Consider the following 69,369-nt stretch of genomic DNA (forward strand, 5'->3'; position numbering starts at 1 on the left):
CCACCTGGTGTGTTCCTACTCATCTTTCAAGACTCAGCTTAGATGTCTCCACTTCTAGGATGCCTCTCTTAAGCTGGTTCAAGGCCTCCTACTTCTCTTGATTAGTGCACAGCCTACTGTCTGATCTCTTGGCCTCCAGCTTCCCTTTTCCACTCAAAACCCCCAAGGTGCAGCCAGCAGCCTTTCTAAAGCACAAATCTTGTCATGTCACTCCCTGCTTAAAATAACTGGTCAATAGAATAATCCATCAATCAATGCTTCAAGGGCTCCTCCTTGCCCTCAGGAAGACATCCAAAGTCTTCAGCTGGAACTCAAGGCATTGTCCCCACTGGTGTCTCCAGCCTCAGCTCTTCTCTCTCCTGGTCACTCTGCACATGTGATACACCCCAGCCACATTGCTCTTGTACCATATCTTGTACACCTCGCTTTCTCATGCCTTCCAATCTTTGCTCACCCCATTGTTTCTTGGGCCCATTCCCGTGTTCTCCACCTGGGAACTTCCTGCCTAATCTTTAAGGCCAGCTCTGATTTAACCTCTTATGGAAAGCCTTCCCCTGGTGGCCCCAGGATGAGTCCATGGCTTTCCCTTCTTCTCTCTCCTGTATGACTGCTCATCTTTAGTTGCTGTTTGTCAGCTTGTCTGCTTACACCGGGAGCTTCCTGAGTCTGATACTTGGCTCTGTCCCCAGCAGCACCAGCACAGGGGCATAGGGCAGCCATGTAGGATTTGTTGGTTGGTTGGGAGGTTGATGAATGAATCAATGAATGAATGGTGAATGAATCCATCCTCGAACCATCACTTCTTGGCCAGCCCCAGAACTGCTATTTCCCAGGGTAAGCCCATTTTATAGCAAAAGGGGAAGCAGAAGGAGGGGACTGCTCTGGAAGGGAGAAAGAAAATCAATAAAAATGTAAATCTGGTTGAGAAAAGCTGTCCCAGGCTGGCTGTGGGGAGAGATAAGACTGGCCTGACTGAGCCCTGGCTGACAGTGGAAGAGAGATTAGGGGCGAGAGGAGCTGCAGCCGGGGCAGGGCAAAGAGTGGGTCTGCCCTCAGTGGTGCCTCCTCCCTCTGCCTCCACCGCCACCCGGTCCGCATGCTCTCTGTGCTCCTTTCAGGGCCAGGGCAAGGGAAGGGCGCTTACAGACGCTGATCGTCAGGTGCACTGCCTGTGAGCGAGTATGTTATTATTCGATCTTCACAACCTTTGGGAGACAGATGAAGAAACAGATCTCAGAGAAGTAAAATCACTTGTCCAGGGGCCTGGTAGGGGAAAGGATTCAACACATCCTAAGAACAGTGAGGGTGCCGTGGGTTCATTTATTTGTGCTCCAGTCATGGCTCCTGGCTCCCGTCTCCTCAGGGGCATCTGCCTGAGTCTACAGGCCAAAAGAACTCTGGGCCAGGCATCGGGATGTCCATTCTGGTCCCAGTCTTGTACTCTGCTGGGTTTTACCACCAGTAGAATCCAGCAGGGAGACCTGACACCTTCTCCTCCCCGCTCCAGGGTACAGCGGGTACAGGATGAGAAGATGGTAAGCTCACAGATGCAATAGCTCTCGGCTCCTCATTGGCCAGATGCCATGTTAGGGAAGAGGGCTGCTCCCGGGACCCCCTCAGTCCCTGGGAACCCCTCTGGCCCTTACCTGCTCTGCCCCTGGCTCTCAACCTCATTAATCTCTTGTGATGACTCCTGGAGTCTCCTGGCCCTGACCAGCCTGGGAGGTTTTAAGCACAAGAATCTGATCTTCTCTTCAAATCTCAGCTCAACGCAGAGGCAGACTCAGCATGAAGCTAAAGCTTCCTGAGCATCAGGGCCTCTCCTCAGGCCCAGGGAGGGGCCTCTGCAGTGTGTTCATCTCTTCATGTTCTTGGGAAATTTGCGAAGGTAAGATGTTTTATCCACAATCAGTTAAGATTGCTAGTTCTTTCTACTCCAACTTCCCTTGTGTCCCAGTTTCCGTTTATGTGAGGTGGTTGGAGGCGCCATGGGTATTTCTGGGATCTGGCTATGGGGAAGTTGAGTTCGGGATCAATTTGCTTTGGGTTCAGTGGGACATATTTATGCGGTTCTGAGTCACCTCTGAGTATAGATAAATCATTGCTGGCCACCTCTGTGTAGAGAATGACTGGTAGAAATCTTCCTACTCGCTGTCCAACTTCTTCGGCATTGTGACATCAAGCTGTCACATCCAGAGGTCATCTTGTGACCTGAATGTGTTTTATGCTGCCTGGTCCTGAAAGTGAATAGGCAACAGAGGAGAAACAGCAGAAACAGATTTGAAATGTACAGAACCAGAAGCTAGTCTGAGGAAAATACTTCCGATCATCAGAGGAAAAACATTTTAGAGGCATGCGCAGCAGTTGGTAAAAAATATTATGTTGTTTTTCTGAATTGTGCGGTGTATTTGTTTCGACTTCTCATTATGCGTAAATATTTACTTCCTGTCCTAATTTTGTGGTCTTTTCCTTAAAGAGGGCTCCCCAAATTGTATAAGCTTCAGTTCCCACAAAATCTGGCTCTCACCCTGGCTCTACCCTTTATTTTCTGTGTGATCTTGGGCAAGTTGCTTATCCGTTCTGAACTGTTTTGTCTTCTACGAAACATACATGACAGTTTGGACAGGTGAGGACTCAGAAAGCCTTGTGACCTTATTCCATTTCTGAAACCATTACTAGAGGAAGTAGCCCAGCCAAATGAAAATTAGACCAGAATATACAGATAGGGAAAGATGTAATATACAAGAAATAATGGTGAGCAACGAATCCAGTAAAACTTAAATCTCAATAACTGGAAATAATGCGGTTGTCGCAAACTCTAATGCAGTTTGTTAGAAAGGATTTTTGTAATAGAAGAGACATTATGCAAGAACAAATTTAATAATAAGCTGTATCTATAATTCCAGATTATTTCTGCACAACCTGGGAAACAGGAGTGAAGGAGAAGGAATATAAACATACGAATGGAAGGAGAAGGAATATAAACATGTGAACAGCATCATCTTGTTGCAGGACACTTTGAAATTCTTGGCATTGACCAATACAGGCTCAGATAGTTGTTAAATGTTTAAAGGTATCAGCCAGTGGAATAAAAATGGGAGTTAGAACTTCTGTACCCGCTTCTTTCATGTGGGCTGGCCTCAAAGCCCTGCCCTTGGGAGCTGCTCAGAGGGCCAGAGCCGCGTGTGCCCCCCCCCACCCCCCTCAGCTTCTCCCCTGGCCCCCAGCACAGGGCTGGACACAGGGCTTGGGAAACCACTACTGTCGGCTCCATCTCCTGCCTCCTGAGCAGCAGGTCCCAGCCAGGTGGGGTATGTGGTGGCAGCAGAATGGGCTGGGAGCAGATCAGGAAACTCTCTCCCCATCCCAGGGAGACAACCAAGTCAGATAAGACTGGCCACAAAACAAGACAAGGCCTGATGTAGACAAGGACCAGTTTGTTCAGATCCAAGCGTCCCACAGACCCACTCATTCCACAGAGCCAGGCGTTACTGCTCCCAGTGTAACAGGCCCGAGCATTACAAAGAACAGGTCCTTAGACCAACCCAGGCATCACGGAGAACCAGATGTTACCTCCAAAACTTGAGTGTCAAAGAGCTAGATTATCTACATAGCCCCAGGTGACAAAATTTCAGGCACTTTAAGAGCAAATGGTGAAATTATAATTTTAGTCCCGAAAGTCACAGTGAGTTTGGTGGGCCCTGGTCAAACGTGTGAAATCGTGGCGATGCACAGGTCCCAGGGAGTGTGTGCTGAGCGTGTTTGGTCTTTGGGGTTAGACGGTGTCTAAGTGTGGGACCTGGGTCTTCCTCCCCACCAGAGCCCCTACGGCAGACACTAGGCCTCTCCCAGACCGTGGCTCCCCGAGGGCAAGGGCTGGACTTCCTGAGCCCAGAGAGTGAGCCTCCTGCCTCAGCTAAGGCCCTTGGGCTGTCACACCAGCTTTCCCGAAGGCCCTGCCCAGCCTGGATGTCCTGAGAGTGACTCCACCTCCCTTTCCTCCTCCCTCAGAGCTCAGGACTCTGCCTCCAGGGGGCGCCAAATGGACACTTCTTGACAAAGGCTGTCCTGGCCCCACCTCCAGGCTGAGCGGGGCTGGGACGAGGCCTGAGTCCATCCCGACCACACAGATGGTCACAGCTGGAAGGGGCCGCAATGCTGGCAAGTCCACTTCCCCCTAACAGAGATGGTGGCTGAGGCTCAGAGAGGGTGCTCCAGGAGAACGGCAGAGCCGGGCTAGGATCCTGTGTGCAGGGCAGTGTGGCCTACTCTTGTCCACTTCTCTATCCCTGGGCCCGGGAGAAAGATACGTGGTCCTTCCACCCAGGAAAGCCTGGTTTCGGGTCAGCCCGTCTGGCTGAGGAAGGAAGGGGGAAGACCCTCTTGCTTTAGAAGTAGCCAACACAGCAGTCCCCCAAGGAACTCCTTGGTTCAGATGAGCAAAGGCCCAGAGAGGGTCAGTGACTTGCCCGAAGTCACACAGCAAGTTAGTGGAGGAGTCAAAATTGGGAAACAGGGCTCCCAACACCCAATCTCGGGCAAAGGGACCAGAGGAGATCCTCGCTGTGGCCATCACTCTTGCCTAGGGTGGGGCCCTGGGACAGCTCACACTCTGGATTCTTCAGGCTTCTTTTCTCGCCCTGATGCTAACAGCTGCTGCTGTAGGCCAGGGCTGGATACCGTCGCCTTGGTCCCCTCCTCTTTGTTCTGCTGCCTTAGGATGGCCAAAATCAAGGCGAAGCAGGCCAGGGAGCTCGTCTTGAAGAAGAACTGGAGGCCGATAAACCTGGGAAAGAACATGGGACCCTTGAACTCAGGAGCTCCCCATCCAGGGCTCAGGCGTCAGCGATCATCACTCATGCAGTCCAAGACACTGAGTTCTTGGGGGGAGGAGAGGCCTCCAGCCCCAGGGCAGTGTACCCTGTCACCATGGCCTCGGCTGGGGAGATGGGGGAACCCCTGGAGTTGATCCACATGGGGCCACATCCCTGGAAGAGGGGGAGAGCCTCTGCAGAAGGAGCCCTGGTGGTGGGGTGGGGGGTGGACACAGAAGCCTGGGCATGCTCCCCACCCTGTCCCTGACTGCCTGTGTCCTGGGCCAGCCCTGCCTCTCTCCAGGTCTTGCTAAGGACTCAGGGGGCCTGACCATGGCAACTATGGATCGCCCCACCCACCACGAAGAAAAGAGGATTCCCTCTCTCCTTTTGTCTGACTCACCAAAGCTCTTGTTTGACTTTTCCTCTTCCAGGAAGCCCCCCGGGGGGTCCCAGCCCACAGGGACCACGCCCTCCTCAGAGCTGGAAGTGATCAGCTCCTGCTCCCAGCCCTGCCAGCAAGTCCCTCCCAGCCTCCCCATCCGTCCAGGCCAGCAGCCTCTCTGCCTCCAAATTCTTTGGGGCTCCCCATTGTACACAAGGGAGGATTGAGTCCCAGAACAGGCAGCTCTCATGACGAGGGAGGCAGAGCTGGGCCAGGAACCCAGGCCTCCTGTGTCCTAGACAGGGCCTCTTCCCCACTCCACCTCGCCTCCCCGTCTCTCTCACAGTTGGGCTGCTCCCGAATCCCCCCACGCTCAGCTGTGGAGACACGTGTTCCTGCAAAGGCTGCAGTCAGACAGCTTGGGTTCAAGGCCCAGCTTTGCCAGGCACCAGCTCCGTGACCTTGGGCCTCTCTCTTTCTCTCTCACGTTCCTCACCCCTAAAAGGGGGAGACGGTATCTTGCTCACAGGCCTGGTGAGTTCAGGACAGGATATGGCACCTGGCACCTGTCAGTGGATGTAAATGGATCTGCCCACCCGCCCCCCGCCATGTCCCTCCCAGGACCCCGAGGGTATTTCTAGCACCCTTCCCACACCCCCCTGGCAGCCCCCACCCCAGGTCTCACCGGTTTCGGAGCAGGTCGTTGTCATAGTAGCGGCAGACGGCCCGACGCCCGCAGCTCTGGGCCCAGTGCACACAGGTGGTGTCAATGGCAGTGCCGTGGATCACAGGGCTGGGCATCCAGGCTGGAGGAGGAGGTGCTCAGGGGACAACGGCGCCTGGCATTCCCGCGCCCGCCCCCACCTTACTCCCTGCCTTACACAACCCCTTAGCAATTGGGGCCTCTTGGTCTGTAAGTCTTTGGCTCCCAAGACCACCCTTTCCCTGGGGGCAGCTGCGGCCTCCCTGCCGGGCTGTTCAGCCTCTTCACACCCACCCCCAGGGCACCTAGGTTGGATCTGTTGCCACAGGGACCTGTGAACCCTAAGGTAAGGAACTGGGACCCACACACCCCTGTGCCCCCCTGGGCCCAGCACACAGTGGCTATCTGGACCAGCGGTCCCAAACAGGTTCTTTACCCAAAACTCTCTGGAGCATGAACTGGATCCCCACAGCCAAAGTCTTGTCTTCTTTCTTCACTCCCCTAAAGCAGGGACACGAGCGACATGAGGACTGAGAGGGTTCCAGCCCCCCAGGGGCTCTGGTCCTCCCCTCCTCTTCCCTGAGTCTGCAGGTCCTTGGGGGCGGGGAGCTCAGGCCCCACACCCCATTTCCCTTCACCCTGCAGAGCCTGGTCCCCATGCACCAGGTGCACCCACTGCCCATCAGGGTCCCATGCTGGCTTCCCTGTGCTCCTGGTCACAGACCCCTCCCCTCTCTCCCTTCCTCCTATATTTGGCAAAACCTGAAGCTGAACAGCCAGATGAGCCTTCTAACTTCCCCAAGCACTGTCCTGCCGCAGCCTGGGGCGCCCTGCTTCCCGTCCTGGGGAACACCAGCACCCGGCCCTCATGGAGCGCTTACTGCGGGCTCTGTCCTTCTGCACTACAAGCCCCACCTCACCCCATGAGGCAGGCATGTCCTTAGCCCCATTCTGCAGGTGAGACTGACGGACGCCGAGACAGGTTAGGTGCCTCGGCTAAGGTCCCAGGCCGCTGGGCATCAAGAGCCAGAATTCGTGCGGCACACGGCCTGCGCGAGGCCTCCTCATCAGGCTGCCCGCTGGGGATCTGATTCCTCTGCTTTCCCTCTTGTGGCCGGCCTGTCTTACAGATCTACGTGTCTTCTAATATTTGTGAGGGGCTCCACCCCTCTTCTAATTTTCTGGAAAATAGGCAATAAAATAATCCCGGTGTAATAAAATATTGGAATGATTCTGCTCTGAGGTCTCTTTATTCAAGCCACCACCCCAAGAGATGCTGACTTTGGCCTCAGGTGACAATTATCAGTCCCAGCAGGCACCTCAGGACAATGGCCAGAAAGATCTTGGACCAGGAGGCAGTGCTCAGCACGGGCTGGGTCCACAGTTGGCACTTAATAAGTGCTTGAAGTGACATTCGGAATCATGGGCCACACTGAGAGGATTTGGGTTTCTGGGCGCACCTGCTGTGGCCCGCCCACTGCAGGTGGGGTGGGGGCGGGGAGTCAGGTGACACTCCTCACAGTGATTGCAAGGCCAGGGAAGGGCCTTAGGAGTGGCCTCCCCTCCCCTGGGGCAGGTCGGGTCATGGGCTCTCGGTCAGTACTGTTCCACACAACATTTGCTATGTGACCTGGGGTCAGCTCCTGAATTTCTCTGCAAGATGGGGAGAAAACTTCTCTTATCTACAAGAAAACTTCTCTTATCTGCAAGATGGGGAGAAAACTTCATCTCAGCAGGTTGCCATGAAGACAGGACAGGGAGAGCATGGTCTGTTGTGGGGGCCCAGGACACCCGAGTGGCCTCCTTCTTTGAACTCCTCCCTCAGGATTCCCTGTCCTGCCTGGGGTTAAGGACCTCTTGGTATCCACCAGTTCTGGCCCGCCTCTGCTTTCACCTTAGGATGAGCATGAAGGAGGGTGTGTGGGTGACACTGGCCAGTGTTGCACCCAGGCCGACCAGGATCATGAAGGGCAGCACCAGGTGGCTGCAGGCTGAGTCGCAGGAGCCCGCCAGCACAGGGCTGCCCCCTGCCACGCAGCTGCAGTTGGTGTAGAAAACCTGGGGGGCGGGCAAGGAGAAGAGCCTTCAGGAACCTCCAAAGGCAAGCAGCTGGCCAAGGGCCTGAGGCTCCAGGAGGAAGGCTTGTGAGACACCCAAGGGCTCAAAGCAGCTGGGCAGAGCTGGCTGCATGCTGGCTCGCCCGAGGGCTCGAACAGCCAGGCAGGTACCTGGACACAGGCTATTTGCACACAAATGGGCTGAGCCCAGGTCGAGGCTGTGCGGAGAGAGGGAAGTGGGGAAAAGGGAGAGGAGCCTAGAAGAGCATGACCCCTATAATGCACCACATGCACACATGCTCACACACACACACTCACACACACCGCACACCCACATATACGCACACTCACATATATATGCACTCGCACACACAACCAACACACTCACACACACCACACATCCACACACATGCTCATACATACCACACACTCACACACCACACACTCACTCGTTCTTTCACATGGTGATGTCAGAGTGCTCCGACTTCCTGAACGTCTGTGCAAGGAATCAAAGCAACAAAGAGTGTTTTGGGGAAGGAACTGGATTCTCCAGCCTAGTGTCTTTGCCTTCCACTTCCCTGCAGTCTTTCAGGGCATTGGATTCTAGAAGGGACTCTCAAGGAGAGATTCAAGCACAGGATGGAGAGATGCAGACAGCACTAGAGGAGACCTGATTCGGCAGGTGAGGGGCAAGGAAGGCTTCACCAGAGAGGGGTGTTGGATTTGGGTCTTGAGGAACGAATAGGAGTTTGCCAAGAGGAAAATTGGAATGAGCAGAGGGAGCGTCAAATGTAAAACCACAGTGGCATGAAAGAACCCAGCAAACCCTTCCTCCTGCCCGGGGCAGAGAGTGCACTCGCGAGGGGCAGAGGGAGGCACTTTAGGGGTACGCGGGGGCAACATCGTGCAGAGCCTTGGGCACGAAAGAAGAACCTGGACTGCTGTTTCCAGAAACTCGGTGGACCAGGCGCCCTGCCAATCATCTTGCTGACAACAACTTAAAATGCTGGATAAAGTACTGAAAACTGTTCTGAATGCACCTACGTGTTGGCAGAAAGTAAAAAGTACTCAGCTTCAGTACTAAGCGAGGTGGGACGGAGGGTGGAGAGCAGGGTCTGGAGCAAGCTTTGGCCCTGGGTGTTCACAGAAACTCGCACAATGGAGTACAGCTTTCAGAGGTTCAGAGGCTACAGGGCCAGTGGACAAGTCCTAGCCCTCCCTTCTGCCTGGTGAAAAGTCTAACAGGAGACCCCAGAAAACTGGGGCCCCTCCAAAGGCGGAAGTCTGAGTAAAAGCTGAGCTGTTTCCAAACTGCAGGCAAATGCCCCCCGGCTGGCCCGGGAGTGTGTTTGATTGCCGCATTGCCATCCCCTAAGTGACCTGGAAAACCTCCTTCAGAGGGTTCTTTCAGAGGTGCTCCAGAAGTCAGTGCCCATGGGCGCCTGCAGGAACAAAGCCAGGCCAGGAAGCCCAGGCTTTGCTTTTCTTCTCCTCAGAGGAGAGTCTCCCTGACCAGTGTGCCCCAGGGACCCTCCCTCGGCTGAGAGACAGGTGTGCAGGGATGGGTCCCATCAGCCCTCGAGGTGGCCTGGCGGCCCTGGAGCAGCTGGAATGTTCTGGAACTCTCACCTCCAGCCCTGCCTGGCAGCCTTGGAAGCTTTCCAATGTGACAAGGGTTGGGAAGCCCTGAGGGGGATGCCGGGAGCCTTGGAAAGATTGGCAGCACAGAGAGAGAGAGCTGACAGTGTGAGGGGCTCGGGTGACCAGGCGCTCTTTCCATTGCCCTGAGCTCTGTCGTGTGTGCGCAGCGCCTGTGCCTGACAAGGTGGTGCTGCCACCTGTGTGTGACCCCCTGTGCACACACCACCTGGACCCTCACCTGCAGGCTGTGCAACCCGCTGGGGTGGAGATACCGAGGAGGGACAGGTTGGGGGAGAAGTCCTGTCTGCGAGGCCAGCTTCCTGGAAGAGAAACCTGCTGCTCCTGTTGCTTTCCTGAGGGCACGAGCTCGCTGGGATGGACATGAAAGCCAGAGGCCTTTCTCGGGGGTTTTCCCAGCCCTTCATTCACGTGCATCTAATTCCATGGCAGCAGGGGACTCTGGAGAGGCAGGTGCTGTCATAACAACCAGCCTGACACCACACCCCCACCACACATGCTTTACTACAGCCTAGGAGCCTGAGGAAGGCGGGTACTATCCCCATTTGTCATTTGGGGGTACTGAGGAGACAGTGGAGGAGGAACTAGCTGTTCTTGGTGGCCTTTCCAAGGTTGACACAGAATGCACTGCCGCTAGTCACGCTGCCCTCATTTCCGCCCCCAGGAGTTCCCTGAGGGCAAGGTCCCTTGGATCTGGGTCCTCAGCCCCCAGCACAGGGCCTGGCACAGAGGAGGTGCTCTGTGAAGGTTTGTTGACTGACTGACTGAGTGGGCTCATCGCGTCAACCTCCTCACTGGTGTCCCTGCCTCTTGCCTGCACTTTGCTCACCTTCCTCCACACTATGGCCTCAAGTGTGATTAAACACAGATCTGACCCTGTCACTCCCCTGCCTATAACCCATCCAAGACTCCCCGTTGCTCTCTAGATAAAGTCCCCACTCACAGCCTGACATTCAAGGCTCTTCCTTGTCTAGGCCTTGCTTTCCCTCCATGAACCCTTGTGCTTCTTCTCCAACAAGTTCTTTGCAGTTTCTTGAAACACTGTGTGTGTGTGTGTGTGTGTGTGTGTCATGTGCAGGTGCTTGCTTCTGGATTCTCTGCTTCTGCCCTTCCCCCTGCCTGGAAGGCCCTCCCCCAATGTGCCTATTCACTCTTGAAGATCCAGCACAAATACCACATCCTGTGAAGCCTTTTGGGGCCCTCCCAGGTGGGATGCATCTCCTTCCATCCTTGTCTGTACTTGTGGGGACCACTTCTCCCACTTATCACCACCCGTGGACCTCTGGAGCTGTTTCCTTCTGCATCTCCCCTGCATGGACAGCGGGGCCAGATCTGGTTCACCTCTGTGCCCTGGGCCTTCACATGTGGCTGGGCCCTGGCTGGCAACAAAAGTTTATGGAAAGAATAATGTTCTACATCTGCCAACAGAAGGAGACAGAGCAGAGCCAGACAGTGAGAACGTTCAGAGGTGGAGAGGGTGAGAGACACAGGCACTGAGACAGGGAAGGGCAGAGAAGTGAGAGGCAGAGGAGGAAGCCAGAGGCCTCACCCACCTGGCTTTTGTCCAGAGCGTCCTGGACCATCCGGCTTGTGCAGCCCGCGTGGCAGGGCGTGAGGTACTCCACACGGCTGCTGGGCTCGCAGACAGGGTTAAAGTCATCCGATGGGCAGGAGCAGGGCTCCATGCAGCCTGGAAACCGCTCCAGCCCAGGCTGCGCGCTGACGAGAGAGAAGGTTGGGAGGGTTGACTTGGCTTTCTGTCCCTCAGGCCGCGAGCTGGGGCCAGCTCTGCCCTCAGCCCGCATCTTTACCCCTGAGAGCAGTGGCCAGAGAGTTCAGCTCCATACAGGAGTTTTTCACTGTCAGGGCTGCTCTGTGATGGTGCAGTGGTGAGCTCCTTGCAATGGAGGTGTGCAAGCAGGGAGATGGGCTGGAAACTGCAGGAGGCCCCCCAATGGGAGACGTGGGAGTGGGGAGTGGAGTCTGGATCAGAGGCCTCTGAGACCCCTTCCAGCCCTAAGACCCTACGAGTCTTTGAGCCACTTCTGCAAACGTCTCTGTTCTCAATGGCCCTCCTTTAGGGAACACAAGATAAATTCCTCCCAGAATTTAGTGAGGCACTCCAATGAAAACTGCCTTTTTCTTGATGAGCTGGTTTGCTTCCTTTTCTTAGAAAATTCAAGCTAGGCATGTGGGACCCAGTCAGGAAGCCTGACTAGCTGTGGGATCTCCCACCTGTTCACGCCTCTCTCTGGGCCTCAGTTTCCCTGTCTGTCAGCTCGGCTGGGGTTCCCTCTCCCCATTGCCATGCTGCAGTCTCATGACCTCTCATTCACTCTCACTACACTGCTTGCTCTCTGTGTCTAGGGCACATTTTAGTCCCACCCATCTCCCTCCTGAGGACCTGTCCCCAAGTCCCAGGAATGTCCCCATTCTAGTCTGCCAGGGCAAGATGGGGTGGACAGGGCCAGGAGATCAAAAGAGAGGCTGAGTCCGAGGGGGCAGGTGGCTCCTGAGACTCAGAGTAGGACCGGGCTTCACAGCTAGGAAAGAAAACCTGCCAGGCAGCCATGGCCAGGATGCAGAGGAGGCCAGAGGGGGAAGCTGGAGGCCCTGTGGGCTTCGGGTGGGGGCGGGGCAGACAGAGTGGCAGGCCTGGCCAGCTTGGTGAGTCTCAGCTCCTTGGAGAAGAGGGTTAGCAGGGGCGGGGGAGGTGGGAGGGACAAGTGCAGCCAGAGCTGGGGGTGGGGAGGTGGGGGTCTCCATCTGATGGGGAGGAAGGTCGTCGGCCAGCATAGTCCTCTCCTCACCTGCCGGGTAGAGCTGTATATGTGACACTGTCTCCCGCAGGAGGGGGAACAGGCTGGCACAATCTGAGCTGAGGGCCCATCAGAAGGCTATGCCAGGGGCCTCTGGCCAGGGGGAGGCACCTCTCAGAGGCCCCCTAAAGCAGCTAGAAGGCTGAGCAGGTGAGAGCTGGGGGCTCTTCCTCAGCCCCTTGCTTCTGTGGGGAGAGCCCTGCCTCCAGGCTCTGGTCCTCCCAGCTGGGCAACCCTGGGTGAGCAATTTCACCTCTCTGAGCCTCGCTATCCTTATCTATGGAATGCGATCCCGTGAGGGTCCAACGAGACAGAACATGGGAAGAGCGGGACGCGGTGTTGGGCAAGTGGGAGACCTGGGTTCTGGGCAGCTGTCAGGATCGTTAGCTGCGCTGGAGGATGAGAAATTCTCAGTTTGCTCACTTGGTCCAGAAAGGTTACTTCAATGGATTAGAACCCACCACTCACTATTGCAGGCATAGAGATGAAAACGAGTGAGATGGGATGGCAGAGTCACGGAGAGAGGCAGAAGAGAAGAGAAATAGGGCATAAGGCGTAGGCTGACTTTTTCTCCATTTGCTTTTTCAAAAGATTGTGGTAAAATATCCATGCACTTTTTACTCTAAAAATCATTTCAAGGCCCTGGCTCTGTCCTCAGACCAGGGGATTCTCGAGGGCCTGGCTGCAGCCCCACCAGCTGTGCCTAGACCCCGGCCCCACCCTGCACAGCAGAGTTGCCTCACTGTTGGGAAAGGAAAAGGGACAAGGAAGGAGGGGAGGAGGGGAGTTGGAGGGAGGTAGGGGAGGTGGGCCCGGGACAGAGAGGGTAAGGGATGAGCATGGCTGGGCCCTGAGATGAGGCCCCCATGTCACACAGAGGGAGCTCTAGCTGTGGAAAGCTGGCACCTGGGTGGAGGGAGAAGATGCCCAGGGAGAGACCAGAATGAGAAAGCTGGGGAATTCTAGCTGGGTGTTGGGCCAGCCTCAACCTGGAGCATTCCCAGGAAAAATGAAATCACTCTGGAGAAGCGGTGGCATGTAACTTCCAGCATGCTCTCCAAGAAGGCTCCCAAGAGGAGAGGGTATGGCAGCAGCGGGGGTTGGAGATGGGCGTGAGAGACTTTCCTCTTAGAGGGTGGAGGCAGGTGGTGCCCCACTGGCATGGAAAGAGCTTTGGAAGTTTAGGGTCATGGAACAACAGAGTTTTAGCTCCTAGGCTCTAAGAACCAAGAATCCTCAACGTCTCCAGGCCAATCCCTTCCCAAGGCATCAGTCCCCTCTGTACTGTAGTGTCCCTGTTAGGGGCTTGCCAGCCTTGGTTACCCCCTTTCTCACCCCCCCCCAGGGATGGAGAGCACGCTTCCTCCTGGGCAGGGCTTTCCTCTGCCTGGGAGCAAAGTGTCCTCAGGCTGAGCTGGGTCCTGCTTCTATGGTGAGGCCTCAGCACCACCTCTGCTGGGCACACAGGGCTTGGTCACTTTGCAGATGCCATCCCCACAAGGGGCTTTGCCCTGCCTCAGCCTCCGTCCCTCCCCAGGGCTGAGCTGCCCCGTCCGTGAGGTTCCATCCCTGCCCCTTCCAGTGGCCTGACACCTTCACTGGAGAGAGAAGTCCCAGTCTCACAACTGTGCCAAGTGAGATGGAAGGAGATAGTGCTCTTGGGGAGGTAAGGTTTGAGACAGGTGGGTGCCCCATTGACCTGGCCTTGTCTGGGCCACCCCTTGCCCTGTCCCACCCCTCCATCCCCCCATGCTCATGCTCACGCGCTCTCGCACTCACTTACCCAGGCTGGTGGATGATGCCTGCGATGTGGTGGGTGGAGCAGCCCATGAAGAAGAGGGGCAGGCTGAGAAGGAGGCAGAACAGCATCCCCAGTAGGCAAAGGATGCTGCAGCGCATGGGGCCCAGGCGGAGGCGCTTGACCAGGAAGCCCCCCGTCACGATGCCCATGATGGCCAAGGGGATGGTGACACAGCCTATGAGCAGGTTGGCAAAGGATGCTGTGACTGAAAACTGGCGCTCCAAGAACTTGGGCAGGAAGGTGGCCATGCCCGCCACCATGGACGATGTGCACACCTGGGACAGGACCACCAACAGGAAGATGGGGTGGCGCAGGGTCCGCAGCAGCACCCTGGGGAAGACTGTTGGGGTGAGTGAGGAGAAGGTCAGAGTGGGCAGGGCAGCCATGGCATTTGTTTGTCCCATCCCGCCCTAAACAGGCTAAACTGTTCCATCCCTTCCATCCCATCTCATTCCATTTAATTCTATTGCATTCAGTCTTCTCATTACATTTGACTCCTTTCCACTTAATTCCATTCCGTTTTTGAAATTCTGTTTCCTTCCATTCCATTGAGTTAGATAGCATTTTATTCAACTGTGTTTCTTTCCATTCAATTCTATTGAAAACTTGATTCCATAAACTTCTGTTCCATACTTCAGATTTGATTCTATTTCATTCATCCCATCCCATCTCATGTCATTTCTTCTGTTCTGCTTATTCACCTCATTTTGTTTTTTTCATTCAGCCCTCTCCCGCCGTCCTGCTATAGCTCTTTCCAAGCTGACCGAGGCCTTGCTCCTCCCTCTGTGTCCCCGACATGGGACAGTGTCCCCTCCCCTGCTCTCCTCATCTCTAGTCTATGTTTCTCCAGAGCACTTTACTTAAATACTACACATCTTACTCATTTAGCCATTTTATTGTCACCCCGCCCGAAGGTGAGCTTCATTCGGAGCGGGGATGTTTGTCTGTTGTGTTAATTGCTGAATTGCCAGAGCCCAGAGCATGGGAGGCACTCACTAAATATTTATGGAATGAAGGAAGGAAGGAAGGAAGGGAGACACAGACTCATATATGGTCAGATACCCAAATGTTGGGGCAGAATCTAAGGCCTCCGGAGACGGTGAGACCTGGGCAGGCTTGGTGCTGGGCAGCTTCCTGGGGGTCGGACAGAGGCAGGGCCTGAAGAACGGGAGGATCCTGAGGGAGGGGTGGGGAGGGGAGGGAATTCCTGGTGGAGGGCAGAGCAGGAGCAAAAGTGTCGAGACCAGAAGGGAAGCGACGGCTCTGGGGTTCTGGCTTTGATCACCAATCTCTGCCAGCCCCCTAAACCGGTGCCTGTGGGCAGGGGTCCCTCACTGCAAGTCTGCTAAACTAAAGGGCACGTGACATTGGGCCAGTCCTGAGCTCTGGGCTTCAGGGTCGTCCTCAGCAGGGGTGGCCAAGGTGACGGCCAAGAATGCTTTCCGTGCTGACATGAGTGGCGCTCTCTCCTCTAATGACAAAAGAGAGAGACACGTGTTTCCGCCTGTGGGAGGCAAGATGGCAGTGAGGCAGAAGGTGTGGGGGAGAGGGGAGGAAAGGCCTTTCTAAGAGGAGGCTCAGAGGAGCAAACCACTGCCGGGCTGGGCTGGTGGGGAGAGTTGGCTCCTCCTGGCCAACTGCGGGGTCCCTTCTGTTCCTGCAGAAGCAGGACCAGGGCCTCTGGCATGGGAGATTTCTCTGTGTCCCTAGAGCATGGCTAGAGCCAAGCCAGCTGGTTCCCTTTCCCCCTGGGCCAGGCCAGAAGCTATTTCCTTGGAAGCCAGAAAATAAAGATAAATAATCCAGGCAGGGTGGGGGGAGCCGGGGCTATGGAATTCCCCCTCCTTCACGTCCCAGGCCTGCCTCCTGTCCCTAGTCCCCTGCCACACACGCAGTGCATCCAGCCAGCATTGAGGGTGGGTAGGTGTGACACTGGCCTTCACCCCAGGTAGCTGCTCCAGCCTCCCTCCCTCCGTGCACTGCCCTGGCCAGGATTGGCCTGGCCTTGGCCCAAGCTGTACAGGTGCCCTCATTGGACAGGTGGGGTCTCAAGAGGGGCAGCGACTCACCCAAGTTCATTCACGGAGGCCAAAGCAAGGCCAGGAGTTGCCAGGGGTTTCCTGACTCCTAGTAAAGGCCATTCCCCCTGGGTGGCCCACCCCGCATCCTGGTCCTCTGGCTGCCTGACTCCAGAGGGCACCCTCTCTCCTGTGCCCATCACTGCAGTGCGTGTGTACCCGTCCTCTGTCCTTTCTCTCTCTTCTGCGTCTGCAGCCTGTGTCCAGAACAGGTGGAAAATTCCTGGAGGGCAGGGTTAAGCCTTTCACTTCGATAGGGATCCCTGACCAGGAACTCCAGGGCGTGTCTCTAGCTCAGAGGCAGGTCTTCTCCATCAGACAGGGGCTGCCCTTAGCTTCGCACGTCTCCCCCATCAGACAAGCTGAGGCCTCTCTCCACTCAGAGACTATGTCTCCCTTCTCAGACAGGGGCCTCCCGCAGCTCAGAGGCCAGGTCTCCTGCCTCCAATAGGACAGGTCCTCCCTCAGTTCGGGGACTATGTTTCTTCCATGTGACAGGGACCTCCCTTAACTCAAAGACAATATCTCCCCCATCAGACAGGGGCCTCCTGCAGCCCAGGGGCCAGGTCTCCTCCATGAGACAAGGCAGGTTCTCCCTCCATTCAGAGACTATTATCCTCCATCAGACAGGGACATCCCCCTGGCACAGAGTCTGGTCTCTCCCATCAAACAGGGCCTCTCCCTGCTCAGGGGCTATGTCTCCCCCCTTAGACAGGGGCCTTCCTTAGCTCAGGGATGTCTTCTCCTAAGAGTTTAGGGCTCCTCCAGCTGAAGCCCCATGGTTCCTCCTCCCTTTTCCTCCCCCATGGTCCAGAGTGGTCAAGGCCAAGCCTCAGGGGCAGGCTAGTCCCTCTGGTGCTCAGCAGAAAGCCCAGAAGCCAAGTTGGCTGACCAGCCACAGGGCCTGTGGCCAGCCCTGCCTTGGTCTCTTCTAGGCTCATATAGAAACTGACACAGTCTGGCCCAGGACTCCAGCTCCAGGATCCAATTCAGCAACTGGCCCCAGCTTCCCTTTGGGCAGGAGCCAAAGCAGTGATTAATAAGCTCCTCCATGGAGCAGTGTGCTGGGGCTTTCCAGCAGCTGGGGGCCCCTGAGGTTAGGGAGTCCAGGCTCCTGCCTCTAGGCCCAGCCCCATGGGGTCCAGGCCCCCTTTCCCTGAGGATGCTGGAGAACCAGGCTCTAGAGTCTGGTATCCCAGCATCAAGTCTTAGGAAACTCTTCCCAAGAATTGGGCCTAATTAACTTCTTGTTGTAAAAGTCCTCAGTGCATGGGGAGAAAGGTTAGAGGGGCTATCACCCTCCTAAACCACAGGCAGCTCAATTTACTGTCCCGGGACATGGTCAGAATGATAACAGGAGGGCAGGAGCGATTGAAATAGAAATGGTACCTTATATCAGTACAGTGTTTGATAGCATACAAAGGGCTCTCCACTCATCACCCTATCTGAGTCTCCTAATAGTTCTGGCGAGGTGGAGCGAGGGTCCCTGACCTAGTCTTTCAGAGGAGGAATCTCAGGTCAAGGAAGGAAAATAACTTCTAAAAGATTGTACGCTGGTCATGTCGGGGGCGGGATTCACACCCAGGTCTCTGACTTGTTGTCCAGGCTCTACAAGCGCCTGTGCACACAGTAGGCCCTCAATCAATGTTCATGGGACCTGAATCTTCAGAAAGGACAGTCTGGTCACAACATAGACCCTGGTTACTGGTCGACTGAGTTCATAGTCTCCGGATCAGAGAGACAAGGATCTTAGCTCATTGAGTCTACTCACTGTACAGATGGGGAAATTGAGGCCCAGAGAGGAGCAAGGACTCAGGACAAAAGCCTGGGTTTCTGGACTTCAGCCCAGAGTTCCCTCCACCCAGGCAACCGCCTGGTAATTTAGTAAATATTTACTGAGAGCCTCTGCTCGCAGGCTCGGAGCTGGATGGGGGAAGAAGTAGGGTCTCGGGTGAGCCAGCCTTCAGGAGCCCTCTGCTTGAGGGAAGGGCTGGACAAGAACATGGCACAGGTCTGAATCAACATAGAAGCCCTGAGGGTTCGGAGAGCTGAGAGGAGGGAGAGCCAGGCCTTCTGAGGAAGGAGAGAAGTGGCCCTTGAACTTGGCCTAGAGGGACAAGAAAGATTTTCATAGATAGCAATAAAAAATGGTGTGCCAGGGGCCGGCCCAGTGGTGAGGTGGTTAAGTGCGCATGTTCAGCTTCGGTGGCCCTGGGTTCGCCAGTTCGGATCCCAGGTGCGAACATGGCACCGCTTGTCAAACCATGCTGTGGTAGGCATCCCACATATAAAGTAGAGGGAGATGGGCATGGATGTTAGCTCAGAGCCAGTCTTCCTCAGCAAAAAGAGAAGGATTGGCAGCAGATGTTAGCTCAGGGCTAAATCTTCCTCAAAAAAAAAAAAAAAATGGTGCGCCAGGTGGAGGAGATCATATGAATGAAGACTTACAAGGAGCGTATGGTGCCCATGAGGGGCCTGTAGGTGGGGATGATGAATCAAGAAAGGCAGGAAGGGGCTGGATCCTGTGCAGCTTCCAATGCCCTCCTGGCCCCATGTCCCTATATCCTGGCTGCAGCTCACTTACCTTTGATGAACTGGACCACAGTCAGGTTTGGTGCAATCTGGGCTAGGCCAGCCTTCTTTTCTGGGGACACCTCAGTGCTCTGCTCAGAGGAGGAATCCTCACCCTGGGAAGACACACAACCAAGGACAGTCAGCTGGGTGCCAGACATTCTGCTCGGAGATGCTGTGGGCTGGGAGGGGAGCTCTGGGAGAGGAGAGGGTGGGGGTCTGTCATTTCATCAGGAGGAACAGGGGCCAGCAGTGTTTCATTTGTTCTTGGCCCTATAGGTACTCAACAAGTGGTTTGAAAGGATGGATGAAATTCCAGTGGTTAAACTTTGTATCACCATCATTAACATCATAATAATCACCAACATTACCATGAAAATTACCACCATAGCTGCCATCATCATTATCCCCATCACCTTAAATATCATCACTCACATCACCAATATCATCGTGAATAAATGACTGATATCCTTACTATCATCATTGTCTCTGTCATGGTCACCCACCACCAGCACAATCATAATCACCATCTGTGACACCTGACCCTTCAGGATCACCAGAAACAACACGGTTATCAGAATCACCAAAACCATTATCACTGTCTCTAACATCCTCGTTATCTCTATCACTGTCTTCACCACCATCAGCATCCCCCATCTCTATCCGAGGTCATCACCACACTGCTACCTTCAGTTATAATCACTCATGGCCGTCATCACGTGGGGGCGGCCATGAGCAGGAGCCTTCAGTGAGCTGGGCCTTCCTAGAGGTTGGGGTGCTGTGGGCCTCCAGACCACTCTTGTTCTGTGCCGTCTGCTATGACAGGAAGGGAACTGGGGTGGCCAAGGCAACAGACCCCTCCTCCTTTCAGATAAGTCAGGCCACACCCAGAGAGGAGCTCAGCTCTGCGACCACATGAGGAGGAAGCTCACGGACACTCTGGAGTGTGTCCCCCCATCGGGGTGAGGAAGGCCGACGTGCGACTCCTGAAGGAAAGGCCTTTTACCCCGGGAAAGAGAAGACTTGTGGGGGGGCACAATCACAGTCTTCTGATTGTCAGAGAGAAGGAAGGAAATCATGATAATAATGGTTATTGGTTACTAAGTACTTACTACCAGCCCAGCGCTGTTCTAATGACTAATCCGCTAACTCGACCTCCCAGTGACTTTCTCAAGTAGATGCCATTATAATCCCTGTTTTTCAGGGGATAAAACTGAGACCCAGGGGCTGGCTTGCTGGCGCAGTGGTTAAGTTCGCACGTTCCACTTTGGCGGCCTGAGGTTCGCTGGTTTGGATCCCGGGTGCAGAAATGGCACCACTTGGCAAGCCATGCTGTGGTAGGCGTCCCACAACTAAAGTGGAGGAAGATGGGCACAGATGTTAGCTCAGGGCCAATCTTCCTCAGCAAAAAGAGGATGGGCAGCAGATGTTAGCTCAGGGCTAATCTTCCTCAAAAAAAAAAACCGCCTGAGACCCAGGGAGATGAAGTGGCTTGCCCAGTCACATGACTGGTAAGAGGTCCGGCTAGGGTTTGAACCTAGATAGCTTGACTCCAGAGCCTGTGTGCACTTAGCTGGCTCACCCTGAGGGACGGGGACCACGGCCCCTAAGTGCTGGGTATTCTACCTGCCTTGCTCTAATACCACAGTGCTTTCAGGCAGGTACTATTACTGTGCACATTTTTTAGATGAGGAACTAAGTCTTGGACAAGTTGCTACTGGCATAGGGTCATTTGAATTTAAGTGATCGAGTGGGGTCTGATTTTACTACATTTTTCTATGCAGCCTAAGACCAGGATTAGAAGCAACAAGTTCCGTGGAGGAAGACTGAAGCCCAATGTAACCAGCAGTTTGGCCAAGGCTGCCCTAGGAGGGAGTGAGTTCCCCCAAACTAGGAGCATGCAAGCAGGGGCTGGCCTCCCCTGGGTTCTGGGGTGCTGTATGCCATGGGGGAGGGTGGGTTGGACTCGAGAGCTCATCCGCGGTCCTCTGCTTCTGCCTCTTCTCTGCCTGTGGAGCCTCTGAGAGGTCCCTATGGGCCCCTCACCCTCTGGTCAATGTCTCACACCTTCTCTTTCCTCTCCTATCTGATTCTTTTTTTTTAGGGAGCCTCATAAGTCAAATACTGGATTTTCCCACCTTTGAGAACCTTCACGCCCACACCCACCCCAGGGGTGCCCTGTTCCAAGCTTCCTCCAGTTCACTCCCTGGTGCTGGCTGGCTCAGTGCTGGCCTTGCCCTAGGAGGGAAATTCATTCAAATATTATTATTATTATTTTTTTTTTGGTGAGGAAGAGTGGCCCTGAGCTAAACTGTGTTGCCAATCTTCCTCTTTCTGCTTGAGGAAGATTGTCCCTTAGCTAACATCAGTGCCAATCTTCCTCTATTTTACATGTGGGACACTGCCACAGCATGGCTTGATGAGCAGTGTGTAGGTCTGCACCCAGGACCCAAATCTGCGAACCCCAGACCGCCAAAGCAGAGCACATAAACTTAACCACTACACCACCAGGGCTTTCCCTTTCTCCTCTCTTCTCTTATTCCAGCAGGTAGTGGGCTCTGGGTTTCCTGGCCTCAGGGGAGGGTTGTGGCAGGGCAGAAAGCAGTCATTGGCCGTAATGTTTTCCTTCCTGGCTTTGGTTTCCAAAGCCTGAGTCCACTGAGAAGATCATGCTGGATATTGGGGGTGGAGGTTGTGAGGAGAGAGGGAGGCCTCTGAGAACGAGGGGAAGAGAACGGGGACTGAGTGGCCTGGGGATTCCAAGAGGAGCCACACAGCCTCTGAGACAGTGCCCAAGGAAGCAGTCCCCCCCGGGGGGCAGGCAGCAGGCTGACCTAGGGCGGCCGTGCTCCCATGTTCCCAGACACACAAAGCTCCTCTGCTCCGAGCAAGTTAAGGGACACCACATGGGCCAGAATGGATTGAGGCTGATGCCTGTTGGGTGGGGGAGGGATGTCCCTAGTATTTTGGCACCCTGTAAGACTGCAGGACCTTTGCTTCACCTTGGTGAGGGAGCCCTGAGAGAGGCTGAGGTTGAATGTCTTGCTGACCCAGCAGGACAGGCATTCAGAGTAGAAGTTAAGTTGAGTTTTAGAGAAAATAAGGAACTATCTATCTTATACACATTTAGGTCTGAGTCATGCTTTGTCCAGTGTCTCTATCCCCTGCTGGTCACTGAGCTCTGTAAGAGCAGAGATCATATTTATCTTGTTCTCTGTCGAAACTTTGGTGCCTAGCAGGGGGCCTGGGGCAAAATAGTAGGTATTTGATAAATATCTATGAACAGATGAGTGCAAGAGATGGCTCCGACAGGCAGTGGGTGCAGCCAGCGCCAGGCTCCTGGAAGGAAAATGAGAACATCAACAGGAGATGCTATCGCGCTGCAAACAAGCTCTTAGACTGCTGCTGGGTCAGAGTGGGCAACTGGGCCACACTGAGCACCGGGCGCCTCGCGGCTCGGAGATTCCAGGCACGCCAGGTCACTGCTATGTGGGCTGCTGGCTCTGCATGCGTGCTCCTGCTCCATCCTCGCTGAGACCTGCAAAGGCAGGGGACTTACACTCCGCACACGAGCAAACAAGCTGCGAGGGTAGGGAACTTGCTTGACATCCACAACTAGAAAGTGGCAGGACCAGGATCAGAGTTCCAGCCTGCCCGAGGGGAAAACTCATGATTTATCAACTAAACCCTGTGAGCGAGAGGCCCTGGTGTGGGACCGGCAGGATGAGGAGGCACCTTTGCGGTATGACGTGCAGGGGGCCTGAAATTCCACCACTGCACTAATTTCTCTGGGTGAGGCGCCGGGTGTCTATCGCTCGTTTAGACCTTAGAGCTGGGCTGTGGGATGCAGCAGCCACCAGCCACACGTGGCCACTGAGCACTGGAAGTAGGGCCAGTAGAATGGGATGTGCCAAAAGGATAAAATACACGTTGCATTTCAAAGATTTGGTATGAAAAAAAAAGACTGGAAAATATCCCATTGTTAGTTCTTTATGTTTACGATATACTAAAATGAGAATATTTTGGATAGAGTGGGTTAAAGTATATTATTAAAATTAATTTCTTTTACTTTTGAACGTGGCTACGGGAAGGTTTAGAATTACATACGTGGCTCACAGAATATTCCTTTCGGACAGGCTGCCTTACAGAGAATGAGAGAATCTCCTTGCTCCTTTCCCCACCTAGCCGAGCTCTGGGAGGTGGTGTGGGGGCACAGCCCAGCATGCTGGGGGCATCCTGGGTACCTGGGGGAGGGGGACAAGGAGGGGAGTGCTGCCCAGGAAAGGCGGTAGGAGGAGGGGAGAGACTGCTAACTTCTAGCTTGCCTCTTCAGGGAGGGCCAGGCTCGTTCTTTGGACAGGCAGAGTCTTGAGAGTCCCTCGCCTGGGGCTCCTTGTCCTCATGGGAACAGTAAAAACCACTGCAATGTCATCTGCTGCCACATGCACAACCCTACATGGCCTACTCTGCACTGTCACATCCACCGCATCCTCTAATTCCCACAACAGCCTGAGGCAGGAGTTATACTGCCCCTATTTCACAGAGGGGGAAACTGAGGCCCCCAAAAGGGAGTGTTATGCAGGGAGTAATGGGGAGAGCAGGCTCTCAAGCCCAGGTCCTCGAGGAGCCCCGTCTCACCCCTGTCTCCTGCTGTGACAAAGAGCATGGAGACTGGAGATGGGAGGGGACAGACAGGCCTTCGGGGCTGGGGTGCAGGGAAGGCCCCAGGGAGAAGCAGTTTGGGATTTGGGTGCACAGGAAGGGGGAGATGATTTAAGCCGGGGTGCAGTACAGCAGCTGTGGCGGTGGGAAGGGGCCCGTCGTGAACAGCGACGTTATGGGGAAACCAGCCTGACTGTGGCCAAGGGCCTCCAAGGCAGGAACTAGGCGGTTCGGAGGGCCAGGCAAAGGGACTTGGACTTTATCCTGTGGGCCCCGGGAGCACTAACCGTCTCCAGCTCCTGTCTCCGTGATCTCCGCAGGCTTCCGCCTCTCTCCCCAGATCTGTTTTGTGGACTCCTGACTAATAGTGGGCTCCAGAAACGGGAAACATCACTCCTCTGCTCAGCTCAAGGAAGAGAGTTTGACCCATCTGGGCTGTGGTTTGCCCAGGTCAGCAGGCCTGGGCCGAGGGAGCTGGGTAGCACTTCCCCTCTCGGGGCTGTGTGCTGACTGCAGCAGGCCTGCAGGACACCCGACGCTGTGTGTGGTCTGGTGCACGAAAGGCCTCCCTATCTGTGGAGCCTCCAGGGATCCAGGAGCTGTCCTCAGAGCAAGCTGGGTTCCTAGAAGGCACCATCCCGGGGCTGTGTCCCCAGCCCCGCGGAACTAGCGCTGACCCTGCTGGGTGAGGTGGAACTCTCTGCCAGCCCTCAGCTTGTCCACACATAGCCACGGGAAGCAGCCAGGGGGGCGGGGGGTGGGGGTTATCTGTGAACTTCCCATCCTCTCCTGGGGGATGGTGCTTTCTAGCAGCATGCTTGGAGACCTGAGCCTCTGTGAGGAGTGAGTCCACGCTCTGGCTTTCTCACAATGAAATTCATGCAACTGGCCATGCCTTTTCCCTGTGGCTCTCAGAAGCTCAGAACCAAACAAGCCGTTCAACTACATCAACAGAATTCTTCTTTATGGTCCATGCATTAGCCTTTTGCTGTTCTTTCCATTTTCCTGCTTCTTCATCTTGATTGAACAACTCCTGGAACAGCCCTTCCTGGGTCTGAATCCCGGCTCCACCACTCACTAGCCACATGATCGGGCTATTTCTCTGTAACTCAGGCCCTCAGGTGGAAATGGGGGTAGTAAGTGACCCTACTCCACAGGTGCGCTATGAAGACTAAATGAGCTAACGCATACAAAGGGCCTGGAACAGTGCGTGGAACAGAGTAAGCAATGAACCTTAGCCTAATTTCCTCTCTTTGACTAGCACTGTGCATGTGCTTGGTGTGAGCTCCCTGGAAACTTTTACGGAATACAATGGAAGTAGGATATAGAAAAGCACATAAGAAGAATATTAGAAAAAAGGTAATTTTTCCATTATTTTTCTTCTTAAGAGCTGGCCTGGTCAGAGAAAGATGCTGAGAACAAGCACTCCCGGTGACTGATCCTGCATGTCAGGCATTAAGCCACGCACCTCCCCGCTTGGCCTCTTTTCGTTCTTACAAAGACCCCAAGACATAGATGTTACGGTTATACCCATTTTACAGATTTCAGAACTAGTAGTTGGCAGAGCCGAGATTCACACCCAGGCTGGGATGGTGCAGACACCGCGAGTCCAACCCCTGCTGCTGCGGGCCACCCCCCCCACCCCGCCTGCACCCACACACACCCGGAAACCCGTGCATGGTGCCTCTTGGAACAGATCAGCTACCAATCCCCTCTCTTCTTTAGCCTCAGTCTCCTCCTCTGTTAAATGGGAATATTGGACTGGATCAGTGTTTTTAAAACTGGTTTTTGGCAACAGAACCCTTTTCCCAATGGAAATCTCAAAAGACTGGTATAAAAACCTGTAAAAGTAGAACTGGTCTGATTGAAGTGCATGTGTGTGTGCGTATGTGTGTGTGTCTGTGCTTGTGCATGGTGGGGAGTCTGATTAAAGTGTGTGTTGTGGGGGGAAGGGCCTTAGCCCTGCTGGGGGATCCTTCCCCTCGATCCCCCTATGGTGGCACCCTTGGGGTTCTGTGGGGTCCAGTTTGAAAATCAATCAAGCAGCTCACCCCAAAGAGTCCTTCAGCACTGGTGATTGAGGAAGCTCTGATCTGCACTAGGTCCCTTTTCCCTGACCCCCCTGACTTTCGTCAGCCCTTTGGGGCCAGGACCTGGCCTTGTGCAAACTGGTGCAGAGGCCAGTGGTGCTGGCCAAGCTCTGGGCACAACCTTGACCCTCTCTGGGCCTCAATCCCTCCACCTGTAAGCTGGAGAGAGGGTAAACCAGATAATCACTCAGGACCTTCTACCTTAGAGAGTCGAGGTGGGGTGAGGGTGGAATCACAAGGCCTGGGTTGTGGGGAAAGGGAAGAACACAGGAGAGCTCCCAGCCTGCGAGGAGGGGACTGGAGGCAGCGCCTGCGAGGGAGAGGCACGGGGCGTAAGGAGGACCTGTGTCCCCTCCGACTTCACAGGACCGCAGAGGGGGCAGAGAGTCCCAGGGGAACTGCCAGCTGGGCAGACCCCAATAGACCAGCCTCAAGTCCTGGGTTTAAGCGCCACTGCCATTGCCCACTCCCGTCACCATCTGTGACCATCCTCCCAAAGCAGCACATCAAGGATAATGCCAGGGAGACAGTGGATTTCATAGATTCTTAGGCCAAAATTGTAACCATTTAGAAAGGTGAATTCTGGGAGTCACAGGCATAGAATCTTAGAACCATAGAACACAAGTACTTGAGAATCTCCAACTATCAGAAACACAGAACTTTAAAACCATATAATCTTAGAACCCAGACTCCAGCAGACACCCCAGAATAAGAGACACGTGGACTCCTGGGAAACATGAACCATGGGAGGGGAGAGGAGCCGGTGGTGCTCAGAGGCTGGGCAGGGACGGGGGATCTGGATGGATGAGGCCTTCCCAGCCCTGGCCCAGCCCCAAGAAGGACATGAAGGCTTGGAGGGCACGGGGGGTTGCCGGCTAAATGGGGTCCCAGCACCACAAGGGCAGCTGGGGCCAGATGACGGGTTAGGGAGCCCCTAAGAGACCATCACTACTCCAGGGGCTCTGCAGAGCCATTGGCCAGGAGTCCTGGGGCCTGACAGGACCTTAGAGATCGGCTGAGTGTAGATGGGGAGACTGAGGCCTAAAGAGAGGTGAGACCTGCCCTGTTCACTCCTGCAAGGATGTCTGGGTGGCCCTCTGAGCTCTGAGGTCACAGATACAGGGCAGAGCCAAAGGCGGGAAAGCGGAGCTCCTGCCCCTCCTGTGCCAGGTATGGCCTCCCCATCCGCATCTCCGAATCTTCTCTGTGGAGACTGTTAATGTGCCCCCCTCCCCACCTGCACCAGGCTGAGAATTCTAAGCACTGGCCATGGGAGAAACCGGAGCTGTCATTCAGTCATCCTCCATCGCCTGCCTCTGACCTTCCTTCACCATCTGAGAGTGCCTTGGGGCGGGGGTGTGGGATGCACCCCTGTGTCCCCCAGTGCAAGTGCTCGTGTACTGCTCCAGAGATGGGGAGCCATGTAGAGAAGCATCACTGAACCTGTAAGAGCTGGCAGACCTTGTCCAACCTTCTGCCCATTGTACAGATAAGGTAGACTGAGGCCAGAGCCCTTCTCTGGGTCACACAATCCTTGTATTACATACCACCATCTCCTGGATACCATGAAAAACTGCATGTACTTCTAGGAGGGTATTAGGGGACCCCTGAGCTGGGAGGGGGTGTTGGAAGGGATTTCAGAAATAGCTCTCCCTTTCCTTTCTCCCCCTGCCTGCTCCCTCTCCCTGCAGAAGATACACATCCCATGTCTGGGCACCTGGACTTTCTGCCTAATTGGCTCTTCCTCCTGGTCCATCCACCTCCCCGTGAGTGGCCTCAATGGGATGGGCCAGCCAGTATAACTGCAGGCAGACCCAGCCAAGGCAGCCTCAAGGAGGTGGGGAACAGTTCCTCCCACATCAATATTTATTGCCTGAGAGCTGCTGGAAGCAGATCATCATGTTCTCAGCCTTCAGTTCTTTTTTAAGAACCTCTCACCCCCTTCTCTCTCCACTCCTCATCCCCAGTGTGCTGACAGAATGAATCCAGACAGCCAGACAGGTTCACAGCCGGGGAGCCAGGGTTTCAAGGCATCACAGAGACACAGGTCTTAAAATCAGAATCTCTGCATCACAGCAGCTTCAACTCAAGGGACTGTGCATTCTCGGAATCTGAGGCACACAGCATATTGCTCCAGGAATCTAACCTCAGCGTCTTGCACAACAGGATGGAATGGGGATGTGACTTGCTCAAGGTCACACGGCTGACATGTGACCGAGCTCAGCATAGACAAGTCTCGTCCTGGCTTCTTCCACTGATTGAACTCCAAGGCCCAAGTGGCTGTTCTCTGTTCAAATTTAGGACGTGACTTGGAGATTACCCATAACCAGCAACCCAGTTGCTCTCCCCCTCCTCCATGATCACCCCCACTTCTAAGAACTCTTCCCCAAGTTCCAGGAATTCCAGCTCATTCAAATTTTGGCCTGAGATAGGCAGAACCGGGAAGGACCATCTGTGGTTCCAAGCTGTCTTCTTCTTTCCCTGAAATTGGTCCCTCTCCAGTGCCTGCCTCCTCCCGCCTCTGAGCCAGCATCAGCCCAGCCCTTCACCGTCTCTGGGACATCCCACAGCAGAGCAGCACCCAGTTCTGCGCACTTCCCCTCCTGGCTGGTTCCTGGACTCATCCCAACGCCCCGCCTCACTGCCAACGTGCTGGCTCCTGCCTGGACATAGCCATACCTGCCACATTCCCCTTGTCCCTCGCCGTCCTTTCTCTGCCTAGCCCCTGGTGATAGAGTCCCGGGACCCCCTTCTTACCCTTCTTCCTGGGCTACCCACTGCTCTTGAGGCTGGCAGGCAAGTTTTTCCTATTCTGGCCCCTGCTGGCTGTTCCAACATCATTTTTCTCTGGTTCCCCCATGGACATTTCCTCTGCTCCAGCGGGGAGATAGGCTGGTGAGGTTTGTGAGGCAGCTGGGTCTGGGGTCAGACAGACATGGGTTCAAACCCCAGCTTTTCTAGGCAGAGACATTTTCAGCCCTTCCTGCGAGGCCCAAACTCTCTTGCTCTAAGAAGGAGGCCCTTTCTCACATCATAGCAAACATATTCAAATACACCAACTTGCCGTTAAATAGAATTATTCTTGCCGCAAAATATTCGACAGGATTTTTATAAATTGTCCCTTTGAAATTAGAATTACTCAGCAACAACTAGCTTACTTAATTTATGATTGTCTGTGATTTCTCAACGATTACCTCCTTGTGAAATGATAAGAAATTTATATATGTATATATTTGTCTCCTGCCGGTTCCTGACACAGGGCTCATAAGATCCTTGTAATTTCCTGAGTGTGAGGAGCGTCTAACACTGAGCTCCTAAATCCCTTGGAATTTCCTGGGTGAGAGGAACATCTTTTGTTCTAAGAGGTGACTCTGGGTGCCTCCTGGATGGGGGCTGGTCACCAGAAAGACCAAGCCATGATTAGACGCTTGGAGATTTCAGCCCCATCCCTCATTCTCCAGAGAGGGGAGAGGGGCTGGAATGGAGTTAATGATCGATCACGCCTATGTGAGGAAGCTTCCATAAGAACCCCAATAGTATGGGATTTGGGGAGCTTCCAGGTTGGTGAACACATGCACGTGCCAGGAGGATGACGCACCCCAACTGCATGGGGACAGAAGCTTCTGTGCTTGGGACTCTCCCAGACCTCACCCTATGTATCTCTTCATCTGTATCCTTTATCAAATCCCTTCTTATATTGCTAACTTGCAAACATAAGCAAATGTTTCCCTGAGTTCTGTGAGCTTTTCTAGCAAATAATGGAATCCAAGGAGGTGGTTTGGGGGACCTCGGATTTGTAGCCAAGTTGGACAGAAGTTATGGGTAACCAGGGGACCCATTACTTGTGATTGGCGTCTGAAGCAGGGGCAGTCTCGCAGGACTGAGCCCTTACCCTCTGGATCTGATGCTATCACCGTGTCGATGGCATCAGAAGGGAGATAAACTGTAGGACACATTGCAGGGACTTGTTCAATGTGGGAATAATCCCACACATCTGGTGTGAAATACTGTGTGTGAGTAAAAGAGAAACACAAGAGTATGTTTCCTTTACACTCCCATACTTGGGAAGAGAAAATCTAATGCGTAAATTTTCATAATGTAATAAAATGTGTATGAGCGTTAGAGAAAAACTAATGAAGTTGACATAAAATTGAACTTGTGTAAAACATTTCTATTTTGTCATTTTCTTTTATATTTCAGAGCCAATTTATTGTTTTTCAGGCCTCATGTTTTTGTGGGTCCCTGGAAAACTTGGAGACCCCTGGCCCAGGACCATGTCTCCTGCCCAGTGCCTCAAATGGTCTTGCCCTCTCTTGCCAGCTGTGACCTTGGGCACCTCCCTGCACCTGCTGGGCCACAGTGTCCTCCTTGAGGAAAGACCACCTACCCCATGAGCCGAGCAGGGGATTCAGTGAGTACCTCGCCAGTTGTTACTTGTCAATGAGTCTTTGTCCTCACTAGGCTGTGCCTATTTTAAGGGTAGAGATGATGTACTGAGCTCCAGTGTCCCGATGGCTGGCCAGGGAGGCACTCAGTACTTGTTTGTCCCCTCACTGTCCCTGAAAAGGCCAGATTCATTCCTACAACCACATCCTTTACCCAGGCTGTTTTCACACCTAGAATGCACCCCCACCTGCTTTCTGCGCTTCCCAACATCCTGCAAAGTCCAGCTTAAACCCCTCCTCTGCTCTTCCCAGACCCTCCGCACACCCTCCCCCTCCCACTTCTCAACATTGCCACAGCATGTTCAGAGTGTACACAAAACTTGAAGTGACAGGCAGAGAGGCAGTAGTGTAGTGGTTAGAGCGAGGAGCATGGGCTCAGGCAGGCTTGGGTTCTCGTCCCAGCACGGCCCTTGCTGGCCTTGTGATCTTGGGTAGGTCACTTCCACCTCTGGGCCTGGATCCCCTCAGCTGTGGAGGGGGCAGGACATACTCACTGTGCAGGGATGTTGAGGGAGGCAATGGCTCTGTAAGCTGTGAAGTGCAGTGCCCCGGAGGGATGAGGGTTAACGTCACAGAGGAGGACAAGTGTTGGGGGCTGGAGCCTGGACTAGGATAAGGACCTGGAGGGGGCTTACTTTGCTGACAGGTGAGGCTGAAACTGCCAAGACCCTTCGCCGGAAGCGAAGCTCGTGTTTCTCCTTGGGCATCTCTCTGGGGAAGAAGAAGTAGGGGACGGCAGCCAGGGCCACGACTCCAGCCGAGATGAGGAAGCCCAGCCACCAGGCACCCACCCATCGGGGGTCCTTCGATGTCAAGTTGATACCTCCTGGAAGAGAATACCATGGGGATGTTAGGATCAGGATGGGCCATCACTTCTTGGCCACCACTCTGGGGCTGGCCTCTGAGATATGGCATGGCCTGGGCCAGGAATCAGGAGACCTGGGCTCCACTCGTGGCTCTGCCAGTTATGTCCTGTGTGACCTTGGGCAAGTCTCTAACCCTTTCCGGGCCTTGGCTTTTTCAACCACTAATGAACTGTGTGTAGTGGGCAAGGCCATGGACTTTAGAAATGAACTGTTGGGTCTGAATTCCACTACTAACCTAACCCTGGGCAAGTTACTTAACCTCCTTGTGCCTCAGCTTCTTCCTCTGTAAAATACAGATATTAGTATACATTCATCAGAGGGTTGTTGTGAGAATCATAGAAACTAGACCACGCAAAGCCCTTACAATAGTGCTGGCACATGGAACTTGCTGTCTAGGCGTTGGCTCTTCTTCATTTACCATCATGGTAGTGCTGATTATTATTAAATTGATGGTTGGGACTACCCTTGTGGTTCTCAGACCTGCGTGATGATTAAAATCACCAGAGGTGCTTGTCGAAAATATCTGACCTTACCCAAGACCAACTTAGAACCACCACAGGGTGGGGTGGGAAGGTGACCAAAGAATCTGTACCTTTCACAAGTTCCCTAGGTGATTTTGGTCCCCCACCAGGTGTCATTAGAACCAGATTACCCCAGATGTACCTCCTGGCTGGAGGGCCTGCATCTCCCATCAAACCTGTTGACCCCAAGGCTGAGGGGGCTACCGCCTCCTTCAGTCGCCAGGGCATCTGCAAACACTTTGTAACAGTTCAGATGCGTAATGGTACCAACCCAGAGTGGGGCCGGTGGGGCCAGTTCCCAGGCTCGATCCTGAGCTCCTTCTGGCCAGGGGCCAGAGTACACAGTTGGCACTCAGCAAACGTATCTGTAAAGCTGGGGTGGAGCTGGCTTTTGCACTGATTCCCTCCCCCACCTATTATTCACCTTGCTTCTGTGCCAGCCTGGGGAGAGCTCACGCATATGTCTCCCCAACTCCCCCGCTTCTCATACCAGTCTGCACCTGCAGTGGACATGAGCTGCCAACCCCATGAAATTCCCCATAGAGAAAGAAGGACTAAGGTGGTGGCACATCGATCCATAAGGATGCCACATCTGCCTGTGGAGGTGTCACATATGCCAGGATGATATCAACAGAGCCAAACACATCCCTTCCCCTAGCTGGGTGTGTCTGGGAAACTTAGGGAAGCCCTGACTGCCAGGACTTTTCCTTCAAGGGAGAGTGGAGCTGCAACCAGAGCTCACACTGGGCTCCTGGGCCCACCTTTCTAGAAGGAAGGATGCTTGGGGCAGGGCTGTCCCTTGTGACTCTTGTTCAGAGCTGCCCAGACCTGTCCTTGGCCAAAAACCGGAGATCAAGAAGCAGAATCTGCATGCCCATCTATCTGTACAGGTGTCACCTGAGATTTCTAGGGCTGGCTGGAAAATCTCCAGGTGAGGGATGGGACTTCTGAGGAGCAGGAAGCCGAAGGCATAGATGGGGGCTCAGAGCTGCTAGGTGTGACAAGCAGAAAGCTGAGATGCCACAGTGACCTGGTCTAAAAGGAATCCCCTCCGACTCCCCAGAGGGCGCCAGAGCTCTGGGACCTCCAACGTTCCTCCCTCCTGGCTGCCTTCGGACCAAGCTTCAGTCCTACTCCCAGGCCTACCGTGACCACTACCTGGATCAGAGACCGCTGTTTCCCAAATGGTGCTCTCAGCCCAGGTTACCAGACTCTGAGGTGGTCAGCACTAGAAGGGTCCTTAGAGGTCACCCAGTAGATTTCCCATCTGAGAGAGGCCCAAGGTAACTGAGTCCTGCTCCAAAGTTCTCTCCTGCCTGCCAGTGTCTTCCCTGTTTCACCTGGGTCTTGATCCTCCTAAAGATGGGAGTTCCCTACAGGCCAAGAGAGTATGTGACCCTGTCTGCCCCACAGTGTATCTGAGCACGCACCAGGGGGTCTGGGTGGGGCTCAGGGATGGAACAAGATGAAGGCTCATAATAATGGCAGTGACAACAACCACAGCTCCCATCAGATGGCGCTTTACAGCTTATCTCCATCATCTCATTGGACGCAGATTGCAGCTTTGGGAGGTGGACAAGACAGAGTGCATCTCAAAGATGGGAAAGTTAAGGCTCTGGAAGGTTAAAAGGCATGTCTAAGCTCAGTGGGATTGCTGGGATTTGAACCCAGGTCCCCTGGCTCCATGTCTCCCATGAGACCAGTGGTCAGTTAGTACAGTCTGTGTGCCCCTGGGACAACTGTGTGCTCTTGAGGCTCACCTTCTGGCATTCGGTTAATGTCCACATAAAGGCGTAGCATGAGGCCACCCAGCCCGTAGGCCATGCCTGGTCCCAACATGGTCACTGCAAACAGGATGCCTGCAACACAAAGCCGAGGTCAGGCCCCTCTGCCCTGGCTTCCCCCCGCAGGTCAGTGCCTGCCCAGGCTCCAAAGGGCAAGAGCAGGCCGTCTCCCCTCCAGGGCTTCTCCAGACCTCTACTGGCCACATGGGGCAGAGGTCAGGGACTTGTGCCCAGCCCCGACGTGGGCCTCTCATCCTCCTACCTGAGGCTGGCCCTCCCTCAGAGCCCGAGGGCTGGGACCTGTCCTCACCAAGGTAGAGGGGCGAGTTGCTGTTGTGGGCAAAGTCATCAATGTAGGAGATGCCGAAGGGCTGAATGGGCACCCCGCCCACGCCAAGCACGGTCTGTGCCGTGAACATGATCCCCACCGCGACCAGATGCTGGGCCTGCGTGTGGCTTGAGCAGCTGCTGTTGGAGGAGGCTGGGGCCCGGGCAGAGGTTGAGGGCAGGCACAGGGAAGCCTCGGAATCCTGTGGCATGTCCGCTGAGAGAGGATAAAAAATATTATGGCCATAGCTAAGCTTATGTAGCACTTACCAGATGAGAAGTACTGTTCTACGTGATGCGTGTATAAATCATTTGGAGTCCCCCCACCCCCACCACTGCAACAAACCTAGGGGATGGGAGCTCTTATTACTCCCACTTCACAGATGAGAAAACTGATGCTCAGGCAGCAGCTAGCAAGGGTAGAGCTAGGATGGGAACCCAGGAGGTCCATCTTTGAGTCCACGCTCTTAAAGGTCCCTATGCCACCTTTCTGGCAGAGGTATGTGGAAGTGTCATGGCCACGGCGGCTCTTGGGTGGGGTGGCGCCGTCCATGGAGGTAGAGTTTGAACTGGGTTTAGAAGAACAAACAAGACTTTCCCGAAAGAGGCTGGGAGCCGTGTTCCAGGGGGAGGTCACTGCACGTGCAAACCCAGGGGCCTAAGTTCAGTGTGGGAGGGACAGGACTGGGCCAGGGAGGACTGCTGGACCTGGCCTGTGGTGTGCTATAGTGCCCTTGGCCTTCCTTCTGGGGAGTGCTCCGTGTCAGCTCAGGACGCAGCTGCAGAGCTCAGTAAAGGGGAATTTCTTAATATAGTGCCAGACATTCGTTCTCGTAGCTCACCAATATTTGGTGAACAAACTTCAGGAGACCCTCACGCTATTATTATCCCAAATGCGGGTGGAGAAGTGGCCGTCTTTCTGCGGCCCGCCCAGCCCTTTCCAGGAGCTAGGGCTCTGACCCATGTCCACCCTCTGGAAAAAGCCATGTGGCCCAAGGTCAAGGACCTGGACCTTCAACCGAGGTGGCCGGGGTTGAAGACCGTGAGGCTTTGACAGAGGCCCTCAGCCCCTCTGCGTCTCGGTTTCCTCATCTCTCATACAAGTCCCCTAGGTTGGAAGTTCTCCAGAAGTACAGAATTCAGAAGCAAAATAGTTCAGTAGTTCAGAGCAGCGGTTCTAGAGCTACAACACCCGGGCATGTTCTGGTTCCCCTAGCTGCGGGCCTTGGGGAGGCCTTCCCTCTCTGAGCCTCAGTTTCCTGACTTGTAAAATAGGATAATGAGGAGACCTGCCTCATAGGGTCATGGACGTGAAGAGTGGTGAGTGGGGCCTGCACACGGCGCCTGCCCAACATCAGAGGCGATGGTTGTTATAATGCTCTGGCTTCCTTTTCCACTCGTGTCCCCAGTGCATAGCAGAGGGCCTGGCACACAAGCATTAATAAGTAAATTATTTAACACTGGGAGGAGAATGAGTGAGTGAAATAGCCTGAAATGTCAGAGCAGGACGGGTGCTTGGAGGGCACCGAGTCTAGTCTACTTATCGCTCAGATGTGGAGACTGAGGCTCAGCCAGGAGAAGGGCTTTGCCCAGGGTTTCACGGGGAGCCTACGACAGAAGGGTGTTGTATGATAGTGAGGATAGAGAAGACCGTTTGTGACCCTGCACAGAAAAACCTCTGTTCAAGTGAACGTTCTGGACACAGAAATGAGAGGAAGCATTGTTTTTCAGCATTCCAGTCAGGCCTCTTGACTCAGCCTGGATAACCACCTCGCCTTCACATACCCTCTGAACCTCCCCACTTCCCCACCGTTGCCATGCAGCTCCCTCCACCTGAAATGCCCACCTTCTCCCTACACTGCTGCTCAGATGACACCTCCTCCAGCTCCCTCCAGCCTTGAGAGTCCTTCCCCTACTCCGGGCTCTACCAGCTCCCTCTGGCCGTCTCCCAAGGTGCTGGACTCTACCCTACCCTGTGGCAGAGTTGCCCATGCTCACTCCAACCTGTACTCCCCTGGGAGCTTCTCAGGGCTGGTCCTATCTGCTCCATCTTTCCGCCCCTGGTCCTGGCATGGAGTGGGGGCTCCAGGGTATTAACTGACGGGAGTGGAAGGGAGGGAGGATGCTCCCTGACACCCCTCTCCCCATGGGAAGACTTCTATGATGCCAGGCTAGGGCGTGGTCTCCTTCCCTGGGCTCCTTAGGCCCCTGTGCTTCCCTCCTCACACAGTTGACTCACTGGGGGGTTTTTGTTGTCTCTATCTCCCAGACTGGGAACTCTCTGGAGGCAAGGACTGAGTCCCCTGGAGAGAGTCTGGCACAAAGTGGGCAGCCCTAAGGGTTTGTTGGGTGGACCACCAGATGGATGGATGGATGGGTGGATGGGTGGGTAGATGAGTGGGTGAATGGGTGGGTGGGTGGGTGTATAGGTGGATAGATGAGTGGGTGAGTAGGTATATGGGTGGATGGCTGGGTATACAGGTAGATAGATGAGTGGGTGAGTAGGTTTATGGGTAGGTAGATGGGTGGGTGGGTAGATAGATGGGTAAATGGGTGGATGGGAGATGGGAAGGAATGAAGTGAATGCTCAGGCTGCTTGCATCGTTCTCTGAGGGACAGGCAGCCATCTGTCAAGTAAGCCCCAACAAAATCCCACTGGGCTGAACAGGGGCTTCACTATTCCTGTCTAGAATCCTTTCATTTTCTTTTTGTTATCCACTCATTCGTTCTTTCTTTCTTCATCGTCCCGTCTTCTTGTGAGGATTAAATGCATCAATGTACATAAAGTGCTTACAACAGTGTCTGGTGTGTAGTAAGTGGTGTGTGACACTATTATTATTATTGCACAAACATTTCCTGGGGACCTACACATGCTAGGCCCTAAAATAGGCTGTGTTGTAAATTCACCTCCACTTCAAAAAAAAGCAGTGACACACAAGCAGGCCCTCACTGTGACCCTCTGGGCGTCACCCCTCTGCCCCAGGACGATACCCTATGTTACTGCCCAGGAGCCAGAGGCCACCTGGGCTGGGACTGAGGGAGGCTGTGGAGGTAGGGTGGGGAAGACCAGCAAGTGTCCTGGGAAGCTGGGCCCACCCTGACTGATAGAAGCCTGGGGATGGGCCCTGGTGCCCAGTAATGCAGCAGATCATGTCTGCCTCCAGCCCAGCCCCTCCTGCTCTTACCAGGACTGGTGTTGTCGAAGCGGTATGGCTCCGAAATGAAGTGTGGGAGAGCCATGAGCAGGCCCGCCAGGGCTACAAGGATAGCCCCACAGCCGATCAGTCGGGGCCGATGCACCCGGCTGCCAAAATAGCTCACAAACACAATCAGGGCTGTGTTCCCCACCTGCAAAAGGACAAGGGGACCCGTTAAAGTGGAGCAGAGCCCAGGGCCGGTGGCCTGCATCATCCTTGTCTCCATCACCACTCTCAGTGTTCCCATCTGTATAACGGACAAGCTGGCTGAATAAGAATCATCTGGGTCCCTCTTATAAATGTAGATTCTGGGTCCTCCTAGGAAGGGCTCCACCACCCCTTTAGGAGAGAGAAATGAAGGCAGAGTAGACAAGGCTAGAAGTTCAATTTCATTCTGGAACATGGGTTGGACCCCATGATAGAACGTGAGGGGTGGCTATCAAGGAAGGGGTGCATGAATGTTTCTGGGATGGCAGGGATGACAGGAACAAACTCTAAAGCCGGAGGACTAAGGCTTGGAATTTTGAGACTTACAATCAAAATCCCGGGCTGGGTTCGGAGGAGACCTGAAGGCTTGCAGAGAAGGGGCAGGCTCTGCTGTCAGAAGCTGGGCTGTGCACCCCTTTCCAGTGCCTACTGGCTGGTGACCAGTCAAGTCCTCACCCCTGAGCCCCAGACTCCCTGCTGGTGGAGTGGGGCAGGACCAGCAGAGGGGCGGTGGGAGGACTGACCCTGGGAAGAACAGCCACTCTCCATTTCATAGATGGGCACCAAGGCCTGAAGATGGGGAGTGACTTGCTAGGTCCCAGAGCTAGGTAATGACATTGCGTTCCCACCTCTGGGCTCTGGAGGTGGGGTCTGAGGAACATCTGGGGACTCTGTGTAGCTGGCAAGCCTTGGGTTGGGAGCAACGTGACACATCACCCAAGGTGGAGAGAACTTCACAGAAATCTGCTGGGGGTGGGGGAGGGTGGTCTCTGCTCTCTAGACAGTGGCCTTCTTGGCTGGTGAAAACATCTGGTGGGGGAGGGGCCGGGCATAGCTGGACTCTGATCCCCAGATCCGCCCAAAGCGGCTTGTCCGCTCCTCATTGCTTGGCTGCTGGCCCCGGGGCAGAGGCCTGAGGATGGCTGGGCAGCTCTGAGGACGACATGCCGTGGTATCTCTCCCTCCCCCGCCGCCCCAAGGTCTGAGCTTTCAGCCTCTGATCTAGTGTGAACCTCCCTCACTGCTGTTGAAGTGACTCCCTCTGATTCCGTCCTGGGACAGCCCACGGCCAGGTGCCCGAAAAAGTAAAGGAACCAGTGGGAGAGTGGGTGGCTGTGGGGATCTGGCCATATCTAAAATACCCCACCACCCTCAACAGGGTGGCCCCGAGGGCAGGAGTCCCTGGCGCTCTGACAGCACAGGGAGGGAGAGGTCTCCTCTGGACCTTGTCCTAACACAGGGCTGGTCAGCCTCTGGCCAGGACACCGCCTGCAGAGCTGCGATGGGGGTTGCCTGAGGGCACTGGGAGGGGAAGGGTAGTGAGAGAGGAGGATGGGCAGAGGTGGGTGTGAGGCTCTCTCGACGTTCCCCCACCGTGATGGCGCCCAGGGCCCGTACCTCGTTGAAGGCGGCCAGCAGCCCAGAGGTCTGACTGGAGAGGCCGAAGCGTTTCTCCACTGTGGAGATGGAACCCTTGAGGTAGCCGGAGATCATGAGCTGCGCCAGCTGCAGCAGGCTGTGGCACAGGACGAAGACCTGTCGGAGGGGCCGTGGGGATGGCAGTGGGCAGAGGGATGGGGAGACAGGCGGGGAGCCAGAGAGGAGTTGGGGAAAGAGAGGGAGCGTGAGGCCACGAGAAGAGCAAGGAATAGAGATGGAGAAACAGAGTCAGAGGAGACAGATGCACAGGAGGAGAGAGAGGGGAGGAAGGAGAGGAGAGAGGGACAGAGGGAGGGAGAAGGTTATGAGAGTAGCCCATGGCTTCTCCCACAGGCCTAAAAGCTAGAAAAGCTGTCTTGGGCACACTCTGGGGCCTGGGGGCTACCCAAGAGCCACATGACTAAGAGCAGGGTCTTCATGGGGCTGAAAATGGCAGGAGCCCCTCTGACCCTCAGAGCTTCCCTGGGCTAGACTGGACCTCCCTCCCGGTTCCACCGTCCTCCCCTTTCTCCAGGAAGCTATTCCAAATCCTTCTCCCTCCCAGCCCCAACCTTGTCTTCCCCTAGAGCTCTCTGGGAGACCACCTGCACAGACTGAATCTCCGGGCTGCCCACGCCACCCCACTGGGCCTCCCAACCACACATCCCCGCCCGCCTGTAGTCTTCCTCCTAAAAAACGGGCAGACTTCCTAAGAGAAGGAAAACTTGCTTCAAAGAATTAAAAAAGAGTGTTTATGCCAGAGCTTAATAACATTCACTCTGTTCTTCTGAGTCTCCGTTTGCTCATCTGGACAACAAGGATGACGTCCCCATCCCCACCTCCCAGGGTTACTGGTAGAATTAAAAAAGATCATGCGGGAACAGCACCTGGCCCAGGGCCTGGCACCCAGTGGGTGCTGGGATGTTTAGGGCTGCCCGTGGTAGAACCAGAACTCCTGGTGTTCATACAGGTGCAGGGTCACTGGGATCCTTCTCTTTCCTTCTATGGAAACAGGAGGCAAGGAGACTGGTCTCCCACTGCCCATAGGGCAGCCCCTTTATCCTCTCTGGAAGGAGAGAACATGTGCTGGGCATCTTTCATGTGCCAGAAACCAAGCTAAGTCCTTTGACACTCAGAGCCACCCATTCTACAGATGAGTAAACTGAGGCTCAGAGAAAGGCAGCAACTTGCTTGGTGTTACACAGCCAGTAAGTGGCAGATCCTGCTCTGCTGGACTCAGATGGCCTTGCCTCTACCAGACCCCAGAGGTACCTTGATGCTGTGGAACACACTTGGCCGCGAGTCCTGAGGGTCTGGGCTGGCTTTGCCTCCAGGTGTGTCTTCTGTGCCCATCATGGCCTTGATGTCCTTGTCTGGCATCTGGGGCTCCTCACTCACCGGCCCTGTGGGACAGCCAGCCAGGGAGTGAGAGTGGAGATGGAATCCCAGAGAATGGTCCTGACCCAGGTAGCCTAGGGTATTTCAGGGGTTGGAGGGAATCTGAGTCAAGGCACCTTCAGCCTTCCTGAGTCCCAGGCGGCAGAAGGGTCCTTCCTAAGAGGGTGTGTGCTCCATGTGCCCGCGCTGGCCAGATCCTAACGGGGACCACCTATTTCACACCTTCAGTCTGTTCCTTCCTCCTAGGCAGAAGCTGCTGACCCGTCACACACACTCTGAGCAGTGGACCCAGCGGTAAGGTGCACAGCCTTAGTCCTGGGCCCATGTGAGACATCTGTGCTCCCGGAGGCTGAGTCTGGGTCTGTCTGGCTTAGGCTAGGATCAGAGGTCTGGGGCCAGGTGTAGGGTCAAGGCTTGATCTATATCAGGCATAAAAGCTTTTCCCGGGGGTAGTTACCAACACCCCAAACGGCATCACCCTGCGTGTAATCACAGAGCCGACCAGCCCAAGCCCCAAATCACACCATCAAGCTGTGTTGCTGGTCAGTACAGAAAGGGCCCTCAGAGTTCATCCATTTAACTCCCTGCACTGATAAACTGAGGTCCCAAGCTGGGCAATGACTCAGGAGGCAGAGCTGTGGCAGAACCTGAACCCTTGTCCCCAGTTACGCTTGCCGGTTTTCTCCTATGGTGACCACGGGAACCATGTCACTCTGCCACTCACTGCAGTGAGAGGAAAGCTGAGGCCCTTCAGAGGCATCTCCCAGGGTCTCCTGACGCCAAATCTCAGCGAGGAGCCTGGAAGTCCAGCCTTGGGAGTCTCCACCCCTCTGCATAGTTAGAAACCACCTGCATCTCCTTGGCCTTCCTCCCCTCCTGGGGCCCCGCTTCCTGCGGAAGCCTTCTCCATTGTTTCGTGTACCTCTCAACCTGGCAGGAGTTTCCCCCCATTCAACAAGATCCTTCTGGAGCCTAAAAACTGACCCAAGGACACTTCTGACCCAGGGAGGGGGGTGGGGACTCGCCCTCCATCTCCAGACCTGGAAGGCAAACTCTGGGAGGTGCTGAAGAGGCCTGGAGCCTCCACAGTGAAGGTTTTGTGCTCCTCACACAGGGTAACTGGGAGCCTGAGGGATTTTTTTCAGTTGAGATACAATGCACATACCATAAAATCCACTCTTTTTAAGTATACAATTCAGGGGTTTTTAGTATATTCAAAAAGTTACACACCATCACCGCTATCTAATTCCAGAACACTTTCATCACCCCAGTTGGAAATCCTATACCCATTGGCAGTCACTCCCCACTCTTCCCTCCGCCAGCTCCTGGCAACCACTAATCTGTTTGCTGGCTCTCTGGGTTTGCTTGTTCTGGATATTTCACATAAATTCATACAAATCAAATTTGGCCTTTTGTGTCTGGCTTCTCTCACTTAGCATAATGTTTTGAAGGTTCATCCATGTGGTAGCATGTCTCAGTACTTCACTGCTTTCTATGACTGCATAGCATTCCACTGTATGGATGGACATACATATATATATCTCACATTCTGTTGATCCATTCATCTGTTAATGGACATTATGAACATTCATATGCAAAGTTTCATGTAGACATACATTCTCAGTTCTCTTGGGTAGACAGCCAGGAGTGGAACTGGGTCATATGGTAACTCCATGTTTAACTTTTTGGGGAACTGCCAAACTGTTTTCCAAAGCAGCTACACCACTTTATACTCCCACCAGCAGTGTATGATGGTTCCAATTTCTCCCCATTCTTGCTAATACTTCCTATTGTCTGTCTTTTTGGTTATAGCCATAGAGTGACTGTGAAGTGATATCTCACGTGGTTTTGACTTGGGTTTCCCCAATAACTAATGATGCTGAGCATCTTTTCGTGTGCTGATTGGCCATTTGTCTATCTTCTTTGTGGAAATGTCTACTCAAATAGCTTGAGGAATTTGACTGAGGAAATGCAAGTGTGTGTGTGGCTGCCGAGGAGTCCCTTTTGGGGGCATAAACATTCAGAGGAAACAAGGAGATATGGAAACCAAAGCGACACCTGATGGAGGAGAGGTTGACCTAGCAAGGGGTTGGGCTAGTAAAGGGCCGTGGGCCGGACTCACTTTGAGGGAGAAGAGGAGGGGAAGGAGCTCACCCAGAGGAGATTGACGGGACACAGTCTGAGCCCCAGGTCCCCTCACCAGCAGAGACGGGTCACATACTGTAGCATAGATGCCGGGCTACATGCTGTCTATGCAGGTGAGCCTTTCTGCGCATCCTCAACATGCCCATGACCTCTCCACAACTCCATGCCTTTGGTGCTTTATTTGGTGCTTATTTTATCATCCCTGTGCTTCAGATGAAGACACTGAGGGTTAGAGGTGACCAGTGGACTGGTTGACATGGGTGCAGGACTTCAAGCCTGGGCGTTAACCTCAGCATCACTTCGTGCTCCTTGCACAGGTTTGATGAGGGGAAGAACCACAATGCTCTTCTCTGTCTTGGCCCAACCAAACCTACCCAGGTCACCTGAAGGGCAACAGTGCCCACCCACCTAGGGGACAGGCCAGCCAGGTGATGGGGCTGGAGCTGAGGCTAGAAGGGCAGAAGTCACTGACTTGGAGCCCCAACTGTGAAAGAAACCCAGAGGATGGGTGAGAGAGGGGGACAGAAAGTCGGTGGATCAGCTCAGAACCTCCTATCTTCCCATGGCCCAGTCATCAGCCTCAGCCTCGTGTGGAGGAGGGAAGCCCTGGCCCCATGCCCCAGGGCTCTGAGAGCAGCTGTCAGTGCATTGGGTGGTGAGTGGGTCACTGACAGGGGCTGGTCAGGCAGCTTGTCAGTTCCCTGAGCCCTTCCTGTGGGCTGAGGCCTCTGCTGAGGGGCTGGCAGCAAACAGTCTGACTCCCTGATTGGTGATAGCACTCCCCCTAGAAGCAGGGTCCTGAGTCCAGGGCTGTGTGCCCTCCTCACAGGATGCCTCTGAGGCCCTTCCCATCCTTCTGGTCCTGACAGCAGAGGGGGCCGCTGTGGGAGTAGACTGGGGCTTGGATGGCCTGTGGGAGTGAGAGGAGGGGCAGGGAGCCAGGCCCCAGGAAAAAATCCCAGCCTCTTAGTCCCTTTCTCTCCCAGGTGGTCAACCAAGTTTTAGGGCCCCAGGTAGACCAGATGGTTCCAAGGGCTGGGAGCCCACAGCTCCAGAGCTGGCAGGCAAGGGGTCTGTGTGCCCGTCAGTGGGTTACGTGGCTAGTGATTCACACAGATGCTCTCATGTCCAGCAGCTGGTAAGTCGTTGGTCTGGCTGTCTTTCAGGAGACCTGTCTGTTGTGGCTGTTGGTTGGCCACGTGCCCTGCAGCTGCTCAGCAAGTGGGCCAGTCACCCTGAAAGTCCGCCCAGCTAGAGACCTTGTTTACCAGTTCAGTCAGAGACGCTGGAGGCCTGAGAGGCAGAGGGTATGCCTCTAGCTACCCCTCCACGGACAGGAGTCGGCCTTCCCCACACCAGCTGCATCCAGGGTGATGAAGGCCAAGGTTTCAGAGAGCAGCCTGACAGCGAGGGCCGCCTTTCTCTGCCTGTTATTTGCTGGAAAGTTTCCTGCCTCCTCCAGCCACCTCCCAGCTGCAAACAGCAAATCCCAGACAGCTGTGGGGCTGAGTGTAGGTTTCAAAGTCCTCAAAGCCGGGTCTGAACCCTGGCTCCCTGCATCTGCTGCGTGAGCCCAGACATGCCCCTCCGTCTTTCTGAGCCTGTTTCCTCATCTGTAAGGTGAGGATACAGCAGCTACCTCAAGGAAGAAAGGCATGTAGGGTGCCTGGCCCAGGCCTGGCTCCCAGTTGGCCCCACTGAGGACCACTGCCCTCCCCTTTCCTGAAGAACCTTCAAGTACCTCTGAGGCTACAAGGCCCAGCTGAACCCAGCCCCTTCCACGCACACCTGGCTCCTCCAAGGTCACTTCTCCCTCTGACAGCACCATCCTTCCGACTCTGGGTTCTCTCTCGCCCTGTCATCCAAGCCTCAGCCAACCACAGACCTGAGGGCCTGGATCCATTCCCTCCGTGCACACTCACTAGCTTTGGCGGCACTTGCCCCGGTCTGAGCGCCCCCAGCTGCAGTCCTCTGCGTGGCCTTAGACCAGTAGCCTGCTGTGTCCTCATCGGCAATGGCAGGACGGAAATCCCTGCTTTCCAGCGCAGAGGACCAGAACCTCCACCCCACGGGCGGCCCGGACGCTAAAAGCCCCAAACCACACCTTACCGTCTACATTCGCTTGACTCTGCAATTCCACTGTCTTCGTTAGGCTTTTTTCTTTTTACTCTTCCCAGACTAACCAGCCCAAGCCAATGGCTTGATTGTTCTTATGGGAACTTCCTGAAAGATGGATCGACTCTTCAGGGGGAACCATCGACAGAGGGTGCGCCCTCGATTCTTTGACTCTCTGCACCCCCAAATCCTCCCCCTTGCTGTTTCCACCAACAAATCTGGACTGTGGGGTCATGATTCTCACCCAATCCTAGTCCAGCCTCTCTCACCCACCCCCTCTCCTCACTGAACGGCCGGCCTCAAAACACACTCTCAATTCTCAACAAATATTGACCTTTTCTCCCTGCTCTGAGACACTGCCAGAGCTTTGAGAAGAGGTGTTGTCCCGTCTCGTGGTAGACAATACACTTCGTCTTATCAACAGGCTGTGTCAGTAATGTGTGGGGAGGCAGCACGACACAATGCGTAGCCCGAGTGCAATGAACGGTGTTTCCTTCCCCATCAGCCTGCCAGTCTTTCTGTCAGCTGTCTGTCCTTCCACAAACACCCCGCCTGCCTCCATACTTACTTTGTGACAGGAAGGAGCATTGCCACACCTAGAACCTGAGAATCTGGAGAAAGCTCAACCCCAGAGGGCTGGGGAGGTCAGGGGGCTGGGACACCCAGCTCTGGGTCACCCTCCCCCACTACAGGAAGTGGCCCAGATGGAGGAGTTTGTCCTAGGGGCTACTATAGACCCAACAACACTACGTGCTGGGCTGGGCACACTCACTGGTCCTCCTAGCAACCTTTTGAGGTAGGTGCTGTGACTCTGACAGATGAGGAAACTGAGGCACAGAGAGGAGAGATGACTTATCTAGGGTCCAGGAGCTGGTAAATGGCAAAGCATGGGCTGGAACCCAGATCTGTCTGACTCCTGAGCCCCCAACAGCAGCCACAAGATGGCGGCTGCATTGATGGCCTTAGAACAAATGAAAAACAATCCCCACGTAGCCATTTCTTATTCTGGCCTGGCCGCCTGTGAATTGTCAAAGGTGGTTATATGGTGACAGTCTAGCATTCCACCAGCTGATTCTTTAGCTAACCAGTCAGTCAGTCAGTTCATTGTTCAGTCAACACCCTCCTCTGATGGCCTCAGAGAGCGCCAAGTCGGGGCAGGCAAGGCTGGAAAGAGAAATGCAGCGAGAAGGACATGTGGCCCCCAGTCCAGAGGACATGAGTGTGGCGAGAGTTCAGGACTCATAACCAAGGTCCAGATTTGAACTTTCAGGAGGGATGTGCTGAGAAACGCCCGAGAGGGCCTGGGAGAGTTCTCGCGTCCTGAGGGCAGAAGAGGAGTGCCTGGACCAAGGAGGGGCAAGGCAACGACACTGTCTCTTCAGAATGTTCTGGCCTGTGCCTCAGCAGAGAGAGCAAGATGTAGGATCACTTAGACCTGGTGTGGCCTTGGGCCAGCAATTGGACCTCTGAGCCTCTGCAAAAGAGGAATAATAAGACTCTCTTCTCAAGCTTGCATGAATCACACAGGACGATGTCCTTTGTCCACCACAAGATGCCTCACAAGAGTCAGTTTTGTCAGCTTTCCATCCCACCTCGCCAGGGAGGGAGTCTATTTGAGGTCTGACCACCAGGCCTCAGAATAACTTGTTTTCCCTCCTGTGGGTGACTCAGCCCCAGCATTGCTCTCTCCCTTCCTCCTGATCCCTGAAGTGGCTCAGATCCCTCTGGATGCCTCCCTCTGCTCTCTTGTCCCCCCCGCCCCCCACCCCACCCTCCTCACCCACCACAGGCCAAAAAGGCCTGTACGTTCCAAGGCCTTCTTGGGTTTTTTTTTTTTCTCCTAATAATTTCCCTGTACAAGAGAAGGGAAGGCCTTCCCCTCACACCTGCTACCACACACACTTTGCCGAGGCCATCAAAGGACAGAGTATAAGGCAGAGATGGAATATGAGGTAGAGGTTATGGCTGAGAGGCCCTGGCCCAAGACACCATGCGCAGCTGCATGGGCTGTGCACCATGAGGTGAATGGCGCCCCCTGGAGTTGTGCACTGCATGGTAGTCCTGCGTGGGGGCACATCTAACTCCTAGACATTTTTGGGGGCCTGCACAATGCTGGCTCGCCGAGAGTTTTTAAGTTAGCTGCTACTATTTAAAAATTGGGAACTATCACATAAAACTCCAGATTTTTGTTTTTTCTTGACAGATTAGCAGATCCAGCAACACTAGGCCTGCGTTCCCATACGGTAACACTCAGCTGGTCCGGGACGCTGGCCTGCACGTGGCCATTTGCCATGTTGAAGGCTCTTTGGGGGAGCGTGTCTGGCCCACTTCATGGACCCTCCTCACCTGCCTGTAGGCTTCCCTGTCTGCAATCCCACAGCAACACTGGGCCTGGGGAGCCCACTGGACAGGAAGCCAGGGCTGGTTAACCCTTTGAGGCGTGAGGAAACAGGGCGAGAGAGGCTGTGACTTGCCCAGGGTCACCACAGCGGGTCAGAGCTGGTCTCTGCTGGTTTGGGAATGAGAACGAAGATTAGTTCCACACACTGACAGCTCTTCGAGGCAGGCTGCTGGGGCCCCAGAGGCAATTAGCCCCAGTCCCTGCCCTCGGGGAGCTCCCATTTGTGTGTGACTGTGTATGTGAGTGTGTGTGTGTGGTGGGGCAAACATCTAACACAGACTCACAATAACAGGTGCTCACTCTGTGATACAAGAAGTTTCAAGACTATAGAAACACAGTGGAGAGGCCCTAGTCTAGATCGGAAGGTTCTGGAAGGCTTCCTAGAGGAAGGAACATCAGAGAGAAGGGCAAAAGTATGAAAGAGCAGAGAACGCTCAGGGAGCAAATAGTCTAGAAAGGCTGGAGTGCTGGGGTCAAGGTCGAGGGTGAGGCTTCAGTGGTTGGAGGGGCTAGGAGCCTTGAATGCCAGGCTGAAGGGCTGGGCTCTGTCTGAGCCCAGTGGTAAGGTCCAATCTGGCCTCCTGAGACCTCCATGCCTATGAGGGGAGAGTGGAGAAGTCAGGCTGCAGACAGAGACCAGGGAGAAGGCAGGAGTGGGGTCCAGGGGAGAGAGTGATAATGGGGCCCAGTGGGGAGTAGGGATGGAGAGGAATGAGCAGATATACCACCGTAGGGAGCGGGGATCAACAGGGCTTAGTGAAAAACCAGCTGTGGGGAGTGCAGGAGGCCAGGGGTCCTGGAGGCAGGGGAATGGAGTTGGGAGAGGCCCAGTTTTCTGTCTAGGTGTCCCACCATCGAGGGCCAGGATCGTATGGTGTGGTGAGGTCAGCCTTAGATGTGGTGAGTTTGGGGTGGCAGTGGGGCAGCCAAGGGGAGATTCCTAGGAGGCTGTGGGCTCCAGGAGAGCCCACGAGAGGCTGTGGGGTGGAGCCCAGCCTGTGGGCATCTGGGAGACATGAGTGGAGAGAAGGTAACAGAAGCCACAAGTGGGCAGACTTGCCCAGCGGGAGTGAGAAGCCCCACCGTGAGCACCAGCTGAGTAGAACAGAGCGAAAGGGGAACTCACCCTGGAACTGTGTTCAGGTGCCACGGTGGGCGGGGTGGGGGCAGTGTCACAAAGGAGTCAAGATGTTTCTGGAAAACCGACCAGACTCAGGCACTAACACACCCACAGCCCGAGGCTGGGAAGGGCAATATTCCCAGCAGCAGATATTGGGCAAGGCCCCCCTCATGGTGATGGCACGCACCTCTCTCTGGAGGTGCTGCGGTGGGAGGAGGCCAGCCTCGGCATGGCCAACCCTGCCTTGAGCACCTCCTACCTCCTGGATTGCCCAGGGTTCCCTCAGCCTGCTGGTCTCCCTGCCCAGCTCCTGTGGCCCATGCCCACTGTCTATCCCTCCATAACCCCCTACTAGGTCAGTTCCCTCCGCCCTTTCCCTGGGCCACAGGGCTGGTTACTCTCCTGCATCATTTATGTCCCCCTCTTATCTGCCCGATTCGGGCACGAATGCCCCGGGGCAGAGGCTGCCTGGTCCTGTGTTGGATGGACCATGTCATGTCCCTGCTTGAAACCCTCTAGGCCAGAGGAGTTTGGATTCAAATGTTTGTTTTGCCTTATTGTAGCTGTGTGACCTTGGCCAGCTTGTTTAGCCTCTCTGAGCCTCAGCTTCCTTCTCTGGAAGTGGGAGAAGAGGGCCGTCTCACAGCGTTTTTGGCAGGATTAGAGGAAATGCCCTGCCCAGTACACTTCAGTCCTCCACAATGGTTAACCACATCTCCCTCAAGAAGCAGCGCCTGGGAGGCCTGCAACAGCTGGCCCTCAAGCATGCGACTGTCTTCCCAAGAGACCACCCAAGGGTCCTGCCAGGAGGAATTTCCCAAAGATGACAGCCAAGCCCAAGACCGGAGACCCCCCTGCCTGCATTTGACTCTTCCTCCTCCAGAAGCCCCTCCAGGCCACTCTGGGAAGGGGAGCACTTGGCCCCACCCTGCAGCGCTCCACCCCAGCAGGCCTCCCCCGCCCGGCCTTCTCTTCTCCCTCATTCCGTTTAGCTCAATTCAACAATCGTGTTTCTAAGCTGGGTCAGGCCCTGAAAGATGAGAAGTGGTTTGCTGGAAGGATGGACGCTCCAGGCGGAGAGAACAGCATGTGCACAGGCTGAGGGTGGAAAAGAACAGGATGAATTTGGGGAATGGCGAGCATCTACTGGGGCCAGAGAATAACGTTTAGTAGGGGTGGGCGTGACCTCCTTGAGGTGTCTAGCAGGGGTGGCAGGAGGCCTGCTGGGGTGGAGCGCTGCAGGGTGGGGCCAAGTGCTCCCATTCCCAGAGTGGCCTGGAGGGGCTTCTGGAGGAGGAAGAGTCAAATGCAGGCAGGGGGGTCTCCGGTCTTGGGCTTGGCTGTCATCTTTGGGAAATTCCTCCTGGCAGGACCCTTGGGTGGTCTCTTGGGAAGACAGTCGCATGCTTGAGGGCCAGCTGTTGCAGGCCTCCCAGGCGCTGCTTCTTGAGGGAGATGTGTGTAGGGGGGAGGAGGAGGCCAAGCACTTTCTGGTGGTTTCCAGGCTGGGTCAGGGACCCTGTGCTGGGACTTTCTGTTCCTGGTTCTGGCCCCAGTTACCCCATCTAGACCCAAGATGACCCTAAAAAATGATGAGAACCTGGGGGGAGGGTGAGCCCTGAGCCCATAAGGGATGCAGGCCAGTGTCCTTAGGCCTAAATGTGGAGCCTGAGGCTCAGAGATAGGAGGCATCGGCCAAGGCCGTGTCACCTCCCCCAGCCACTAGTCCCAGCTCATCTGCTCTATGCTCACGTTTACTCCCTAAGGGCCCCATTGTGCCCCACCTAGCACCATATCAGGAGTCTCCAGTCCTAGATTAGAGGCTTCCAAAACAGCTGGAGGGAGGGAAGGAATGTCATGGGGGGCTTGGAGAGGAAGGAGGACTTATGCACTCAATGCGCCACCTCTGCCCAGCCTGTGTGAGTTCTGGGGCCTCAGGAATGGATCAAATCAAGCCCTGCTCCCAGGGAGCTCCCAGGCTGGTGAGGCGGGCATTGTTCTCTCTCCATCCTTTCAAGCATTAGTGCTTCGGGCTCTGGGCTGCAGCCCCTGAGGGGTGGCAGGGACCAAGGTTACTTCTTCCGCACCCCCAGGGTGTGGCTGAGGCCCAGGCTGGCACCTGGAGATAGCCAAGGCCCCGTAACACTGATGAGGAGACCCGGCCCTGCCCCTACAGAGAGGCCTCTGCTCCACGGCTCCCTCTAGAGACAGAAGACAGGGCTTCTCAGCACTGAAAGGGACCAAGTGACTGCCTTGGCCAACCTGTCCATCTACTGCACAGATGGAGAAAGGGAGACCCAGGAAGGGACAGAAGTGGACTGGGGAGTGGATGCCTGGCACCCAACTGTGGGGTTTAGGCAAGCTCACCAACTGGTTCACAGCTGCTTGTGTTCTGGCCCAGCCGGCAAGTCCCAGCTGGGAGAAAATAACTCAGCCTCCCCCTGCCCACTCCCCAGTTGTAACACCCAGAGAACAGCTTGCTTTGCCTGGAGCCAGTGGAGAAGCACCCAAGGCAGGTGGCCCCTCACCAGTGTGAGGTCTGCGGAAGGAAAGGGGAAGCCCCAAGGGCAATGGCACAAAGAGGAAAGAGCTTCGGCATCAGGCAGATCTGGATTCTGGCCCCCACTCTCCTGCTTGTTTGCTGGGTGACCTCGCTGAGTCACTTGCCCTCTGAGCATGTTTCCTCCCCTTTTATAAAGCGTTAGAGCTTGTCACTGCATTCTCCTAAAGCCAGTGATGCAGAGCCGAAATTTGAACCTAGCACTGCTGGTTCTTTCCCTCGCCCCACCTGGATGGGCTCACATTTGAACCCAGAAAGGCCGGAGAGAACAATAGAGGCAACACCAGGAAAAGGAAGGATGAGCCGCAAATAGGGGTCAAATAGCATACGGGGGAGAGGTGACTTTCAGTTTGGAGAATCCCTCTGGAAGGCTTCCTGGAGGAGCTGGTGCTCGGAAGAGTTGGAAAACAGGGCAAATTTCCCCAGAAGGGGATGTGGGCAGGTGCTTTCCTGGTGGAGGTAAAGCTGAGCAAAGGTGCTGAGGTGGGAGAGCACGTGCTCGGAATCACCAAAGGGGATGAGAAGGGCCTTGGGAAACCATTTTCTCCAGCCCCTCCCCCACAGACAAGGAAGCTCTGCCTGTTGCCTAAGGGCACGTGGTGAGTTGACGGTGGGGCCCCGCTGGGTGCCAGATCTGACTGCCCCCGGGCTGGGACAGCTGGCCCCTCTCTCTGGGGTTGGGAGCTGAGCCCAGGACTCTTCCCAGGCTCCAGGCTCTGTATCCTGCCTGACTGAGTTCCCACATTCCTCAGAGCGCCCTCACACCAGAAAGGGAGAACAGGGGAAACCTGGCCACCGCTCAGGGCAGGGCTCAGGAAGCCAGGCCAGAGGTGGCTTCTGGTGGCTGGTGGGCAGACACTGGGGTCAGCCTCCTGCTGTGTGTATGGGAGGTAGGGGGCAGCTAGAGAATATTGCAGAGATGAGCTCTGCAGAGGTCAGAATAACAGTCTTGGGGACAGGAGACAGGGGACAGATGCAGTACAGCCAAAGTCTTGTTTCTTCCATACCCATAGGATCATCAACCCTCCCATCCTGTAGCAAGCCAAGGTGGATCCGGAGTTTGGTTTGTCAGTGGTCAATCTCCAAATCAACCCACCCAAATCTGACCTCATTGTCATCTCTCCTGCTAGGCCCCCAGAGGAAGCATCCACTCCCACCTTTCCTGCCATGTCACCATCCCCAAGTTATGGCTGCAACACAGCTGTGTCTGCCTGCTCCGCCCATGAAGCCCTGACTGCCACGCTCAGGGGTGCAAGTCTGGCCCTGTCTGAGTGGGTGTGAGTCTAACTCAGGCAGCGGAGGACAGGCAGCTGGAGGAAGGCCAGAGGTGATGGCCGCAGGGTGTCCAGCCCAGAAGGCCACTCTGTCTAAACACCCTTTGTTTCTTCTACTTCCCTCCGCCTGCCCAAGAAATGCTCAGCTGGGCGCTCCGCTCCCAGAACCACCGCCCTCTCCACATGGTGCTTTGGCCAGGCTCCAGGCCTGGCTCCTCAAGACTTTAAGACATTTCCCCTCTGGCCTCCTCTCCACCCCACGGCCAACGCATGCACAGAGGTCTCTGCAGGTCTCTCTCTGACTCCACTTCTCTTCTGTGCTGATGTTCCTGTTTCTCCGTCTGCAGGTCTGTCTGTCTGTCTTTCTCCTTCTCTGTCTCTGTCTGGTTCTCTCTCGCACTGTCTCTGCTTCTCTTTAGTGCTCCCGGTCTCTCCTGCAGCCCTCTCTCTGGGCTGCTCTCATTTCCTTCTCCAGCATGCTCCTGCAGACACCTGTTGGTCCTCGTCTTCTCACTGTTTCCTCCTTCCATCCAGGCCTTTGTCTGACTCTGCACGTCTCCGAACTTGCTCTGTCTCTGACTATTCTTCTCTCTCTCTCTGTTTTTCTCTGCTTTGTCTGTCTCTATCTGCTGTCTTCAGAGAGGGAGAACAGGGGTGGTGAGGGGCTCGGGAGCCTCCCTTTCCATCACCCTCTCTGTCTCATCGGAGAGGTTAGGCTGGGTTCCTTGCCTCCAGCTGAGTAAACAGCGTCCCTTCCTGCCTCTCAGGGCATTCACTCATTCATGCAATGTACCTTCACTGGGTCCGGCCATATTCCTGACTCTGTGTAGGACACTGGGGGACCCCCTTCTCCACCCAAGACACCCATTTTGGCTCTGAAGCCTCTCCCTCTACGCTGGGAACATGGTCCCCAGACTCCCTCCCAACACCCCTCCCTTACTTCATCCACACTTACCTATCCTGGGTCCCATGACCACTGCGTGCAGTGAGTTCCAGCCCCTATTGCAGTTTCAAGACAGGAGCTGAGCAGGAGAAATGGAGTGAGACCTTATCGGGAGCTCCTGGAGACAGCAGCCGCGAGCCACAGCGCAGGGCTGTGCGAACGTGGGGACTCCACACGCTAGGCTGGTGCCTCTTGGGCCACGCTGGATAGCAGCCACCTCTCCCAGGTTTGGGTTAGGAAGTCCTGTTCAACTTGACCCTACTCTCCAAGCGCCTGTCTCCCTCGGTCACTTGTTCCTTCCCTCTCTGTGAATCCCTCTGATCTCTGGCGGGGGCAGCTGGGGCAGAGTTGAATAGGAGGCTGGGTTTGTTTAGATCCAGCCCCACTGATGGGAGGAGGCTGCTGTCTCCCCCGCTCAGCCAGTTCCTTCCAGCCTCTTGGCTGGGATATTTTCTCCTGCTCTGTTGGCAGTGGAGAGGCGGGAGTAGAGGGAATGTCTTGGGTCTCCTCAAGCCCTGGGATCGTTCAGTCCTGATTCTCCAGTCTCCTCACTGTGTTCCCATTCTTGATCTGAGCTCCTCTCCCACTAAGCTCTTGTCCCCTCACAGAACTTTTGTCACCTTCCATGAGCCCCATGGTGAGTCCCTGTTCCCCCACTGCCATCCTTCACTGAACCACTGTCCCTCTTGAGCTCTCATCCTTTCTCACTGAACCTCGTCTCCTCTTTGAGCTCCAAGGATCCAGAGCAAAGAGGGACTCTGACTACTGGAATCACAAAGGCCAGCCCGCCTTGGGGAGACTCCATCTCGGTGATGGGGAGGGGAGTGCAGAAGAGCAAACATGAAATTCGCAGTTTTCTGGACTGAGGACTGAGGATGGAGGCCTTGGAGCCAGACAGACCTAGATCCCATCTCAGCCCTGTCAATCACTGGCCGAGAGACCTGAGGCAGGTCCCTGCACCTCTCTGAAAGTCAGTTCCCTCATCTACAAAGAAGGATAACATTCCTCACCTGCGGGGCTGCTGTGTGAGTTCAGTGAGCGAGACAGAAGCCAAGCCTGAAGGCCTGGGGTTCCGAGAAGGGAGCGGCTGAGGCGGGGCTCCAAACAGGGTGGCAGGAAAGAAAGCCCAGCTGCCCCAGCGCTTTCCCACCTGAGGCCCTCCTGCTGGCCCCTAGGTGAGTTATTTATGCCATTTCACAGATAAGGCGTTGATTCTTGGAAACTGCCCAGAGCTCACCCAGCTCGTCGTAGGTGGGACCATGATGAACTTTGAACCTCTGATACTAGAATCAGGTTTTTTCCTCCAACCAGGCTATATTTTCTGAGGAAGACCTCTGGATTTCCCCAAATCCAAGACACAGAAGTGAACCTGACCCAGATCCAGGACTAGGGTCTTCGCATGCAACGGGGGTGTGGGTTTGAGGTCCCACTTTTGGGGTGCTATGCTAGAGAAATACGCATCAGCCCCACTTGGCTCTCATGGCTGTGTGAGGGTGTTAGTAGGAAGCGGGTAGTATCTGAAACAATCGCAGACCAGGCTGGCACAGGGTAGGCACTCAATAGATGCTTTTGGGTGAATGAGTCTTTGAGAAATCAGATGTGTGAATGCGTGAACACCGCCCTGGGGAAGGTCAATGGTTGGCTTGGGTTGATGGAAAGACCAGCCCCTGATCCTGCTTGAGAAAATCAAATGGAGTCTCTCTAAATCCTTCAGACTGAAGTCAGCACGGCACATCCTCACAGAGGTTGGCAGAGCTGCAAACTTCCAGAGTGCAGGTGCACGGCTGAGACAGGGAAGGTCCCTTTAGACCTTCTGGAAGCTCAGTTGCCTCCATCTTGGCCTCAGAGGCTGACGACGTTCTACACCTAGATTGGTCTGGGTACGTGCTAGGACCAGCTTGCTGGCTAAGTTCATCTCATCAATCTTTGAGTGCAACAACGCACAACACCCCACAGGGCATGGAACATACGGGAACCTCAGGCAGGAGTGGTCCTCATTTATCACCTCAGCCTCCCTAGGCTGACAGAACCTGGTCCAAGAATATTCCGGAACTCAGCTGTGGAATTGGAGCAGGGGCCAGGTACCTGGGAGCCCTGGGACTTAGGCTAATGCTTGGGCTAATCCTGCCGTGAGGTCCAGGTGGCCCAGGCTGGAGGTTCGACCAAGCCAGTCTGCAAGCATCCTTGCCACTTGCCAGCATGGTGTTTGCTGGGCCCTGTGCATTTTACACAGTCCCACGATGTGTGTGGATCGCATCCCCATCTGTGGATTCCCGCAGTGTGCGAAACCTGACTTCTTTTGGAGAGTCCCATGCTGTCGGCAAGCCTGGCATGGTTTGCAGCGCTCTGTAGCTTCCAGGCTGCAAGTTGTTCGCACAGTCCTGGGTCTCATGCCGAGCCTGGCGCTGTTCGTAGAACCCAGGGCTGTTTGCAGAAGCCAAGCCCTCCTCCCCCTCTTTATGTCAACCCACGTAGGGAAATGCCTTTTTGCAAACCAGGCAAAATTAGAGACTTCATTTTATAGAACTCTCTGAGTTTGGGTACAAGGGAAGTCCTGGGCTCCAGACTAACGACCTCAGTTCTGGTGCCAGTTCTGTTGTGACCTTGCTCTGGGACCTCGAGCAAGTGTTTTCTCCTCCCTGAGTCTCAGTCTTCTCATCTGTTAAATGGAGATTGTGACATCAACCCGCCCCCCTTCAGGACTGTCGGGAGGACCGCTGTGAGGATGCCCAGGAGAGGGGGCAGGGGCGCGAAGGGGAAGAGTGGCCAGAGGCTCGTTCCTGAGCGAGGCTCCAAACCGCCACCTCAGCACCTTTGCTCCCACTTCCCTTTGGCCTGGCAGCTGGGGAGCGGATATCTATAAATGAGCGCTAGGCCAGGCAGTCAAGCGAGGGCCTCAGGCAGAGCCGCAGCCGTCTCCATCCCCAGATGCTGCCTGGGGGCCAGACCCCAAGCTGTGCAGACATGCTCCCATGCAGGGCCCATTTAATCTGCCCAAGGAAGACATGTCATACTTATTTCCGCCATGACACTGACACTGATGCAGACACTCAGAGAGGCCACGTGACTTGCCCAGGGCTATGTGTCGAGTATACAGCAAGGGCTGGGATCTGAGCCAAGGATGGCAAAGATGGACGCCTGATCCTCAGAAGGTCAGAGCGGGAAGGAACTTGGGCTCATTTAATTCAACCCTTCCCTTTTCCAGATTAGGAGACTGAGCTGGGAGAGGGGCAGGCTCTGCTGTGTCATGACCACAGGGAAGTCACTGTCTCTCCCTGGGCTGTAGTTTCTCTCGTTGGTAGATGAGAAACAGACTTCATCCTGCCGAGGGTTCAGGACTTTCCCTTTCTTTGTTGGCGTGGCTCCTGGGCCAAAATACAGCAAATTTCCCCACCAGCTGAGGAGAAGCACAGGTCTGCAAGCAGCTGGGAGTGCGCCTGGCTTCTCAGCCCCACTCACTTGGCCTCAGTACAGCCCCTGTCTCCCCCAGCCCACCCAGCCTCGCATGGTCCGTGCTGCACTTTCTCTACAGCTTAAATTCCACCTGGAGCCTCATCCTCGGGGAGCCTTTTTGCCCGACAGCAGCCTTCCTCTGAGTCCAGCTGCCTCCACCTCCCACCAGCCTCAACCTCCAGACTGGAGAGAAAACTACTCTGCCAGAAACTCTGCATCGCCCCCTGACAGTGGCAGCCCTGTGCCCTAGAAAGAGCATGAGCTTGGGGGTCAGGCAGTTCAATCCTGACCCAGTAAGAAGATCTCTGAGACTGTTTCCTCATCTGTAAAATTGTGATGACAGGAATCCTCCTGGTGGGGCTGCACTAAACTGGATCACCTCGCCCTGTCTTCAAGTCGGTATGTGCATAGTTCTCTCTCCTGGGAGACTGTAAACTTCCCTGAGGTCTAGCTGGGTGACCTGAGGCTAGTCACTTGCCCTCTCTGATCCTCAGTGCCCTTGTCTGTGAAATACCTTCCCAGGGCTATCATGAGGCTCAGATGAGCTGATGGATGGATTATTGCTTGCTAAATTCAGACAGCTGAGCACACACGAGCCATTATTGATATGGTGATGATGGCAATGGCAATGACTCTCATAATTCTGGAGGCAGAGGATGAGGAGGAACTAAATTAGGTGTGTACCAGTTCCGTCTGACCTGACTGACAACGCTGTGGGAATAAATCAGTGGGAGGGCCCCCTGAGGTGGGAGGGAGCTCAAGGGCAAAATCGGGGCTCGGCAGGCAGGTGCTGGCGTTAGCAGCTGCTGTCCGTGAGTGCCGCAGGGCTGTGCCCTCTCACGAGGTCCAGGCTGAGCACTGGCTGGCCCACGGTCCCCAGCCTGGCTCTGCCACCAACACACTGGCGTTGGTCAGGTCCAATTTCCTGCCTGGCCCTTGGTTTCCTTATTGTAAAATGATGTTGAGGGGTAAGAGGAAGGATCTCATTCTGCGGTGCCCCTGTCTTTGGGGAAGGATCACGTGAGCTAATGGATGTACCACTGCCTTTGTAAAGCGTCAAGTGTGGGGCATGAGAGATTACAGTTATTAATAATTTGGCTCCTGGGAGAGAGGATGTGGGGGAGGGGGTGCGGTGAAGGCTGGGAGAGGACACAGAGGGGAGCGAGCATCCGCCCCCTCAGCGGCAGGTAGTTGGGACCTGGGCCTCAACTCTCTGAAGGCTTTGCAACACTGCCCCCTGGGGACCAGAGAGGAGGTCTGGGCCACCCGCTTGTCCTCCAAGACAGCAGTCAGGGAAAGGGGGCTGGAAGGACCACTGTCAGAGGAGGTTGAAATAGACCGGCCAGAAGGATCCCGTGAGTGCAGTCACTGCCCTGGTCTAGGCCACCAGCAGTTCTTGTCTGGGCCGCTCCTTCCCACCTCCAGCCTCACCCTCCAGCCCACCTTCTTGTAAGCCGGAGAGAACTTCCCAAGCGTTAAATCTGACCATGCCCCTCCTTGCTTAAACCCTGCCCCCTGAGCATGCTCAGGATCAACCCACTTTTCTCAGCCTGACGTGGAGTGCCCCTGTCTCTCTGTCTTCTGCCAGATCAGTATCTCCACTTGCAAGTGAGGTGAAATAGCAGGAGGTCAAGAGCAAGGCTTTGGGGCAGGACTGCATGGCTGTGACTCCTGGCTTCTTCACTTGGGAAGCTGTGTTACTGAATTCTTTGTTTGTGGGTTGGTTTTTCTTTTTATTGTGGTAAAATATCTACAAGACAAAATTTACCATTTTAAGCGTACAGTTCAGTGGCATTAAAGCACATTCACATTGTTGTGCAACCATCGCCACCATCCCTCTCCAGAACTTTTTCATCTTCTGAAACTGAAACTCCGTGCCCATGTGTTACTTAATTCTTTCCGCCTCTGTTTTCTCAGCTGTAGGATGGAGCTGAGAAATGCACTTGCTCTGCACGGTGCCTGGTAGGTGGGTCATAAGCACTCAACAAATCTTACTACGCTTTTCTTCTCTTGAGGAAACTGCTCTGGAAAGTAAAAGCAGCCGCACCGTGTGGGTTATCTGCAGAAACCCACGGGCCCGTTATGGCCCAGATTCATGTCTGTGACTTGGGCAGAGTTTGTGACAGTTGCTGGGGAAGCTCGCCTGAGCTGCATCTAGGAAGATGAGTCACTTCCTCTCCTGACGGGTTATGAGCCTGGAGACGGGAGGGCAGGGAGCAGAGTGAGTTCGGCCAGCGGCTTCCCGGCCAGGCTGGCCCTCCAGAGATGCTCCTGTGGGAAGTGCACAGGCAAGGGGAATTCTGTCTGGCGTCAGGGCCAGTCTGGGCCAGAGTAGGACGCCCCGCTTGCCTCTGTTCCAGCTGTCCTGGGAAGGGCTAGAACAGGTTCCCTGGTTTTCATCACTGCTGTTTATTCAGAGCGACGTCGGTTTGCATTTTGCTTGGTTCTCTCCTTCTCACATTCCACCCCAAACACACCTACTCCCTCCACTCCACACACACTTTTCCTAGACTCCCTCCCTCCAACTGTTCCTGACACTCAAGTCTAAAATTCTGTCACCAACCAAGTGGTGCCATGCTTATTTAAATGTCTGTCCTTTTTTTGTCCTCTGGGTGGGACACAGATGTATCTGCCTGGGGCAGCGGAGGGATCTGGCCTGGGTCTGGTGAGGGCAGGGTGGAGCTCTCCAGCAGACGGGCTGCATGGTGCTGTCAGAACCAGAGCTGGGCCCACACAGGGAGCCTGGAGGGCCACAGCACCTCCTCCTAAGGGTCCTCAGGAGGGGCACTCCTGTCTCTTTAGTTACAAAACATCAACCATCTTCCAGAAATAGCCACAGGGGAAGGTTCAGCAAACCAAGCCCGTCTTTGGAGTCCCCTGTGCCTGAGCCTGCTAACATCCAGCTGTGCGGGCTTGGGCAGTTACTTCGTTTTTCTAAACCTCAGTTTCCTGAACTATAAAGTGGACGTGACAATTATGAGCAGCATTCATTCCATGCCAAGCACTGTTCTAAGTCCTTTACTTGCGTTGACTCAGTTCATGTTCCCAGCTACCCACTGTAACCTCCTGTTTACAGATGAGGAAGCTGAGGCACAAAGAGATTAGGAGACTTAACCAAGGTTACACAGCTGGGAACAGGCAGCACCGGGATTTCACCTACACAGTCTGGCCCCAGAACTCACATCCTGAACCATGTCACATGACTGCCTCCAAGGGCGAGTTCAAGGACTCAGTCATCTGTCAAGAACTGAGCTAAGCCCCTTTGGCTGGGTTCCAGGCCTGTTCTCCTAATGACCGTCCAAGTGACCTTGAGTGTGTCACTTTCCTCCTCAACTCTCAGGTTTCCCTCCCACATCTGGAAGGGCTTGAACCCCAGCTGGTGACTCCTAGATTCGGCTCCAGTCCAGACGCCCTCTTGATGTTCACCTCTTCCTGGGGGTCCCTCAGGCGTTTCCGGCTCAGCAAGGAGCTCCTCATGGGCCTGGAAACCTGCCCCTCCCAGTCCCTGCTCTGCGTCCCTGCTCTCATTGGAGTCAGGCCCCTCCCTGACCCTTCCTCCCCCCCTCTCCATCCCCGTGGCCGGTGTGGCACCTCTTCTGTCCTTCACATTCCTCTGTCTCCCCCTCCCCCTCCCCCTTAATTCAGAGCCCACTCCTCATCTCTCCTGGACCTTCGGAAAACCTCCTAACTCTGCTGTGACTCCAGTTTCCCTGTTCCAATCCATCCTCCACATTCTACCAGAGTCATCTTTCTAAGCCCTAACCGTATGGAAGCTAACCCTGCTCCTCAGAGCCCAGTTTATTTCTTAGCCTAACGTTGGATGCTCCTCATCACATACCTACAACCTGCCTTACCAGCCTCGCTTCCTCTTCATGCTCATGTCTTGGAGCCTTCGTATGTGTGATTCCCCATGGTCAATTGCCCTCCGTCCCTTTGTCACAGCATTAGCAGTCATCCATCAAGGACCACCTCCAACCCTCCATCTCAAGTGTTTCCTGACCCCTCCAGGAGAAAATGGATGTGGTCAGGATCATATCCTAGTTCCCTAGATGACCTCGGTCAGTGAGCACTGACCAGGCCGGGCATACCCTCAGGGAACTTTCCATCAGCCAGTTCCTCTGCCTCCAGTCTTCCAGGGTGAGAAACCTCAGAGGGGAAGATATCCAGGGGGTGGCTTTCTGTGACTATGGTGATGATGGCAATAGAAAAGTTTTTCACAGCACTTCACAGTTTGCAAAGTCCTCTCACCTAGTTTCTCACTAGACGTGCACTCCAGCCAATATTGCTGGTGCTGCTAGCCCCCTTCACAAAGGGAGACAGAGGCAGAGGGAAGGGAAGTCACTTGCCCACGTGGAGTGGTAAGTGGAGGAGCTGGAATTTGAACCCAAGTGCATTTGGTCTCCAAAGCTGATGTCGTACTGCCTCCTGGTGGCGGGAAGGATGGTGATGGTGATGAACATGCTGGAGGTCCCCAAAGTGGGCCCTGAGTCTGGACTCTGCTCCCCAGAGCTCCATGGGCCTCCTGCCCTGGCCAGGAAGGCAGCCTAGGCTCTCCTTGGACGTATTTATAACTTCCCTTTCTTCCTTGGCACTTTCCCTTTCCAGTCTCGCGTCTGTCGGAGCCTCGCACCGTGAGGGTGAGGAGCAGGGGGGTGAGACAGAGAGACGCCACTGCCGACTTTCCAGAGTGGAGGGCGCAGGGCGGCTGGCCCTGCTCTGCGGGGAACTGCCTTGGGCCGGCTTATGTTCTGAGCTCAAACATGTGCCTGAGATACGCGGGCCCCTCCTGGAGATGTTTCTGGACACCTCCCCGCCCCCCACTTTCTAAGGAGAGAAGGCAGAGACCTGGAATGTGAATGTTATGGCCTCCCTGCCCCGGTCCCAGGAGAGAGGCGCAGGGCTTGTGCAGTCTAGGCGGAGATGCTAACGACACCTGCTCTCACCCTTTACCTCTTCTCTATGTGCAGCACACTAGCACAGAGCTTGCACTCGAGAGGTACTTACTCAATGAACGAACCCCGTTCTGCAGAAGAGGAAACAGAGTCTCAGAGCTAAAAGCCAGGCTTGAATCCAAACTGGTCCAGCACCAAGATCTGAGCACGGATCCACCATGCAGCCTCCCAGTCGCATTCGGTAGAGAACAAACTCTCCCCAACCTCAACGTCTTCCGAAAATTCTCCCACCACACTTGTCTTGCATGCAACTTGTCCCACTACCTGCACCATAAATCTGCAGTCTTTCTTCTATCCACTCTCTCTCTCTCTTTTTTCTTTTCACCTCCTTCTCTCCCATCTGACTCACCAGGAGTCCAGACCCTGGGCTCAGAGGCTCCTCTTCTCCTCCTCTGTTGACCATCCCTTCCTCTCCCATTCCTTCCGCCTCTCCCTCTCTCCTGGCTAATTCCCACCAACAAATGGTGGGGAATCTGCTCAAATATCTCTAGTTTAAAAATACAACAAAATCCTCCCTGACCCCTCCTCGCCCTCCAGCCATCCACTTCTCTTCACAGCAAACATCTCGAAAATGTTGTCCTCTCTCTCTCCACTTACCCAGCCCACAACCTTCCACACCCTCTCTTCTGCTGGACCGTTCACCCTGAGGTCACCAGTGACCTCTTCCTTGCTGGATCTGCTGGACACCTTCACCTCTCATCCTTCTGGTCTCATCAGCGGCTTTTACTGCTGCTGGCCACACGTGCCCTTTGGAGCTCCTCTGTGATATTATACTCTCCCGCCTTTGCTTCACTCGTCTGGATTTTTTCTCAGCATCTTTTGCAGACTCTTTGTATCCTGCCTCAGTGTCATGCTGGTTTCCTTCAAGGTTCTGTCTCTCCCACTCTACACCCTCTCCCTAACCCCACACCGCAGAGACCTCCCAGTCTTTATCTGCGGTTCAGCTCTGTCTCTCCTGAGCTCCAGACTTAAACCCTCAAAACTCTGTGGACACCCCCACTTGGATGTCCCATGGGCTCCTCAAATGCAACATGTCCCAAACTAAACTCGTTGTCTTCCTCCAAAACCTTCTTCCTACCTACCCTGCCCACCACCCACCACCATGTTCTCCAGCTCAGTCAACATCACTGCCATCTGCCTTATCACCTGAGCCGGAATGCTGAGCATCATCTTCCGACTATTCTGCCTCTTGAAGATTTCTCTAATCCTTGATAGTTAAAAGATGTGGGCCTTGGAGAAGGATGGGATTCTAACAGCAACTCACTGATGGCCGAGAGGAGGGACTGAAGCAGGCTTAGTTACTTAACCTCTCTGAGCTTCCTCATTTATAAAGCAAGGGTAGTAAAACCTCTGCTCAGATGAACTGAAATGAAGTGTGTGACCACCTGGGCACTGTCACTGGCACAAGTAAGTGCTCAGTAAAGGGCAGCGGCTTCCATCATCAGTATCATTGTTACTTCTCCCCAGTACTCTTGCCATCCAGCTCTCTGGCTGGCCGCCCTGCCTCTAGCCTCTCCCACTGGAATCGGTTCTCCACGTGGTGGCGGGTGTGATCTTCCCAAAACATGCAGCTGACTGTTAGTCCCCTGCCTGAAGGCCGGCCCTTGCTCTCCAGTGTCCTTGTGCTGAGTTCTTACTCCTTGGCCTAGAGTTCGAGACCTTTCTCGCTCTGGTCCCTGCCGACCTCTTTTGCCTGATTTTTTGAGATTCCTGGTCTCTCCCTATATACTGCACACTTCTATCTGCCTCTCTAACATACCGCCTGCTTTTTCACCCTTTCCTGACTTTGTCCCTGCCTTATTGGCCTGGAGAGCTCTCCTCATCTGCTTATAATTCACAATCCAGCTGAAAGATGTCTTCTGCGATGCAAGCCTGCTTTGTCCCCTCCTCTGAGGCCTTCAACTCTACAGGAGCACAGATCACTGGATATGACTGTTGGTCAGTTTTTTCACTGGCTGCCCCCACTAGGCTGTGTCAATTCACTGGGATCAGGCACCCAGTGCAAAGGCAGCTTCATTCAATGTGGAATGAAAGATGAGCCTCAGTTCTCCTAATCTTTAAAATGGGCAGCCTAGGCAGCCAGGCCTGGTTAATCCAAAGCAAGAGCACTGGAGGCTGGAGGAAGATGAAGTCACAGGAGGCCCCCTGGAGGAGGCTGGACTTCGAGTTATAAGACATCTAAGAAAGAGCCAGAGCGAGCAGGAGAGAGCAAGCAAGAGAGAGAGTGTGAAGATTTGGGGAACTGAGTGGCTCTCTGCTCTGTCATCCTTGATCCTCTACCCTCAAAACACTCAAAGCTCCCGCCACCTCCCCATCCCCCGGGCAACAGCACAGCACTTTAATCTACAGAGAGAATTTTCACAACCTTTTTCTCGTTAGTGGGGTCAGTTGTCTCAGAGGTTAGACTGGATTAGCAAATCTCAGACCTCAGATCCTGCCTTGTCCTTGGTTCTCTGTGTGACTCGGGCAGTCCCTTACACCTTTGAGCCTCAGTTTCCTCATCTGTCACGTGGGGATACCACTTGTTGCTCAGCGAGTGGGAAAGCCTCCACAGACCGCAGCGCTCTGCGCCCCAGTGAGGACTATTAATCCTGTCGTTCTAATATGAGCAAAGACCAGTGGGAGCTGCTAATCAGCCACTTGGGAGTTCCCAGAAAAGCATTACTCAGGACCCCAGTAGCAGGGGACCTTAGGGAGCAGGGCCCCTGCAGGCTACGAACAGGCAGGGTCTGGGGGTTTAATGGGACCAAGCTCAGCCCCAACCAGGTCCTCCCCATTGAGGTAGCACAGTTCCATGGAGAGGAGGGAGCAGCTGGAGTGGCCTGGGCTGCAGGTGAGCTGGGCTGTCCTGCAGAGGTCGTGGGTGGGAAGGCTACAAAGGAAGTGCCAGGAGCCGGTCAGAACCCAAGGAGGGACAAGGTTCTGGGACAGCAGGGTTAGGGGGTCAAGCAGTTAGGGTCTCTCACCCCACCATGAGAGGGGCTCTAAGAGAAGGGAGATGGGCTAAAATTTTTCTGCCCCAATGTGTAGCATTCGGGGCTGGCTGGCTCTGCTGCTGGTTTGCTAACGTGTGACTTTGGCCAGGTCACGGTCCTTCTCTGGGCCTCCCCCTTCCCATTGGCAACAAGAAGGGAGCAGGGCCAGAAGCTCTCATAGAGTCAAGCGTTGTCTGCTTCTGCAGGAATGCTGGAGAGAAAGCCTTGAGTTTGTCAGCACAGCCATGTTCCAATCTCTGCCTGTGGACACACCAAGAAGGAAGGTGCTGGACTGGATCGACATGCTGGTTTTATAGGAGAGGAGTCAGAGCCGATCTCCAGTCCCAGGGAACCCCCAGGCCGGTGAGGGAAACATGGACAACAATACCCAGAATGATCTGGGTGGCTGCCAGACCTCCGCGGCCGCCAGACATGGACGTGTCAGCGCCTCTCCTGTGGCAGACCCTGAGGAGCCCCAGGCAGGGAGGCAGGAGTCTGGCTTCTAGGGCAGCTCTGCCACCAACTCCCTGTGTGACCTTGAGCAAGTCACTCCCTTCTCTGGGCTTTTTTATTCAAAAAAGAGGGGGAAATGGGGATTGGACTACATTGCGTGCTTTTAAGGACGCTTCTGGCTCTGAAGTTCTGTGATTGCCCAGCAAACCTCACACAACCAGCTCACGTGGGTCTAAGCAGCAGAGGGACCAGCCTCTCAGAATTGCAGCAACTTTCAGGGAGATGCAGTTTGTGTAAATTAGATGCCAAAATAAAAGAAAATAAAAATCCCTGCCTACTAGTCTGTTATGGGGAAATAGTTCAGTTTAGCCCTTTCATTCACTAATTCATTTCTTAAACAACATTTGTTGAGGGTTTCCTGTGAGCTGGGTTTTCTTGGGCACCAGGTGTACGACGCTCCACGGGGCCCAGCTGCCATGACCTTTGCCCATTCAGATGGGCCCCATCCACCTCTTCCTTAAGTCATTTCTTGAAAAGAGCATTTTTCTAGCCGTGTAGAACCTCTATTTAGTAAGCAGTCCATCTGAAACTCTTTGAAAATCCCTCAGGACAAAACAGCAATTTATAGTTTTCTCTGACATTAGCCTAAGAAATGAAGAGAGGAAAATAAAACCTTTGTCCAAATTTCTCCCCATGTGGAAACCAGAGCTTCTGAATTCTCCAAGTGGCCTTGCTTGGTGGAACGAGGCCAAGGCCAGAGGCAGGAGGCGTGCTTTCCAGGACCAGGTCTGACGCTGAGCTGCTGTTGAGCTGGGCTGCTCCCCATCCCTGTCTCAGCCCGATTCTTCGTTTGTGAAGAAGCACCAGGAGCTCAGCGATCTGCAGGGACCTTTCTACTCTTACATATTCCGCGACGTGAGAAGGGTTTTTTCAGAAGAGGAAGAAGCTGCAGGTGGTTTTGGAAAACCAAGTGGAATTGCTCAAGGGGTCATGGGGGAGAGGGGCAGTGATCTGAATGTCCACATAACCTGGGCCTGGATCACTTAGTCAAGGTAGAGAGCGAGCCAACGCTTCCCTCAGCTCAGTTCTGTGGGTTGGAAAGTCTCACTTCACGGGGCTTGGGCTGCCACAGATGCACGGTGACCTCCTTCGACAGCCTCTGGGGAGCGGAGTTACTGTCTGCAGAGCACTTGGTCTTCTCCCCTGACACTGCTTCTGAGACTTCTCAGTTCTCTGTGGTGCCCTCTGAACTGGGGCCAAGGAAGGAAGGCAGGCTCCAGGGCAGGGGACATGAGATGCTAAACAGTGACACCTGCCGAGCTGCAGCAGCCAGGAGGAGAAAAGACAAGTGGAGTGACCCAGGAAGTACCCTGGAGTCTGTTTTTTCCCAACAGGGGGAGAATCTGTCTTCAACTTGGATTCCATTTGGGAAATGCCTCCTTCTGCCAAAGCATATGCCATGCCTCTGCCTTCATAGGGTGATCAACGTCCAGGTTTGCCTGGGACTGAAGGATTCTCTGGGACATGGGACTCTCAGTGCTAAAACCAGGCAGTTCTGGGCAAATCAGGATGGTTGGTCTCTGGGTCTGACCAAGAGACAGGATACAAAGATAGGTCACAGGGCACCCACGTTAGACGGAGACAACAGAGAGCCCCAGCAGCAGCTACACAGAAAGGGAAGCCATTCTTGGGTCAAGCAGACGGCATTCCGTAGCGCGCCTGGGAGGAAGCAGCTCTCCCTATCAGTCCCAAGACACGATATCACAGAAGGGGAATCCTCCGTGTGTGGAAGTGTAGCGACAAAGAACACTGATTCAGGAGACACAGCATCCCAGCCCACATGGAGTGAGATGAGAAGGGAGTGAGTCATGGAAGAGGAATTGGAGCCAGAGCTGTACAGAAACGGTTCCTTCAGCCATCCCTGAAGAAGGGTTCCCACCACTTCCTTGGAGCTCAGGAGCTGGAAGTCTTTCCCAGGGGCCATTGACGATCCTCTAGGCTCAGAGGGATGTAAGTAGAGTTGGGGGAACCTTCGAGTAAAGTAGGTAAGTTTTCCCTCCAGGGTTTAGCTTCGTCACTCTCGGCCAGTGATCCTGTTGTCTTCACAAGGTCTCAGGTGAAGGAACTCCGCTCAGGACCTGCTGATGGGCTGGATGGGCTTGCGCCGAATGACTGCGGTCAAGATTCTGCTGCTGACAGTGGGCGAAAGCTGGTAAGTGTTTCATCAACGTTACCACACCCAGAATCTTCCTTCACTTGTGGTAGCAGGAGCGAGGCTGCCACAAGAGACATCCTTAAAGGAGCTACTTAAAATAATAAAAAAACTACTTGATTTTTTAATTATTTGAACATAAATGGATGCTTCTCAAGACTTTTTCTCTCACGTGGAATAAATTTGCCCCCAAACCCTGCTGTCTGATTGATGTGGTTCATTTACGATACTTTTTTTTTATTAAGAAGCAAGGATCTAGGATTAGAAGGCAGCTTAAAGGTTTTCAATCTAGCTCCTATCCAAACATTAAACCTCCCCTGTAATGTTTCAGCCAAAGGCCCCAGCATTGCACACCTCTTGTTAGACGGAATGCACTACTTTTCAAGCCAGTCGTTTGCTTTATGGGATAGTTTTAATCGTAAGAAACTTATTCCATATGTGAGGATGATCTCCGGGCCCTGCAGCCACTGATACTGGCCCTAGTTCTTTGTAAGTGTTCCTGCCCTGTGCCAGCCCGTCCGGTGTTTGTGTCCACCTCTCTTTCCCACCAGACAGGACCAGCTATTTCGACCATTGCTCATTAGACACCTCACCATCCTGGGCATCTTGGTTGTGCTATGAAATTCCAAGAACAAAGAAACTGTTGGGATTGAGACCATGGTTGGAGAGAAAAAGATGCATGTTCTAGTTAATGTTTCCCTGGTTGTTCTGGTTTCCAGGTATGTGCTGATGTTCCCAGTGTCTGTCTGCAGACGTTCAGCCCTGACTCGCTATGGAAGCCACCCGTAACGGAGCAGAGGACTCCTCACCCATCTTCTACCTGGTGGGCATCCCCTCTCTTCCCAAATCCCTCTTCTTCCCTGTCTTCTTGATTTTCCTCTTAATCTACCTGCTCATCCTGGTGGGGAATGCCTTGATCCTCATGGCTGTGGTGGCAGAGCCCAGCCTCCATAAGCCCGTGTACTTCTTCCTGATCAACCTCTAGGCCCTGGACATCGTCTCCACTACAACCACTGTCCCCAAGATGCTGTCCCTACTCTTGCTTGGGGACCGCCTCCTCAGCTTCCCTGCCTGCTTCCTGCAGATGTACCTCTTCCACAGCTTCTCCTGCTCTGAAGCCTTCATCCTGGTGGTCATGGCCTATGACCGCTATGTAGCTATCTGCCGCCCACTGCACTACCCTGTCCTCATGGCCCCACAGACCAACGCTGCCCTGGCAGCTGGTGCCTGGCTCACTGCCCTCCTCCTGCCCATCCCGGCAGTGGTGCAGACCTCCCACATGGCTTTTAGTCCTGTGGCCCAGGTCTACCACTGCTTCTGTGACCACTTAGCTGTGGTCCAGGCCTCCTGCTCTGACACCATACCCCAGACCCTCATGGGCTTCTGCATCGCCATGGTGGTGTCCTTCCTGCCCCTTCTCCTGGTGCTTCTCTCCTATGCCCACATCCTGGCCTCGGTGCTGCACATCAGCTCCCGAGAAGGACGCTCAAAAGCCTTCTCCACCTGCAGTTCCCACCTCCTGGTGGTTGGCACCTACTACTCATCCATTGCCATAGCCTACGTGGCCTATAGAGCTGACCTGCCCCTCAACTTCCATATCATGGGCAAGGTGGTGTATGCTATTCTCACACCAATCCTCAACCCTCTCATCTACACGCTGAGGAACAAGGATATCAAAGCAGTCATCATCAAAGTAGCATGTCCCCGGGACCCAGGGCATTCTCGGGGTCCTTGATCCTTAGATGCAACTCATTCAGCTCCCTGGACACCAATGACAATGCCTAGCACAGAATAGAAACACAATAAATATTTTAAGTGAATTACAGCAGCCTAAATATGCTTAATTCTGTTGAGCAGACAGCTCAAACGTGGTCCTCAAATACTGGATTAAGAAGGCTTCCCACTGGTGCTATAGTTTTCACTATATAATTGTAGTTTTCACAGTTTTCATCAATTGTTAATGTGATGAATAAAATTTGATCGTTCAGTCACTCATACCAGTCTTTATTAGGTGCTAGAGACAGAAATGAACCAGACGCAGTTGTTGCCCTTGAGGTATCCACAGTCTAGTGAGAGCTTCAGACCCAGAGAAACAACATTGGGTGATAGGATGGAGAGACACAAAGGGGCTGTGGGAGCCAAGAAATTAGCATTTAATTCAATGTTAATATTTTCTCCAGAAATCCTTATATTTTTGATGTTGATATCACTTGTTTGTTACCAAGCACTGGTTTATCAGCAATATTGTCAGGGGTGGGCCAGAGGCTTGAAATGACTGCGTAAGAAATCCACTAGCTGCTCCAATCAGGGAGTGGTAACGGGGTCCATGCTCCTGTCTGATGAGGAGGATCTATTTTTAGCTGGATCGCATTAATGGGCTTGGATGCCCATTAAAAAGTGATGCTTCCTGCCAAGAACCAGGAGGCGGAAGTTAGAGTGGCTCTACTCACCGTTACCTGCAGTGACCCACCTGGGGGAATCTGTGCCCCCAGTCTCGATGATTTTAGCCTGTGTAGATTAAGCAGTTCTGACTCCGCAAGAGACACAGTAAGTCTCACTAAATTGAAAGCTACAGTTGTTACCTGGTCATTGTCAGCCCACCAGGGAGGTAGACCAGCAGTCAGAAAAAGGAGTCACCATGCTCTCAAGGGTAGCTGACCCTGATCTTCCAGAGGAAGTAAGACTGCTCTTATGTAACGGGGGCTGGAAGGTTGGCACTCAGGCACAGGAGCATTTCTTGTTTCTTCCATGACCAACTTTAACTGTAAATGAACAATTAAAGCCACCACAGCCTGGTGAGGCATAGTGACCAGGGGCTCAGAACCGTCAGGGATGAGGTCTGGGTCATGCTGGAAGGGGATCCATCTAGACCACTGCAGTGATGGAACGTGAAGGGAAAGGAGAAGGGCATCTAGAATGGGCGGCAGAGGAGAGGGTTGATGAGTGTCACTTGCAGCCTTGGG

The 69,369-nt window shown here is 54.4% G+C and overlaps 2 protein-coding genes across 3 annotated transcripts; one reads left to right on the plus strand and one right to left on the minus strand.

Moving 5' to 3' along the window:
- Positions 1-2,861: 2,861 nt before the first annotated feature.
- On the minus strand, positions 2,862-52,687 carry SLCO2B1 (solute carrier organic anion transporter family member 2B1). 2 transcript variants are annotated; one of them, XM_014855867.3, is made up of 14 exons: positions 52,374-52,687; positions 39,678-39,808; positions 38,385-38,522; positions 36,768-36,930; positions 33,566-33,799; positions 33,232-33,330; positions 30,720-30,910; positions 18,901-19,003; positions 14,221-14,578; positions 11,172-11,337; positions 7,797-7,960; positions 6,339-6,403; positions 5,885-6,005; positions 2,862-4,786 (listed from the first exon to the last, which is right to left on the minus strand). In XM_014855867.3, exons 1-14 carry the CDS (start codon positions 52,387-52,389, stop codon positions 4,606-4,608), a joined length of 2,130 nt encoding a protein of 709 aa, XP_014711353.1. In that variant the 5' UTR covers positions 52,390-52,687; the 3' UTR covers positions 2,862-4,605. The 2 variants fall into 2 exon arrangements, with proteins under 2 accessions (XP_014711353.1, XP_014711354.1); XM_014855868.3 differs by lacking the exon at positions 52,374-52,687 and adding an exon at positions 44,058-44,197.
- Positions 52,688-55,290: 2,603 nt separating this feature from the next.
- Positions 55,291-68,650, plus strand: LOC106840420 (olfactory receptor 2AT4-like). The gene is made up of 3 exons (XM_070490690.1): positions 55,291-56,213; positions 67,126-67,229; positions 67,392-68,650. Exons 2-3 carry the CDS (start codon positions 67,179-67,181, stop codon positions 68,139-68,141), a joined length of 801 nt encoding a protein of 266 aa, XP_070346791.1. The 5' UTR covers positions 55,291-56,213; positions 67,126-67,178; the 3' UTR covers positions 68,142-68,650.
- The last annotated feature ends 719 nt before the right edge of the window (positions 68,651-69,369 follow it).

Source organism: Equus asinus, chromosome 20, assembly GCF_041296235.1.
Source record: "Equus asinus isolate D_3611 breed Donkey chromosome 20, EquAss-T2T_v2, whole genome shotgun sequence".
Classification (NCBI taxonomy): Eukaryota; Metazoa; Chordata; class Mammalia; order Perissodactyla; family Equidae; genus Equus; species Equus asinus.

What these genes read in the sequence shown, in the direction of transcription:
- SLCO2B1 (XM_014855867.3), bottom strand. An exon ending in CATTAACCGAATGCCAGAAG is followed by an intron (nt 30,911 to 33,231) that starts GTGAGCCTCAAG and finishes ATTCTCTTCCAG; the next exon opens with GAGGTATCAACTTGACATCG. An exon ending in AACGACCTGCTCCGAAACCG is followed by an intron (nt 4,787 to 5,884) that starts GTGAGACCTGGG and finishes GTTCTTTCCCAG; the next exon opens with GTTTATCGGCCTCCAGTTCT.
- LOC106840420 (XM_070490690.1), top strand. Translation starts at nt 67,179, where the DNA reads ATGGAAGCCACCCGTAACGGAGCAGAGGACTCCTCACCCATCTTCTAC. An exon ending in CCTCACCCATCTTCTACCTG is followed by an intron (nt 67,230 to 67,391) that starts GTGGGCATCCCC and finishes ATCAACCTCTAG; the next exon opens with GCCCTGGACATCGTCTCCAC.